Raw genomic sequence first — 69,549 nt, 5'->3', positions numbered from 1 at the left:
GAGTCCTCTCCTGCTGATGTTCAGGTGTATATCAGTATGTAGCGTCTCTACTTTAAAGAGTCCTCTCCTGCTGATGTTCAGGTGTATATCAGTATGTAGAGTCTCTACTTTAAAGAGTCCTCTCCTGCTGATGTTCAGGTGTATATCAGTATGTAGCGTCTCTACTTTAAAGAGTCCTCTCCTGCTGATGTTCAGGTGTATATCAGTATGTAGTGTCTCTACTTTAAAGAGTCCTCTCCTGCTGATGTTCAGGTGTATATCAGTATGTAGAGTCTCTACTTTAAAGAGTCCTCTCCTGCTGATGTTCAGGTGTATATCAGTATGTAGTGTCTCTACTTTAAAGAGTCCTCTCCTGCTGATGTTCAGGTGTATATCAGTATGTAGAGTCTCTACTTTAAAGAGTCCTCTCCTGCTGATGTTCAGGTGTATATCAGTATGTAGTGTCTCTACTTTAAAGAGTCCTCTCCTGCTGATGTTCAGGTGTATATCAGTATGTAGAGTCTCTACTTTAAACACAGGGATTTTAGCCTTTGCAGACCATTAACATGCACTATAACCTATAGAGCGCAGGACAGTTTACCTGTTTTTAAACGGGGAATACTTGCAGGATGAGAGGGTTATAATGTGTTTATATAAAGAGGGACAGAGGGGGACGTACTGTTTGTCCATTGAGGCTACTTTCATTCATAGTGTAATGCAGTGAGTTCAAACCTGATTTATTTAACAACAAAAACTGCCTTAAATGAAAGTGTTGAATTAAAACAGCATTTGTAAACTATTCTATTCTGTAAGCCTAAAACATAGAGGACACATTTTCTATCCTAAATATCTTGCTTTCTTCTTCTCTAGTTATTATGCCATAGAGGACTTACTTCATTTTCTTCAGACTCCTCTCTCGCTCTGCAGAAGTCCTGCGTGTCCTCGGATGGTTTTCGGTCTCCGAGAGAAAGTCCTTCAGCAGCCGCTCGGACGCAGAGACAGGAGGAACTGTGAGGAGGGCAGTGTTAAAGGACCAAAACCTCCCCCCTTCCTCCTCCTCCTCCTCTTGCTCCCCACTGCTGCCTGGAAAATCATAATCCTGCTGAGGTAGAAGAAATGAGACAGAAAACAAGGAGCTTATAAATGATATTTGACGTCTTCTGTTGATAAAGTTAGAGCCACCTTCAAAACCAGACAAGTGCACTTTGATATGTTGATGACCTTGAACTGGATTGAAGGTTCACAGAGGGCAGAGGAGGTTGCATGAAGTACTCATCCATAGTCAGTGCTTTATCTGCAGTAAATGGAGCTGCTTCACCCAAACCAAGAGAAACAGGTGTTTTTAAATCAGTGAAGTGTATTTTACATCTGTGTTCTGCAGGTAAAATGATTGGTTCATGGGGTCTGCTGGCTTTAAAGAGGAAATAGATAACGGGTGTTGTAGCCCAAAGAAAATGTATTAAATATAGCATAAACTGATCTTGTTCTGCTTCAAAATGGTTTAAAATAAGGGTGCGTGTGCCATGAGAAAGAGGTGTACATTACCCAAAGAAAATGAGTATAAAAGAGGACGTGAACTCTAAAGGATGCAACCATTAATTTAATATTGGCTGCACATTTGATGAAAGGAGCTTTGAATAAATTAATCTAGAGCCCTGTGAGAAAGATCAGAACAAAATGGACATGGCATAACATGAAGTACGATCCTTTATGTTTAACTCCCGATGTGCAACATGGACACATTCCTCCAGGCTTGGCGGTAATAAAAGTAGAATTACGCACCTGAGGGTGAAGCTGGGCCATGACTAATATGGTGTTGGAAAGGATCATCTGTAATAAAGTCAAGCTCCTAATAACTTGACTTATAGTGGGGGGGGGGGGGGGGGGGTACAATCCTTGAAATCCATATTGCACTGGCTAATTAGAGACTCTGTGAAGCCTCCCCGGGTGATCTGATTTACAACAAAGGTCAAGAAGTAGTTATTAAAAAAGGATCATTGAGCTGAACGATGTTTTCCATTTGTTTTTGGACCTCAAATCTGAAGCAGAACATGTTGTTTTCAACATATGAACACAGGAGGAAACCCAAAGCCGCTTTGATGCCCTGACTTCTTCTTAAGGAGCAAATAAAAGGGAGTCAAATCAAATTACTCACATTATTGCCCGAGAGTTGGGAGGGATCAGCAGGATGGGATGGTGTAAATAACCCCATGAAGGTATAATTCATTTTTAGTTTAATTTGTACTTATTTGCATAATTGTGAACACGGAATTAGTTTAAGAATTTTATACAGGCCTTATGCCATTCATTTTCCTATAGACTTTTATTTTGAAAGGTAAAATGTTAATCATACGTCACTTTGTTAGCGTGTAACTTTTTAGTACAGTGTATGATCTGGTCACGAACGGATGTACGTGTGTAAAATAGAAGGATTTTATAGTTTTAATGGACCCGTATGAGGCCAAACAGTTCTTACGGTGGTGATAGTTTGAAAGTATAAGGAATGTAGTATTGAACAAGAGAAAATAAAACAGTAAATTTGAACCAGCAGTAAAGACTCAAACCAGTTATATACGGGATCCGTTACAGTAAGAACTTATCCTCCACGGAAAAAGTAAGAACTTTATCCTCCCCTGCAAAAGCTTCACCTCTTCAGTAAACCTGCTGCAAGGACAACTTCTACGGACGGAAAGGAACACTTTTATGGATGAAAGGGATACGTGCAGCGGTGAATTGAAGACGGTTTGGCGGTAAAGGCAGCAAGAAGACGAACAAAGGATAACAAAAATGGAGGGAAACGATGCTACTCTGCACGGCAAGGATAAAGAGGAGCAGATTGATATCCTTCAAAAGGTAATTCAGGAATACAAGGAAATCATAGAAAGGGAAGCAGAACAAGGTGCTGTTAGTAACGAACTAAAAGATTCATTGCAAATCAAGCAGAAAATTCTCGACGAACTGTTAAGCAATGAAGATGTTGATACAGATTTAGCCAGACGTTCTGACAGAGCGCGAGTTCCCACTGAAAAGATGCTAGCATACCGTGAAGATGAACAGTGCAAACGAGCAAAGAAACTTGTTAGCTTGTATGAACAGTGGAAAGCCCAAGCTCGTCAAACACGCAATGAACTCAAATCTGAGCTAGCTGAAAAATGCCTAACATCCCTTATAGACAACTTGGAAATAAGGAAAATGGATATCATGAATGTGTATGAAGAATTGAGAAAGCACGGCACGCCCGATACTGAGCTAAGGTGTAAAGTTGATGCTTGTGCAGCGGTGACGATTGACATTGTCAAAATCTTGAACGAAAGACTGACTGAAGTAAATGGAGAATATGATGCAGAATATGAAGGGCAGCGTTTGCATGAGCTGCTTAAGCATGACTATGCGCGGTCCATTTATGGCTCCACTGCTTCAATACTGACTGGCAGTCATCGTTCCACGCACTCAAGTGTTGCAGCCAAGCGAGCAGAAGCAGCGGCGGAGTTAGCTGCTAAGGAGGCTGAATATAAGGTGCTAATGGAAGAAAAGAAACAGAAGGAAAAAATTCGTGTTTTAGAAGAAGAACACAGAAGGGAATTAGAAAAGCACAAGGCCGAATTAGAACAATTACGAGCTGAAAAAGACTTGAAAGCTGCCCACGCCAGACTTGAAGCATACAACAGAGAAGTGAAAGAGGAGTCTGATGCCCAGTCTTTTCAGTCATGTCATGATCCTATGCCACACAACTCTATTCCCCCTGCCATAACGCACCCTTACACGGCTGTCACTCCATCTCCTGCCATCGATGTATCCTGCCTAGCCCAAGCCGTTCAGGACAGCATTGCTATTAACAGACTTCCAATGCCAGAGCCCACAGTGTTTAATGGCAATCCAATTGACTTTGTTGAGTGGAAGGCTTCATTCACATCACTTATAGATAGAAAGAACATCCCCACTACCGATAAGCTGCACTACCTCAAGAGATATGTAGGTGGCTCAGCTCACAAATGCATAAAAGGGACTTTCTATCGTAGCGACAGTGAAGCTTACAGTGACGCATGGAACAAGCTCAATCAGAGGTACGGCCAGCCGTTTATCATTCAAAAGGCCTTTAGGGAAAAGTTATCCAACTGGTCAAAAATACAGTCTAAAGATGCTGAAGGACTGAGAGATTTCTCAGATTTCTTAAATGCTTGTCTGCAGGCCATGCCCCATGTAAAAGGCTTAAACATCTTAAACGACTGTGAGGAAAATCAGAAGTTGATGCGGAAACTGCCAGAGTGGATAGCCTCACGATGGAACCGGCAAGTGACAGCACGTCTCACGGAGGGAAAGGATTTCCCTAGCTTCAAGGACTTTGCCAAGTTCATGTCAGTGGAGGCCGAAACTGCCTGCAATCCAGTCACCTCTTTCCTCGCTCTCCATCCAGCAGAATCCTGTCAAGACAAGTGGAGCACAAGGGAAGGCAAAAGAAACAAAGCCAGTGCCTTCAACACACATACAGTGGTGGAAAATAATAAGCATACATCAACAAACGAAAAGGTCAAGCCCCCCTGCATGCTATGTCAGAATGTCAGTCACCAGCTTTGCAAATGTCCAGACTTCATGAAAAGAAAACTGGAATATAGAAGAGCGTACATCAAAGACAACAGACTGTGTTATGGATGTCTAAAACCTGGTCACAGCGCAAAGGAGTGCAGGCACCGCCACACATGTGACTCATGCAAAAGACGACATCCCACATGTCTTCATGATGACAACTACGGAAAAGGTCAAGACAAAGATTCAGCACAACGCAGTACAACGAACCCAACACCTGCTCTGTCCCTCAACGTCACCAGCCAAGGTCAGTCAGAAAACACCTCCATGATAGTGCCGGTGTGGGTGTCTAACGAGAAGAATCCATCCAGAGAAAAACTTGTGTACGCCTTGCTGGATACACAAAGTGACACAACATTCATCGAGCAAGATGTGTGTACAGAGCTGCAGCTGACTACTTGCCCAGTTAAACTGAAACTCACTACCATGATGGGTGAAAATATGGTCTTTAAAAGTGAACGCACATCTGGTCTGCGAGTGAGAGGATTCAATTCCACTGTGCACATCAAACTGCCTCCCGCATACACCAAAGACTGCATACCTGTGAACAAACAACACATACCAACACACGAAACGGCAAAAAGATGGCTACATCTCACGGCAATAGCAGACCAAATACCGCCCCTCCTTAGTTGCGAGGTGGGGCTACTGATAGGCTACAATTGTCCAAGGAGTCTTGTACCGAGACGGGTCATAACAGGAAAGGATGATGAACCCTTCGCCATTCTTACCGACTTAGGGTGGAGTATTGTTGGCTTTTCTGCACCTCACTCTGATTCGCACATGTCAAACAGTCACTGTCACCGAGTAACTGTGAAGGAGCTGCCTGCAGTGACTCCAATGGATGCAATCAGAATTCTGGAGACTGATTTCAGAGACATTCAAAGTGATGACAAAACAGTCTCGCAAGAGGATTTGATGTTTCTTGACAAATTAAAGGAAAACATAAAGACAAACGAACATGGACATTATGAAATGCCCCTCCCCTTCAGAGAGAGACCGTGCTTACCTGATAACAAGCAGCTTGCTGCCGTGAGGCTCAGTCACCTGAAAAGGAAGTTCATTGCAAATGAAAGTTACAAGAACGACTACATGAACTACATGAAAGACATCATTGAAAGGGGTGACGCAGAAGAGGTAAGCGCAGAAGGCACGTCTGGAGAAAAATGGTACATACCTCACCATGGTGTTTATCACCCCAAAAAGCCTGAAAAGCTGAGAGTAGTTTACGACTGCTCGGCAAAGTACAAGGGAAGTAGCCTCAATGAACACCTTCTCCCAGGCCCAGACATGATTAACAGTCTCACAGGTGTTCTCATTCGTTTCCGCCAGCATCACATTGCTATGATGTGTGACATTGAAAAGATGTTCCACCAGTTCCATGTCTCAGAGAAGGACCGTGACTACCTACGCTTCTTATGGTGGAAGAACGGCGATGTAAGCACACCTCCCGAAGAATTCAGGATGAAGGTCCATCTGTTTGGAGCCGTGTCTTCACCAGGATGTGCGAATTATGGACTAAAGCAGCTCGCCAAAGAACACAGTCACACACACCCATTAGGATCACAGTTCATTGCCAGAGACTTTTATGTTGACGATGGCATCACTAGTGTTGAGTCTGTTGAAAGGGCCATTCAGATAGCAAAGGAGGCACGTGAGCTGTGTGCAAAGAGAGGCTTACGCCTTCACAAATTCGTGTCCAATAGCTGTGCTGTTCTCCAGAGCATCCCCTCAACAGAGCACGCTATAGACATTAAAGCAAAGGATCTCAGATTCAATGACGCAGCCTTAGAGAGAGCATTAGGAATATACTGGAGCATCGAGAGTGACTGTTTCACCTTCAAAGTCGCACCAAAGAACCAGCCCGCAACACGGCGCGGCATCCTGTCATCTGTTGCCTCCATATATGACCCGCTAGGCTTCGTAGCTCCGTACCTTCTTAACGGAAAGAAAATTCTCCAGGACATGTGCCATCAAGGAACAGGATGGGATGACCTAATTCCAGAGCAGTTGAAGCCACGGTGGGAGAAATGGCAAGATGACCTTGTTAAGATGGAAAAGATACGCGTAGCTCGCTGCTACCAGCCAGCTGGCTTTGGAAAAGTGATCAAAACAGAGCTACATCACTTCTCAGATGCAAGCACCACAGCCTTGCCTCCACCTGGCTTTGAAAGAGAGGATCTTTATGGACGAAAGAGGTGGCGCCAGGTGCAGTACCTGACCGAACAGTTTTGGAGTAGATGGAAAAAGGAGTACCTCCACAGCATCACAGCAAGACAGTGCTGGCATGGCACTAAAAGGAACCTACAGGTCGGTGATGTAGTGATGGACGCTGAGGACACTTTACCACGAAGCAAATGGAGACTTGGGACAGTGACTGAAGTCATTCAAGGCAAAGATGGACTTGTGAGACGGGCCAAAATCTTGTTTGGAGAGAAGGAGCTGAACCACAAAGGAGAGCGCACCATCAGGACCTCTTTGGAGCGCCCTGTCCAGAAATTAGTTCTATTGCTAGAAGCTGTTTAGGCACTATGCAGTTATGAAATGCAATATAGTTTTCTGTGTGGTGTAGCCATATTTATTTGAAGGGTTATCCCTATAAGTTGAAATTGTGTGTTTTAAATGTTTCCATTTTGGGAAAACACTAGAATTTGGTGGGAGTGTAAATAACCCCATGAAGGTATAATTCATTTTTAGTTTAATTTGTACTTATTTGCATAATTGTGAACACGGAATTAGTTTAAGAATTTTATACAGGCCTTATGCCATTCATTTTCCTATAGACTTTTATTTTGAAAGGTAAAATGTTAATCATACGTCACTTTGTTAGCGTGTAACTTTTTAGTACAGTGTATGATCTGGTCACGAACGGATGTACGTGTGTAAAATAGAAGGATTTTATAGTTTTAATGGACCCGTATGAGGCCAAACAGTTCTTACGGTGGTGATAGTTTGAAAGTATAAGGAATGTAGTATTGAACAAGAGAAAATAAAACAGTAAATTTGAACCAGCAGTAAAGACTCAAACCAGTTATATACGGGATCCGTTACAGATGGAGCTCATCACGTGTTGCTTTGTAGTATTTATTGGATCAATCTTGATTGTAACTCAAAGTAGTCAAATAAATAAATGAGTGAGAGAAAGGCTTCACATGATGAGTAGAGGTACAAGGCAACGAGTACTTTTACTGTGACAGAGTATTCCTACACTCTGGTACTTCTACTTTACTCAAGAACAAGACCTGAGTACTTCTACTTTACTCAAGTACAAGACCTGAGTACTTCTACTTTACTCAAGAACAAGATCTGAGTACTTCTACTTTACTCAAGTACAAGACCTGAGTACTTCTACTTTACTCAAGTACAAGACCTGAGTACTTCTACTTTACTCAAGTACAAGATCTGAGTACTTCTACTTTTACTCAAGTACAAGACCTGAGTACTTCTACTTTACTCAAGTACAAGACCTGAGTACTTCTACTTTACTCAAGTACAAGACCTGAGTACTTCTACTTTACTCAAGAACAAGATCTGAGTACTTCTACTTTACTCAAGTACAAGACCTGAGTACTTCTACTTTACTCAAGTACAAGACCTGAGTACTTCTACTTTTACTCAAGTACAAGACCTGAGTACTTCTACTTTTACTCAAGTACAAGACCTGAGTACTTCTACTTTACTCAAGTACAAGACCTGAGTACTTCTACTTTACTCAAGTACAAGACCTGAGTACTTCTACTTTACTCAAGTACAAGACCTGAGTACTTCTACTTTTACTCAAGTACAAGACCTGAGTACTTCTACTTTACTCAAGTACAAGACCTGAGTACTTCTACTTTACTCAAGTACAAGATCTGAGTACTTCTACTTTACTCAAGTACAAGACCTGAGTACTTCTACTTTACTCAAGTACAAGACCTGAGTACTTCTACTTTACTCAAGTACAAGACCTGAGTACTTCTACTTTTACTAGAGTACAATATCTGAGTACTCCCTCAGGACTGCAGGTCCTGACTGAGGATGGGTCCAGCAGTGTCTCAGTCAGTAGGGGCTTGGATTTGGAATCGTAGGGTCGCCGGTTCAAGTCCCCGAACAGACTTGAAATATGGAAGGTGGACTGCTGCTTGGAGAGGTCCCAGTTCACCTCCTAGGCCCTGCTGTGGTGCCCTTGAGCAAGGCACCGGACACCTCCAATCCCCCCCTCCCCATTGCTCCCCAGGCGCTGCACAATAGCTGCCCACTGCTCCTAGTACTAGGATGGGTTAAATGCAGAGGACCAGTTTCACTGTGTGTGCTCTGCTGTGCATGTATGTGACTATAAAGAGGGTTTCATCCTCTGATTCCATCCTGAGGGATAGGCTGCACCTGGGGGGAGAACACTTCCTCGTCTATGACTCTTCCAGATGTAAAAGAGCTGGACCCTCAGTGCTCGACCCTCAGTGCTGGACCCTCAGAGCTGGAGCCTCAGAGCTGGACCCTCAGAGCTGGAGCCTCAGAGCTGGACCCTCAGTGCTGGACCCTCAGAGCTGGAGCCTCAGTGCTGGAGTTGGCCTCCTCTCCTCCTCCCTGAGCCTCACAGCAGCAGTGTCTGTCTGGTGAAGGATTCTTCTATTTTAGCAGGAAGGATGGCATGCTGGATAATTAATGAGCAGGTGTTGGGTTCACAGCAGGGAGAGAGGGTTCACAGCAGGGAGAGAGTGCTGATCGCTCACCTTTAAGGACGAGCGCTTTGTACGGAGTGGAGACAGAAAGTGGAGCAGTGAGAGAGAAGTCCCCACTGCTTCACATCTGGGGAGAGGGACCTCTGTGAAGTCTTTCCAGAAAGTTAAAAAGAGTATGACACACTGCGGCAGATGAAGATAGAGATTCCTTAATATTTCTGATGCTAACCGAAGCTAATGTAACGATAACCAAGTTTCTCTACAAAAACAAATCCAGGAAAAGGAGGTTTGTTTTGCAAGGATTTGGAGATTGGGTCCGCCTGTTCAATGTTTTCTTCCTAAATATCTAAACAACTATTGTAGGGATTACTTTGCAGACTTTCTTGGTTCCCAGATGAATCCTTTTTTTGGGGGGCAACCAGTACCTTTAATCCAGTGTAGTTCAGAAATGGGGAGACAGAGGGGAAGAGGCGCGGCAAAGAGACTCATTCGAACCTGGGTCCACCGCATGGGGTTCAAACTCCTGTATATCTGAGCTATACGACGGCCCCAAGATGAATCCTTGTGAGTTTAGTGATGCTTGGATTTTCCCATCATCGAGCACTTAAGGTACAGATTTAGGGCCAGGTGTAAAAGAACATTTAGAAAGTGATTCTTTTTTTTGGGTTCTTGTGAGTTCTGAGAAATAAATCTGAATTCTAGTTTTTTTTTTTTTCTGAAAATCTCAGAACAAACATAGAAAACATAGAAAACATAGAAAACATAGAAAAAATCTGAAAATAAATAACTAAAACAATTTCTCTGAAACATTACAGATTTTTTTACAGAATTCTGAAGGAAAATCCTGAAATCTTAGATTTCTTTTTGCAGAAACAAAATGAAAGAATGATTTAAAAAAAAAGAAATCAGAACAAAAATTACTTCTGAAATTTAGGTGATCTCAAAACTAATTTCAACAAAAAAAACATTTTAAAAAATCTGGAAACAAATCAAAAATGTATTTTCAGAAGGAAAAGACACAGAACATATATATTATACAAAACAGATCTAAACATGTTTTACATGTGGCCCTAATCCTCCTCCGTACTTGACCAGCAACAGTGATTGTTAAACGATGAACACAACAATAACTCCCATGATCCCACGCTGCTTCACCATGTCTTCAAACCCTGTATTTCATAGTTAATTGAGAGACCCCTAGCTGCAGGAAGGACAAACTTACCTTTACAAACAAGATCTTCTGAGCTAAAATGCAAAAAGGCAGATTACCCAATGATTGTGGAAATGATTTATTGAAGTTGAGCACCAATCTGAATCTACAGCAGACATCTGAACCCGCCTGACATTGCATAGGAAACCATACAGACTTTTCCATGTTCCCAAAAGACCTTTGACAGTCGCTGAACGAGAGAGGACAGAGCTTTGAACAAGGGTCTGATGAAGTGTTTAAAGAAGTTGTTAGAAACTCGGCTATGAGAATAACCAGGGACTGAATAAACATTGTTCTTGTTGTTTGGCAATTTACTACTACTACTCTAACAGGGTCTTCTCTCTAGCTTTTTAAAAAACATTTTAAAACATAGAGTCGCATTTGACACATAAAATAGTGAAAGCCACTTTCTCAAACCCAGTCTACTTTGTTTAACAGTGTCTTTTCTCTGGACCGCCAGGGTTATTTCTTTGTGTGTTTTTCACAAACAAATAACCATTGAGTCACATTTAAACATGTGCATCTGAAGATGATGAAGTAGAAAAAACATCCCTGAAGAAAATCATCGGTTGCATGGAACCAGAACATATATAATAATAATTCAAAGTACTTAAAATTATAAAAACTGACAAAGGTTTTTTTTTGCAACATTATATCAGTTATATCGTCAGATTTTAAATAGTTTTGAATGTTGCAAAAGGAAACAGATATCGGATTCTGGGTAGAACTGAACTCATGAAAAGCACTTACCTTGTAGGAAATAATACAACTTTTTTGTAAGATTTTGTGATCATTGCTGTCGCCTGGATGAAAGCATGACTGCCCCCTAGTGGCAGGAGCACCTTAAGACACAATGCACACCCTGAGAAAGAGCAGCTGAAACTGAAGGCTATCATCTCCCATGATATCAGAATCCAGCTGGCGGTCACACTGGATGAGCAGCTACCTGGTTTCTTCCTCCACACGTCACCGGGACAGCAGTGGTGCGAGTCCATCCAAACACGCCAAAAAGTCAAATTTAAAACCCGGTTTTATTTCCATGTGGTTTCTTCAAACCTGGCACTAGCTGCTTTGAGATTTGGAGGCCAGAGTCCTCTCCCACTGCTCCTCCACCACTCGGTACAGCTGCATGGTGGCCCGGGCGTCCTCCACCGAAGAGTGACCCTTCCTCCCAGTCTGAGGATGCAAAGAGAGAGAGTTGACCGTCACGTGAGGGGCTTTCAAATGCTTTTACTAGAGCAGGATCACAACTCTTCACGGTTAAGGTGGTGATAGCTCATTGAGAATGTTCTGCTCTGTGCTTGAACTGGATTTCAGCCACTCATTTCATGCTTCATCAGGAAATAACTTAATGACGCCCTGTTATGGTTTCGGGTGTTCCCTTTCCTGTAGTGTGTTTTATAGGTTTCTGTGCATGTAAATGGTCTGCAGAGGCTAAAATCCCTGTGTTCCCTCCAGAGGGAGTTTCTCTTTCTAAGCCAAATTAAAAAGGTGGGTCTTGATTTTTCTCTTCTGCTCTCTGCTGCCCTCAGGTCTCAGATGAGATGCCTCATCGTGGGTCTTGGTTTCCACTTTGGGTATGAGTAAAAACATGCCTTTTTTCTATGGTGGCTCTAAACTGGTGGAAATAGCTTCCCACTGTTATGAGGGAAAGCAGAGACTCTACACATCTTCTGTTGCAAACTGAACATCCGGCTGTGGCCATTAAATAAATAACCATGTTGTCCTTAGTTTGAATCTTTGATGTTTATTGCAGTTATTGTACGTTGCTTTGGATAAAAGCATCAGCTGAATGTGTAGGGTAGAGTTGCTCCTACCTGGATGTCTCTATTGAAGATGGCCTTGGTGAGTCTCTTCAGCGAGGCCACCTCGTTCGGGGCGAAGCCGGCCCTCTGGTTCAGCAGCGGGATACGGGACGTGTCTCTGGTCAGGATCCCGGGGTGGGAGTAGCCCAGCACCTTGAAGTCGTTGTGGATGGCGTGTCCGATCACCACCTTCCCCATCAGCAGCCGAAGTATCTGCCGACAGAGGAGAACCTGAACTCACCACGACTGTATACTGTGGTGTACAGTAGGGCTGCACGATTATGGGCAAAATGATAATCACGATTATTTGAATCAATATTGAGATTATTTGTTAAATTTTAACCAAAACATTTGTTATTGACACAGAGGCTCATTATTCCTGCTTTCACATCCAGGTGCTACATTCCTGCTAATGTACACATTTGTGCATCAAAATAAAATAGGTCTATATCTCGTCCACACTACTGCGTTTTCGTTTTAATCCGGAGTTTTAAAACGAAAACGTGACCATTCACGCATACTGGGCATGCGCGTGCCGGTTGCAGCATTATAAAATGCAGAATTTACCTGCACAACAACTGCTACCACAGACAACAAGGTACACAGCGCTTTCACTTCGTTATCCATGTTTACCACTGGTAGTCAAGGGGCCAGCAGCGTTTCCAAAAGCCTCCGTTTTAAAACGAAAACCCAGTATTGTGTGTTGTGTGTTGTGTTGTGTTGTGTGTTGTGTATTGTATTGTATACGAGGCTTGTTTTCTCCATCACTCGCTAGAAGCGCTAGATTGGCTTTGGAAAAAAACGTTGATACTGAGCGTTCTATGAACCGAAGGACACATTTAAAATATCGCTCATCACGCGATTTTGATCGTGGGAAGCCAAAATCGTGATCGTGATTAAAATTCGACTAATTGTGCAGCCCTGGTGTACAGTTCATTTACTCACAGAGTATTTAAAAGGTGTGGCTGCTTTGTAATTTTCCTGCCTCTGCATGCGACATGTTGAAAAACTGAACGAAGGGTATTCAAACGCTTGTGAATGAAAGGAAGACCTCCTCACCTCCTTCCTGGCATCGACGTACGGCGCAGCATTGACAAGGTCTTTGTGCCGGATGCCGCTCCATCTCGTGCGGTAGTCTGTGACGGGCACGGGGGGGTTGATGAACTTATCGTAGACCACGTCTCCGTCGTACGACACCAGACTGCAGCGGGCCAGCTGGCTGATGCTGCCCTTCGGTCCCGTGCCCACCATCTCACAGTCGATGGCGAGGTACTTGGTGGGGACTGCTGCTGAGGACTGTGTGGTGGTGGGTTTCTGGCTGTTGGAGCACGAGGGGCGGGAGGCAGCAGGTGTTGGTTGTGTGTTCCCAGGCCCCTTTGGTTTCTCCTGGCCGCCTGTGTTGCTCACAGAGGCAGCGGAGGAAGGCAGGCAGTGAGCGGACATTGAAGGCGTGGAGTTGCAGTGTGCGCTCGAAGGTAAGCTCGTGTTGCGTGAGGAAGTAGGAAGAGCTGAATGATTTACACTTGCTCCATTTTGGCGTGAAGGCGGGCCCTGCCCCGTTCTGTGGTTGTAATGATTCCTACCGTCCAGAGAGCCCCTGTGCTCGATATCCCTTGGCTTTTTACGAAACCGCTTGTTTTTGTTATTCCGGTTTCCTGTTGGCGGTCTCCTCTGCGCAGGCTCGTCAGAAAGGCTCACGTTGATCAGAATGTTCGACATGGTTCTGGTCGCAGTCCAGCAGAGGTCCAAATGATGTTTCCTCAGAGCAATCGTGCAGATGTGCTTATTTCCTCAAAAGGCCTTCAGTCTTGGTAGTGCAGTTTGTATCAGCTCACACACCGGTCAACAAGCATCCTGTAAGAGAAACAAAACATGATCGAACCAGGTCTTAATTTGCCGGACTTCCATAAAATACATTTTATATCACCCGTGTGCTCCCACCTGCAAGATAAGAACGGGGCCCTCGAAACCATCAGCACATTTTACATTAGATGTTGACTTAAATAGTCACCTGAGGTAAAGTATATAACTATTATAGGCTGACTAGTTTAGGTAAAAGGATTGATTGTGCAGTAAAATGTTCTTTTTCTATGATGTTTTGGATCAATATCACTGACGCATTAATGCGTCTGTTGCAGCTTAATGTTGTAGATACTAAAGGTTGTACTAATGTCATCAACATTTAAATACTGATGGGAGGTTTTAGCCCACAGCAGCAATGCATCATATTGTACATGATCCTCAGGTGTGTGTGTGTGTTTGAGAAAACCTGGTGTCAGCTCTGTGACAACGCCTTTCCAGCAGATCCCAGAGGGTTTTGAAGGAGAACTGAAAACAACTCGTCCATAGGTTAATCACAATCATTTCAAATAACCAGATCCAGAGGTGGAAGAAGAACTCAGACGTTAAAGTCCGGAGTCCTAGTTTTAATGGCGTTGTATACTGCAGGGTAGCTGCTGAATTTACTCCCGGTGGAACTAAAGTCTGATTTAAGGGCTGATTATATTTACCATCATTAATCCTAATCTGCCTAGGTTTTAAATACAGGTAGTGGAGTAAAAGTATACCATTTACTTCTGAATTGTAGGGAAGTAGAAGTACAAACTACTATAACATTGAAATACTCATGTAAAGTACAAGTATCTCTCAGAATTGTACCAAAGGACAGTACTAGAGTACATCTACTGAGTTAATTCACAACACAGGTGAAAAACATGTTAAACAATCAGCTGGAGACATGAGACAGCGTTATTTACAAGTGACTGACATGGGTCAAACAAGTTAAACCCATAGCTGTCATAATTAGTTCTTATTCGTTTAAAAAAACGACATAAATCGATGCAGTGGTGTAAAGTAACTGAGTAGATTTACTAAGGAATTGTACTTAAGTACAATTTTGAGGTACTTTCACTGAGGAACATTTTGATTGCAGGACTTCCACTGTAACAGAGTATTCCCACACTCTGGTACTTCTACTTTAACTCAAGTTCAAGATCTGAGTACTTGTCCCTCCTCTGAGTTGGTCTGAGTTTCCTCATTATTAGCTCTTTTAAAAATAAACAACATCCTTTTAGCCGTTAGCTAACGTTAGCTCACAAATGTTACTATGCTAACTCCGTGTCCAAGTCGCTGTAAATAGATGTTTCTCAAGGGTAAATTCGACAATAAATGTGTGTGAACATAAGCAGGTCTATATTGATTCAATAAATATCATTAATACACGTTAAAATAACTTTAAAAGTGTTAAAACAGACCTGCAGCAAACTGTCGACCTCGATATTCTCCCTGCTGACAACAAACGTTCAACATCCGGGTCGCGCTGCCTTCATCGACAGACAGAAAGTTGGAACAAATATTTGCTTGTGCTGTGTATCGTATAGCTGAGCACAAATGAATATATTATTTCCTGTTATATATTGTAGTACAAAGCACACATTTTTGCTGAAACTTCTCTGTATTAATTAATTTATTTTAGTATTATTGTTTTTTATTATTACAAGTACAGCAACTGTCACGAAATCCAAGTATGTCTGATTCTGTTCGAGCGCCCTAACTGCCTTCAGGAATGACCGGGAAGCACTTGAACGCATCCTACATGAAACTCTTACTATAATGCTAGTTAGCTAGTGGCTAACCACAACACGCTTTTTTTTGTTGCAGGATTTGCGTTATAAATAGCGATTTAAAGTACCCAATATTTTTTTAGACAAACGTATTCTTAATTGGTCAAACAAGGCAGCGTTAAACAAGATCACTTGTGTTAGCATTGGTGGCCTTTCAGCCCCATGTCAGTGAGACTACCTGCAGCTGCACAGCATGTGGAGATGTTTACATCAAGCCTTTCTGCAGAGCAACAGAGAGACCTGGCCAAAAGACTCACCACCTTCCTGTCCATGTACAGCCACCTGTCCAGCTCATACATCATCGTGAGTACTGATGAATGACTTGTCACAGTTTGCAGCTCTTGAGCTATGCTGTTGGTGTGTTACCCTATGGCACATAAACTATGATCAAGGTAGTGAGAGGCAACCACTAGCACTTATATAAGGCCAGAAATCTAATGGAAGCATCTGGAAAAATTGCTCAATTCTCTCATAACTTATTATATATGCTCTTCAGTGTGGCTGTTACTACTAAAACTAATGAACCACTTGATTAGAAAAGTGAATAAATCACATGAAAAGTCATACATCTTTGAAATGTTTCTCGCAATATGTAGTTTTTATTTGTAAAGAAGAGCATTTCCTAAAACTCTGTCGTTGTTGTATGAAAAACATGAGGCAAAAGTAAATGTTTTGGTCGGGGGGGTCTATTTTCAGCGGCGGATGAATCCACATTCAGTGTTAAAGTGAGTTTCTGGACAATAATGCAGCTCTATAGCACAGCATAGGATGATGCACACACCATATGTGTGTATTAAGGTGTCATGGCAATTTAAGCTTCCTTGAAAACACACAGTGCATACTTGATAGTGTGTATTTTTTCTGACAGTTGCTTCAAAGTAAATATAATAAAACTATTTTAATAAAAAGAACAAAAACATAAAGAGTTCAAGTTCAATTATAAATATGATTGTCCCCCCAGGAGTTTTTCACTGAGGATCTCTGGAGCTCGTTACCCAGCAGCTGGCAGGTCGTGCTGCAGGACCTGACGTACCCCCAGATCGCTGACCTGTTACTGGACGCTTCACATGCAGACAGGAGGTGATGCTGGATAATACAGGGGCCCAAAGTCCATACTCAGAAAACACACACACATATATTAATAAGGAAAAGAATGAAAAACGATTTAGAACATTGACATAAGTGTATGGGCCCCTAATCTGCTTTTTGGGGGTTCCCTAAATGGTCTGCAAAGGCTGAAATCCCTGTGTTCTTCCAGAGGGAGTTTCTCTCCCACACACCGCCTGAAACGCCTCCATTGAACTCCTTTTAAATAAAGAGCTTTTTGAACATTGAAGCATGGAGACTTGTCCCATGAAACACAAGATACTAATATGAACCAGAAAATGAGCATAATAGGGACCCTTTAATACATGTCTTTATGCAAGTGCATGTCCGGTTGTACTTTTGGACAGTGAGAGACATATATAATACTGCCAGAGTCCTGATCTGAATAATAACCATGCAGTGTTTGTGGTTGCAGATATCCCTCGGTGTGGCCTCTGTCTCTGCTCGCCTTCCGAGCCTCCGCTCAGGCTCTGGCGTTTCCCAGAGAGAGCAGGAGGGGAGGCGGGGGGGCGGCAGGCAGCGGGAAGCCCGAGGAGTTTCTGAAGAACGAGAGTCAGAGCTCTCTGCTGCGACACATCTTCAGGAAACACGTCAAACCCAAGAAACAGCACGAGATCCGCAAGCTGGGCGCGGTACGGGCGGCTGATGCTGCGATCCCTGCTTACTGAGTTTAAATTCCCCAGCTTTGGATTCAATCTGATTCTTCTTGTGTATTCCAGCTGGTTAAACAACTGTGTGACCACACTGACTGCAGCAGCGTGGTGGATGTGGGCTCTGGACAGGTATCTGATTCTATCACCTTTTTTATTAGTTTTTTCAGCAGTGTTTGTGCACGTCTACTGCGGTTCAAATACTGTCATAATGGATGCATTAGTATACAATGATTTGGATCCTTATTAACAGTTTTCCAAAAAGAATGCACATAAACAATAAATAACAATAAGGTGTTTAATTAAAGCAAAAAGACAACAAACAGAACATATTTATAAGCTGATGAAGTCAGGCAACATGTCTCATTAAACTGGCATCCTGAGAAATGGCTCAAATTCTATCCTAAAAGACACTTGCTAAAGTAAGGGATCTCATGGATAGACATTAATCTTTTACGATTTGACTTTGAGTCGTTATTATAAAAAAGCAAAAAAATGAGGAAATAGAGAATTTTTTGGGGGGACTATTTTCAGCGGCGGATAAATCTGGTGTTAAAGTGACTTTCTGGACAACAGAGGAGGAGAAGTACTCAGATCTGTCCTTGAGTAAAAGTAGAAGTACTCAGATCTGTCCTTGAGTAAAAGTAGAAGTACTCAGATCTGTCCTTGAGTAAAAGTAGAAGTACTCAGCTCTTGTACTTGAATAAAAGTAGAAGTACTCAGATCTGTCCTTGAGTAAAAGTAGAAGTACTCAGATCTGTCCTTGAGTAAAAGTAGAAGTACTCAGATCTGTCCTTGAGTAAAGTAGAAGTTCTCAGGTCTTGTACTTGAGTAAAGTAGAAGTACTCAGATCTGTCCTTGAGTAAAGTAGAAGTTCTCAGGTCTTGTACTTGAGTAAAGTAGAAGTACTCTGATCTTGTACTTGAGTAAAGTAGAAGTACTCAGATCTGTCCTTGAGTAAAGTAGAAGTTCTCAGGTCTTGTACTTGAGTAAAGTAGAAGTACTCAGCTCTTGTACTTGAGTAAAGTAGAAGTTCTCAGGTCTTGTACTTGAGTAAAGTAGAAGTACTCTGATCTTGTACTTGAGTAAAGTAGAAGTACTCAGCTCTTGTACTTGAGTAAAGTAGAAGTACTCTGATCTGTCCTTGAGTAAAAGTAGAAGTACTCAGGTCTTGTACTTGAGTAAAGTAGAAGTACTCAGGTCTTGTACTTGAGTAAAGTAGAAGTACTCAGCTCTTGTACTTGAGTAAAGTAGAAGTACTCAGCTCTTGTGCTTGAGTAAAGTAGAAGTACTCAGGTCTTGTACTTGAGTAAAGTAGAAGTACTCAGGTCTTGTACTTGAGTAAAGTAGAAGTACTCAGGTCTTGTACTTGAGTAAAGTAGAAGTACTCAGATCTTGTACTTGAGTAAAGTAGAAGTACTCAGGTCTTGTACTTGAGTAAAGTAGAAGTACTTGAGTAAAGTAGAAGTACTCAGATCTTGTACTTGAGTAAAGTAGAAGTACTCAGGTCTTGTACTTGAGTAAAAGTAGAAGTACTCAGGTTTTGTACTTGAGTAAAAGTAGAAGTACTCAGGTCTTGTACTTGAGTAAAGTAGAAGTACTCAGATCTTGTACTTGAGTAAAGTAGAAGTACTCAGGTCTTGTACTTGAGTAAAGTAGAAGTACTCAGGTCTTGTACTTGAGTAAAGTAGAAGTACTCAGATCTTGTACTTGAGTAAAGTAGAAGTACTCAGGTCTTGTACTTGAGTAAAAGTAGAAGTACTCAGGTCTTGTACTTGAGTAAAGTAGAAGTACCAGGGTGTAGGAATACTCTGTTACATGTAGTATCAGATTGTACTTCAGAGCAGTATTTGAGTGTATCTTGGTCTTTAAACCCCTGCAGTCGTTGCTTTGCCTGTAGAGACGCTCCCACATTAACCCCTGACAGTTTTCCTCCGCTCTGCCGGTAAAAAGGGTCACCTGACGCGCTTCCTGTCCTTCGGGCTCGGACTCACTGTGACCGCCATCGAGGCGGATCGCACGCTCGTCGCAATGGCAACCAAGTTTGACGCAGAGCTGCTGGGGGTCCTGGAGAAGGAGAAGCAGAAAGAGGTTGGTGTTTTTACACACTGACGCTTCTGTTCTCTTCACTGAGAGGTTCCTTTAATACGTTGGTGTTTTTCATGTATTCTTTGTCATTTGCAGTGCTGTCTGGTACTTCCAATATACATTATACAATATCAGTGGTATTGTACAGTACATTATTGGATATTAACCCCTAAATGGGCAATCACATATCAATATTTTGGAAAATCAATTGCTTTTTTACACCCCTATGACACATTAAAATACAAATATTTAAAATAAAGCTCCCGGGGAACTACGGTGTGTGAATGTTAGCTTACTTGAGCGGAGGGCCAGTCTTTTTAAATAAAATATTAACTAGAACAAACTCTCAATGCATCATATTTTTGTAAACTTCTATGCCTACTGCTGCATATCAAAACCTCCACACCAATAAACATCTCCATCTTTCCCTAGAGCTGCTCCTCTCTGCTCCCAGTATCCCAGCCTCGTCATGTGGCCGGATGGGTAAACCCCAAAGCATCATGGGAGTCCTTCATCGAGCAGCTGGGCGGTGCAGAAGGACCCCAGACTCCATCTGGACCCTGTAAAAAGAGACAGAGAGGCTCAGAGGAAGAGACTCAGCACCAGCTCGGAGACAAGGAGTCTGAAGAGGAGGCCTCCGGATGCTCGTGTGTCCAGACGGGGGTTCAACCTGAGCAACACCTCCATCCAGACTTCGTCCTCACGGGCCTCCACGCCTGCGGAGACCTCAGCGCCACCCTGCTCCGTCACTTCATCAGCTGCCCACATGTGCGCGGCATCACCTCGGTGGCCTGCTGCTACATGAAGATCACCACCAGCGAGCACCCCCACCCCCCGGGTCTGGTGGCAGCTCCTCCTCACGTGGCAAACCGGGAGGCGCTGCCCTCAGAGTTCGGATACCCCATGAGCTCCTGGGTGGGCCGGCTGCCGGGACACCAGCTGTCCTACAAGGCCCGGGAGGCGGCGTGTCACGCGGTGGAGGACTACGGACGGAGGCTGCGGGAGGACAGCGAGCTGCTGAGGACGCACTGTTACCGCGCCGCGCTGGAGACCGTCATCAGGGCGCAGAGGCCCGATCTGCGCCGGGTCGGGGTCCAGACCGTCAAGAAAGCCCACCTGCTGACGTTTACTGAGTGAGGGGGCGCCGCACACACATGTTTGACATCCTTAGTTAGCACTGATCAAAAGCCACAATTTGAGATCTAATATCCTCTGCCTGCACCCCCCTCAGGTACGCCCGTCTGGGCCTGGCCCGGGTCGGCCTCCCCCCCGATCTGCCTCTGGACTCGGGGCGGGTGGAGGCCATGTTGGAGCAGCAGGGCCGGGTGGTGGTGTTCTTCAGCCTGGCCCTGCTGCTGGCCCCGGTGGTGGAGACGCTGGTGCTGCTCGACCGGATCATCTACCTGCAGGAGAACGGTGAGCCCCCGGATGCTGCTGTACGGCTGATGTTTGATACATCGACCCTTTGTTTTAAAGCTCTGTTCTACTGATGGACAAACTTCTGCTCCATTTTCTACTGTGTCCTCGCCAGAAATACTCTGACTCAGGCCCCCTAATCCGTCTGTGTTTTTTTTCAATAACTGAAGCTTCTTCTTCCTGCAGGCGTGGAGAGTCGGCTGGTTCCTCTCTTCGACCCAAACCTTTCCCCCAGAAACTTTGTACTGGTGGCTCTGAAAGCTCGAGGACATGGAGGAGCAAAAAGGAAGTCCTAACAAACTGAAAAATCACGCTGACTCCCTGAGAATGAACTCAAGATTACAAAAAGATCTAGTGCTCCTTTTAAACACAAACCCAAAGTCTTACGGCTGTTTTGTCTAGCCTCTGTTTTTCAAATTAAAGAGTCCATTTTATGCACATCTTCAGGTGTATATCAGTATGTAGTGTCTCTACTTTAAAGAGTCCTCTCCTGCTGATGTTCAGGTGTATATCAGTATGTAGAGTCTCTACTTTAAAGAGTCCTCTCCTGCTGATGTTCAGGTGTATATCAGTATGTAGTGTCTCTACTTTAAAGAGTCCTCTCCTGCTGATGTTCAGGTGTATATCAGTATGTAGAGTCTCTACTTTAAAGAGTCCTCTCCTGCTGATGTTCAGGTGTATATCAGTATGTAGAGTCTCTACTTTAAAGAGTCCTCTCCTGCTGATGTTCAGGTGTATATCAGTATGTAGTGTCTCTACTTTAAAGAGTCCTCTCCTGCTGATGTTCAGGTGTATATCAGTATGTAGTGTCTCTACTTTAAAGAGTCCTCTCCTGCTGATGTTCAGGTGTATATCAGTATGTAGTGTCTCTACTTTAAAGAGTCCTCTCCTGCTGATCTTCAGGTGTATATCAGTATGTAGTGTCTACTTTAAAGAGTCCTCCCCTGCTGATGTTCAGGTGTATATCAGTATGTAGAGTCTCTACTTTAAAGAGTCCTCTCCTGCTGATGTTCAGGTGTATATCAGTATGTAGAGTCTCTACTTTAAAGAGTCCTCTCCTGCTGATGTTCAGGTGTATATCAGTATGTAGAGTCTCTACTTTAAAGAGTCCTCTCCTGCTGATGTTCAGGTGTATATCAGTATGTAGTGTCTCTACTTAAAGAGTCCTCTCCTGCTGATGTTCAGGTGTATATCAGTATGTAGTGTCTCTACTTTAAAGAGTCCTCTCCTGCTGATGTTCAGGCTGTATATCAGTATGTAGAGTCTCTACTTTAAAGAGTCCTCTCCTGCTGATGTTCAGGTGTATATCAGTATGTAGAGTCTCTACTTTAAAGAGTCCTCTCCTGTGATGTTCAGGTGTTGTATATCAGTATGTAGAGTCTCTACTTTAAAGAGTCCTCTCCTGCTGATGTTCAGGTGTATATCAGTATGTAGAGTCTCTACTTTAAAGAGTCCTCTCCTGCTGATGTTCAGGTGTATATCAGTATGTAGAGTCTCTACTTTAAGAGTCCTCTCCAGCTGATGTTCAGGTGTATATCAGTATGTAGGGTCTCTTGATGTTTCTCATACTGTCTGTGCTGCAGCACTTCTTTTCACCCTCTGTCTGAAACCAGTGTGTCTGATTGGTTAGCTGGCCGACTCTGTTGTGATTGGCCAACAGCTAAGAGATGTCCCGCCCCTTAGCCTATCACTTACAATGTGTTGGAGCTCTAGCCAATAGGAGTGGATTTCAGCCTTTGCAGACCATTTACATGCACTAACACCTATATAACACTCTACAGGAGAGGGAAAACCCCAAAAAGCAGAATAAGAAATAGCCTTTAACTTCAGGCGTCCTCACAGATGATTTAAAGCTCCGACTTACTTTAAAACAAAGACATAAATCTGGTATCTTTAAAACAAGAAACTGAACCAACTCATCCTGTTTACGGTAAAATCAAAGGGAGAAAAGGTAAAAATAAGAAGAGTAACGTCTTAAATAAAGAGGAAAGCACAAACAACACCATTTCTTTATTACGGGAATAAAAACCAGAGGGTTAGACGTGCAGCTGTTTTTATTTTTTATGTGCAACATGTTTACTCTTAATTCCTCCATCTTTTTTGTGTCGAAATACTTTCCTTGCAGAGATGTCTTGTGCCAGCCTTTGTGCAACACTTTATTGCCCCCCAGGTTCAAAAGAATCAAACCCAGATGTTCTGTGCGTCTCCCACAACACTGCTCTGAGACCAGTTTAGCTTTTTTCATGTGTGGAGCATCTCACTGATGTGTGACCTTAGCAGGGGTCCTAAATCAGCGCCTTGTTCGCAGAGTCTCCATTCGTGGACTCTTACTCCACCCCCTGAGCCGAGAACACTAAACTAAACCTCTGAAGACTTTGTGCAGCATTTCTGAGAGCTTTCCGAGCGCCATGGAGCATTTGTTTTTAGTGTTTCTGGGTTTGCTGCTGGTTCCTCAGCGGGCACACGGCAGGACAAACTGCAAGCCCGTAACCTCCACCTTTTGTCAGGGTTTAGGGTACACCACCACCCAATACCCGCTCGGAGCGACGGGCTACAGCCTGCGGGACATCGGTCAGATCGTGGAGACTTCGTGCTCTCCGAACGTGGCCGTGCTCATGTGCCGGGTCGCGGTGCCGGAGTGCGGCTCGGAGGAGGACGGTCGGATGAAGCCGTGCCGAGCCCTCTGTGAGAAGGTCAGGACCGACTGTGACGCTCAACTGAAGGCCAAGAGGATCAGCTGGCCCTCGAGGCTCCGCTGTGACTCTCTGCCCGAGTCCAACTGTGTGCAGGTCAGTGTGAGGATCAGAATCAGCAGGGTGGAAAGTACATGTACTCAAGTACTTTCGAGGTACTTGTACTTTACTTGAGTATTTCCATTTTATGCTCCTAATCCACTACAGTGAAGAGGTAGATTGTGTACTTTAAAAAAGAACTGAGGTGATTTAACTTCATTTTGAGGCTTTTTCTGCACTTCTACTAAAAATAAAATCAGACTTTATTTAAATCGAACCTTTGCTGAAAAGGTGACTGTTTTCAAATCAAAGTTGTGTTCTTTAATAAAAAGCAGAGCATTTAACAGAATCAGTTGCAGCTGGAGGCGAGATAACCTGCACCCAAAGCAGTACAGGATCTGACCCCGATCAAACATTAGACCAGGTTCTTAAAGGGAAGGGAGAAAGGGAACAGCCAATCAGATTCTACACTCTGAAGAGTATTGGAGAACATCTGGTCAGAGGGACAAACCGCAAACAACGAAGCAATTTACATTACAGGATGCTAAAACAAAGGGAAGCTCAATCAAAGGAGAGAGACAGACATTTGTGTTTCTCAGGAAGTCAATATTTTAGCAGCTTGATGTGAATTTCATTAGTGAGATGTGGATTGAAACTGTGGGAAAGTCGAACTGCAGAAGAAACTTACAGTGACATATATATATAATGAAATAAATGGGACTATTGTAAATTTCTACGATAGTAACAGATCAACTTAGGGTTTTATAGGGTACTGAGGGTAAAAGCAAATCAGAACGGACACCATTAAGAGCTTTAATAACCAATAAAAGTGTTTTGAATTGAACTACACAAGTACAATTTTGATTACTTGTAATGTAGAATCAGATGAATACTTTTCCACGTCTGGTATGGGGTCATGCTGTTGAAGGGGCACACCATGGAGGCATCTGAAGTGGTTTTGACTGATTTATGTTTCGGATCCTGTAGGGTCAGGTCTTCAGTCACCCTAACCCTACTCAAACATCGTCTGGTACATGTGAGGAGATTAGGGTCCATCTGTGCCTAGACCAGACGTACTCCGAGACCGTGATGCCCAACATCCTGGGCCACACATCTCAGGCGGTAGCAGACCTGGATATGTCCAAGTATTCCCCTTTCATCCAAGTGGACTGCTCCTCTCATCTGAAGCCGTTCCTGTGCTCCGTCTACTCTCCGAAGTGTGTGTCCGGCACACGTCAGCCACCCTGCAGGACGCTGTGCGAGAAGGCGAGGACGGGCTGTGAATCTCTGATGAAGAGGTATGGCATCCTGTGGCCAGAAGCCCTGCGGTGTGAAGCCTTTACCACCGAGACCTGTGAAAACGTAAGTCCCCCCCCCCCCTTCTACTTTCAGGTGTATATCAGTATGTAGTGTCTCTACTTTAAAGAGTCCTCTCCTGCTGATGTTCAGGTGTATATCAGTCTGTAGTGTCTCTACTTTAAAGAGTCCTCTCCTGCTGATGTTCAGGTGTATATCAGTATGTAGAGTCTCTACTTTAAAGAGTTCTCTCCTGCTGATGTTCAGGTGTATATCAGTATGTAGAGTCTCTACTTTAAAGAGTCCTCTCCTGCTGATGTTCAGGTGTATATCAGTATGTAGTGTCTCTACTTTAAAGAGTCCTCTCCTGCTGATGTTCAGGTGTATATCAGTCTGTAGTGTCTCTACTTTAAAGAGTCCTCTCCTGCTGATGTTCAGGTGTATATCAGTATGTAGTGTCTCTACTTTAAAGAGTCCTCTCCTGCTGATGTTCAGGTGTATATCAGTATGTACTGTCTCTACTTTAAAAAGTCCTCTCCTGCTGATGTTCAGGTGTATATCAGTATGTAGTCTCTACTTTAAAGAGTCCTCTCCTGCTGACGTTCAGGTGTATATCAGTATGTAGAGTCTCTACTTTAAAGAGTCCTCTCCAGCTGATGTTCAGGTGTATATCAGTATGTAGTCTCTACTTTAAAGAGTCCTCTCCTGCTGATGTTCAGGTGTATATCAGTATGTAGTCTCTACTTTAAAGAGTCCTCTCCTGCTGATGTTCAGGTGTATATCAGTATGTAGAGTCTCTACTTTAAAGAGTCCTCTCCAGCTGATGTTCAGGTGTATATCAGTATGTAGTCTCTACTTTAAAGAGTCCTCTCCTGCTGATGTTCAGGTGTATATCAGTATGTAGAGTCTCTACTTTAAAGAGTCCTCTCCAGCTGATGTTCAGGTGTATATCAGTATGTAGTCTCTACTTTAAAGAGTCCTCTCCTGCTGATGTTCAGGTGTATATCAGTATGTACTGTCTCTACTTTAAAGAGTCCTCTCCTGCTGATGTTCAGGTGTATATCAGTATGTAGAGTCTCTACTTTAAAGAGTCCTCTCCTGCTGATGTTCAGGTGTATATCAGTATGTAGAGTCTCTACTTTAAAGAGTCCTCTCCCGCTGATGTTCAGGTGTATATCAGTATGTAGAGTCTCTACTTTAAAGAGTCCTCTCCTGCTGATGTTCAGGTGTATATCAGTATGTAGAGTCTCTACTTTAAAGAGTCCTCCCCTGCTGATGTTCAGGTGTATATCAGTATGTAGTGTCTCTACTTTAAAGAGTCCTCTCCTGCTGATGTTCAGGTGTATATCAGTATGTAGAGTCTCTACTTTAAAGAGTCCTCTCCTGCTGAGGTTCAGGTGTATATCAGTATGTAGCGTCTCTACTTTAAAGAGTCCTCTCCTGCTGATGTTCAGGTGTATATCAGTATGTAGTGTCTCTACTTTAAAGAGTCCTCTCCTGCTGATGTTCAGGTGTATATCAGTATGTAGAGTCTCTACTTTAAAGAGTCCTCTCCTGCTGATGTTCAGGTGTATATCAGTATGTAGTCTCTACTTTAAAGAGTCCTCTCCTGCTGATGTTCAGGTGTATATCAGTATGTAGTCTCTACTTTAAAGAGTCCTCTCCTGCTGATGTTCAGGTGTATATCAGTATGTAGTGTCTCTACATTAAAGAGTCCTCTCCTGCTGATGTTCAGGTGTATATCAGTATGTAGTGTCTCTACTTTAAAGAGTCCTCTCCTGCTGAGGTTCAGGTGTATATCAGTATGTAGTCTCTACTTTAAAGAGTCCTCTCCTGCTGATGTTCAGGTGTTCAGATTTCTGTCTCTGTTCTTTCAGACTCTAGGCCTCGATCAAACATCGCCTGCGTCCTGTCAGGAGATCACCGTCCCTTTCTGCAAAAACCTGCCTTACACTCGGACTGTGCTGCCGAACATGATGGGCCACACCAATCAGGAGGATGTCGGCCTGGAAGTGAACAACTTCCTTCCTCTGCTTAAAGTGGACTGCTCCCCTCATTTACAGCCTTTCCTGTGCTCCGTCTACACCCCTGAGTGTGTGTCGGGAATGCCCCGGCCCCCCTGCAGGACGCTGTGCGAGCATGCACGCTCCGGCTGCGAAACACTGATGACGAGGTTTGGCTTCCAGTGGCCGCGACTCCTCAGGTGTGATGCCTTTACCACGGAGTCCTGTGAACACGTGAGTCTGCTCTTTGCTTAGCATCGATGCACAGATGTTTAGGAAACACTTGAAAATATATTTGTCTGATTTATAGTAAGAATATGTCTTTAGCTAATTACTTAAGATGGAACGATGCAGTGAGATATGGGGTCTTTTTGTCAAAGAGGGATTTCATCTTTTTTCCAGAAATAAAACTAACTTGATTTTATAAAACACATATTGATTGGAAATCACCAACGAACCTCAGAACACTTTTCAGCAATTCTGGCTTATTTCGAAACACATTTCCTGATCCTGGTAGTTCAAAATAAGATTTCCAAGGTAATTTCAAGATCTGATTATCTAAATATCCCATTTTAATTCAAGAAATCTTACCAAGCAAATGTTCCCTTGTTCTTTTGGCAGATTGTTTCACTCATAGCGAGAGAAAACACCTTGTTTTTATTAGTCTTTACTTGATTTTGGAGCAGCTTTTTCTCCAGCGTGTTGGTGTTATTCAACCAGCAGGAGTGATATTGTTCTTTTTAGGTTTGTCCCTTTCTACTCTTCTAAATTCTATGCAATGCCTTGTTTGAACATGCTGCTGTGACGAAAAGAAATACCAGTTTGGGATCAATAAAGTACTAACTCTGATACAAGGGAACAGGAAGTGCTAAAAGGCTAAATAACTCCCGGGTTTTAGGACTCATTCCTGTCGTCTTGTTGCAGTACGGAGTGGGCAGCAGCGGGGGGGTCTGTGAGGCGATCACCATCCCCATGTGCCAAGGCCTCTCCTACAACCAGACCATCAGCCCCAACCTGCTGGGACACACCAGTCAGAGAGAAGCGGTGGCGAAGATGTCCTTCTTCAACGCCATGGTGCAAACCATGTGCCCCGTGGACCTCCGCCTGTTCGTGTGCATGGTGTACGCCCCCAAGTGTTTGGCCGGGGAAGCGCAGCGGCCCTGCAGGTCCTTCTGCGAGAGGGCCAAACAGGGCTGCGAGGGGACCATGAGCAGCTTCGGGGTTTCCTGGCCAAATGATCTGCAGTGCAGCCGTTTCCCAGAGCAAATGTGTGTGTCGGTAAGAAATATTGAGACAGATGAAATGACCAATCATTGGATTCCCTTTGCTGTTCCGTTTTTACATGACATCCTTTCCTCTTGTTTCACAGGAAGAGAGCAAGCCAGATGTGAGTATATATTACCTTACAGTAGAGGACTTAACTTAAGGGTTTACAGGAAGCTAAAGGTGGTCATGTTGGGAAGATGTTGGGGGATTCCGTCCTCATTGCTGCACCAGTGACCTCACTGTGTTGATTTGAGAGGACCAGCATGTGTCCAGTCCAAATGGGAGGGAAAACAATAGCATTGAAATCAGCCGCTCACCTGTGTTACCTTAAAAAAAGCTTCACAGTGAAAAGAGAATCAAAAAACAGAGGAAAGTCTGAGGATTTATTTGGGGGTAAGAAGTCCTCAAAACGACAGCACTAACTGTGGTATATATATTACAGGTAGTGTTTTCAGGTCTCCTCTAACTTTATTCCCTCTTGTTTCCGACAGACGCTGAGCGCTGAAGGAGTTCTGGCTAAGCTGAACGCCGGGGGCTACACCGTTCATGGCAATAGTCAGTTTATTTTCCATTCATTTCAACAATGCAATTTAAATATCTGAATGAAACGTGTTTACACATCTTTATTGTCGCTTATTTAGCCCTGACTCTCAAGACAGCCCATCTGCTGTTGAGGCTCATGGACGTATCCTTTGCAAAACGTTTCTGCTGCAGACCAACACCGTCTGATGCAATGTTTACCCCCGACTATGACCAGAGTCTAGTTTCCAGCACGGTGAACCCGGAAATGTTGAGTAACACAAAGTTTTATGATAGAAATGTATAGTAGGGCAGTTTGCACAGTTAGCACAAGTTGCATTAAATTACATTATAATAATTGGACAATAGTACAAGAATTGAGTTTTTGGGGGGGTTATTGGCAGTTTTAGTGTTTCGACCATTGGATAAAGAGAGCACAAAATGAAAGTGATTGCCTCTACTGTGGACAATTTTCTTAGAAATAAGCATTCTGTCCAATCCAAATGAGTCCCCGAAATCTTCAAAATCTAATAAAAATGCACCCTAATCCGCCCACCTGGAGAACAAATAGGGCCACTTTCTGGTTAAGACTGCCATTGTTGATCCTGAAAATGTCAGAAACACATCCAGCATCCCCAATAACCCCCAAAACCACTCGGAAATTGTCAAAGTTAGCTTCCTGGGGACTTCTACTAGACATTTCTAACATAAAGCTTTGGGGTTCACAACATTTCCCGGTTCAAACTCTATGAGCTGGCAATAAGACTGTCACGATTTAACGAAACTCTGTAAATGTTGAATCAGAGCAGTCCCGGCTCGCCTCATGCTCTTCAAGTTGATTCCCCACTATATATGTGTGTATACAGTGGGGCAAAAAAGTATTTAGTCAGCCACCAATTGTGCAAGTTCTCCCATTTAAAAAGATGAGAGAGGCCTGTCATTTTCATCATAGGTATACCTCAACTATGAGAGACAGAATGAGAAAAATAAATCCAGAAAATCACATTGTAGGATTTTTAAAGAATTAATTTCAAATTCTTGTGGAAAATAAGTATTTGGTCAATAACAAAAGTTCATCTCAATACTTTGTTATATACCCTTTGTTGGCAATGACAGAGGTCAAACGTTTTCTGTAAGTCTTCACAAGGTTTCCACACACTGTTGCTGGTATTTTGGCCCATTCCTCCATGCAGATCTCCTCTAAAGCACTGATGTTTTGGGGCTGTCGCTGGGCAACACAGACTTTCAACTCCCTCCAAAGATTTTCTATGGGGTTGAGATCTGGAGACTGGCTAGGCCACTCCAGAACCTTGAAATGCTTCTTACGAAGCCACTCCTTCGTTGCCCTGGCGGTGTGTTTGGGATCATTGTCATGCTGAAAGACCCAGCCACGCTTCATCTTCAGTGCCCTTGCTGATGGAAGGAGGTTTTCACTCAAAATCTCACGATACATGGCCCCATTCATTCTTTCCTTTACACGGATCAGTCGTCCTGGTCCCTTTGCAGAAAAACAGCCCCAAAGCATGATGTCTCCACCCCCATGCTTCACAGTAGGTATGGTGTTCTTTGGATGCAACTCTGCATTCTTTCTCCTCCAAATACGACGAGTTGAGTTTTTACCAAAAAGTTCTATTTTGGTTTCATCTGACCATATGACATTCTCCCAATCCTCTTCTGGATCATCCAAATGCCCTCTAGCAAACTTCAGACGGGCCTGGACATGTACTGGCTTAAGCAGGGGGACACGTCTGGAACTGCAGGATTGAAGTCCCTGGCGGCGTAGTGTGTTACTGATGGTAGCCTCTGTTACTTTGGTCCCAGCTCTCTGCAGGTCATTCACTAGGTCCCCCCGTGTGGTTCTGGGAATTTTGCTCACCGTTCTTGTGATCATTTTGACCCCACAGGGTGAGATCTTGCGTGGAGCCCCAGATCGAGGGAGATTAGCAGTGGTCTTGTATGTCTTCCATTTTCTAATAATTGCTCCCACAGTTGATTTCTTCACACCAAGCTGCTTACCCATTGCAGATTCAGTTTTCCCAGCCTGGTGCAGGTCTACAATTTTGTCTCTGGTCTCCTTTGACAGCTCTTTGGTCTTGGCCATAGTGGAGTTTGGAGTATGACTGTTTGAGGTTGTGGACAGGTGTCTTTTATACTGATAACGAGTTCAAAAAGGTGCCATTAATACAGGTAACGAGTGGAGGACAGAGGAGCCTCTTAAAGAAGAAGTTACAGGTCTGTGAGAGCCAGAACTCTTGCTTGTTTGTAGGTGACCAAATACTTATTTTACCGAGGAATTACCAATTAATTCATTAAAAATCCTACAATGTGATTTCCTGGATTGTTTTTTCTCATTCTGTCTCTCATAGTTGAGGTATACCTATGATAAAAATTACAGGCCTCTCTCATCTTTTTAAATGGGAGAACTTGCACAATTGGTGGCTGACTAAATACTTTTTTGCCCCACTGTATATCAATATATATGCTATAAGGTGTCGAGGTGCATGCCTTTCAACTTTTCATTTAAGTTCTTTAACCAAGGGCTTCCAGGCAGACCGGAGTGGAGACCTGGACGTGGTGGAGGTCTTCAAGATGGAGCACTATGTGGCTGTTGTCAGGCGGGAATATGTGGAGAGCTGCGAGAGCAGGAACCCGCCCTCCGTCACTCGAACCCAAATGAAAAAGGCTTTGTCCGTCCATGGTGACATGTTCAGTCTTCACTTTCCTACCTACCCACCCACCTACCTACCTACCTACCCACCCACCTACCCACCTACCCAACTACCCACCTACCCACCTACTGACCTAACGACCTACCTACCTACCTACCTTCCTACCCACCCACCTACCTACCTTCACGAGTTGCCACAGCGGTTGCCGAACCAATTCTGAAGATCTCGAAAATAGGAAGAGGTTTTAACTAGTTCTGAATGGGTAATCAACATTCTTCAAACACCAGACTAAACAAGACTAACTTAAACTGTCATCTCGGTCACAGATAAGGTGTTTACCGGAGCAGCTGGGGCCAGATAAACTGGAGCTAGCTGTCCCTAAACAATAAAGCCAATCTTTGGTCAAGCAGGAGCTTTTACCCACTGTGGGAACCACAAGGCTCAGGTAGCCCAGCTGCCGCTCCTTAATGAATATAACAGCACCTGCAAGGCCGAAAATCTATGCCATGGCAATACAGACAGAGGAAGGAGAACATGATGAACTAGGTCAAAGGTTAAACTAAAATATTCCCTAACAATTACAAGATCTGATTATCTAAATATCCCGTTTTGATTCAAGACATCTTACCAAGCAAATGTTCACTTGCTCTTTTGGCAGATTTTTAATTTATACCCAGAGAAAACACCTCATTTTTATTAGTCTTTTACTTTTGGAGAAGCATTTTCTCCAGCGTGTTGGTGTTAATCAACCGGGGGGTGGGGGGGGGTGGGGGGGTACTGTTCTTTTTATATTGTATATTCTAACGTCTTTAGGTTTGGCACTTTCTACCATTTTCAGTTTTCTAATTATGTGCGATGCCATAAAGCACTAACTCTGATACACGGGAACAGGAAGTGCTAGTGCTAAATAACTCCCGGGTTTTAGGACTCCTTCCTGCAGCTCTCTTTGGTGCGCTGTCGTCTCGTTGCAGTACATGTAGGAAGCAGAAGCACTCTGGTTTCATTTCCTTTAATCTGGGTTTTGCCTTCGTTATGCAGAGTTCGACTTGGACGATGAAACCTTCGGAGTTCTGTGGAACGGGATCCGCTCCAGACACGGGATCGACTACGACGAGTATGTGGCCGTCATTACCAAACTCCTGATCCTCAGAGGTAATGGAAACCTAATGAGTCTGCGCCACACTATCAGAGGTGGAGAGCAACAAGGTGCACCCTTCTAAAGCTTCATGGTCTTTACGTGACGACAGCGATTCTAATATTGTCTTCCCTTCTCAGAGCGGTTCAATACTCACCTGCTGAGGTTACCGTGTGACTGCCAGGTGGCCAGCTTCTCATACCAGCAGGTGAGTGAGCAAATAAGCACAGAGGAATGTTGTGATACTACTATACTATACCATACTGTGAGATATCTGTACAAACCTGCTGCTAATGCTCATTTATATTTGTATGTTCCAAATATGTTTCACTCGGACAACACAGCCCACCTTCCCACCTTCCAAAATACCTACCTACCTACCTACCTACCTACCTACCTACCTACCTACCTACCTACCTACCTACCTACCTTCCTTCCTTCCTTCCTTCCTTCCTTCCTTCCTTCCTTCCTTCCTTCCTTCCTTCCTTCCTTCCTTCCTTCCTTCCTTCCTTCCTTCCTTCCTTCCTTCCTTCCTTCCTTCCTACCTACCTACCTACCTAAATACTTACCTACCTACCTACCTTCCTAAATACCTTCCTTCCTACCTACCTACCTCCTACCTACCTACTACCTTCCTTCCTACCTACCTACCTACTACCTTCCAACCTACCTTCCTACCTTCCTACCTACCTACCTTCCTAAATACCTTCCTTCCTTCCTTCCTACCTACCTACCTACCTACTACCTTCCTACCTACCTTCCTAAATACCTTCCTTCCTTCCTTCCTACCTACCTACCTACCTCCTACCTACCTACCTACTACCTTCCTACCTCCCTACCTAAATACTTACCTACCTTCCTTCCTTCCTTCCTTCCTTCCTTCCTTCCTTCCTTCCTACCTACCTACCTACCTACCTACCTACCTACCTACCTTCCTTCCTTCCTTCCTTCCTTCCTTCCTTCCTTCCTTCCTTCCTTCCTTCCTTCCTTCCTTCCTTCCTACCTACCTACCTACCTAAATACTTACCTACCTACCTACCTTCCTAAATACCTTCCTTCCTACCTACCTACCTCCTACCTACCTACTACCTTCCTTCCTACCTACCTACCTACTACCTTCCAACCTACCTTCCTACCTTCCTACCTACCTACCTTCCTAAATACCTTCCTTCCTTCCTTCCTACCTACCTACCTACCTACTACCTTCCTACCTACCTTCCTAAATACCTTCCTTCCTTCCTTCCTACCTACCTACCTACCTCCTACCTACCTACCTACTACCTTCCTACCTCCCTACCTAAATACTTACCTACCTTCCTTCCTTCCTTCCTTCCTTCCTTCCTTCCTTCCTTCCTTCCTTCCTACCTACCTACCTACCTACCTACCTTCCTAAATACTTACCTCCCTACCTACCTTCCTAAATACCTACCTCCCTACCTACCTACCTAAATACCTTCCTTCCTACCTTCCTAAATACCTTCCTACCTACCTACCTACCTACCTACCTTCCTAAATACCTTCCTTCCTACCTTCCTAAATACCTTCCTACCTACCTACCTACCTACCTACCTTCCTAAATACCTTCCTACCTACCTACCTACCTACCTACCTACCTACCTTCCTAAATACCTTCCTACCTACCTACCTACCTACCTACCTTCCTAAATACCTTCCTACCTACCTACCTACCTACCTACCTACCTTCCTAAATACCTTCCTACCTACCTACCTACCTACCTACCTTCCTACCTACCTACCTACCTACCTACCTACCTACCTTCCTAAATACCTACCTACCTACCTACCTACCTACCTACCTACCTACCTACCTTCCTAAATACCTTCCTACCTACCTACCTACCTACCTACCTACCTTCCTAAATACCTTCCTACCTACCTACCTACCTACCTACCTTCCTACCTACCTACCTACCTACCTACCTACCTACCTTCCTAAATACCTTCCTTCCTACCTTCCTAAATACCTTCCTACCTACCTACCTACCTGCAACACCTGCACCTGTTCTGCGTAACTACACTCAACACATAACACTTTTATATTTATGTTTATTTTGTACACATAACAGCCCCCCCCCCCTCCCTGAACATCGCTGCTCTCTGAGCCACCCTGTTTTTTGATCAAACACTTTTTATCTTTGCAGCTTTACATTTATTCACAAATGTACATCACAACTTCCTTATTTACTACTCAGACATTCTGTTTACTTTGCTTCTCTGTCGATAGCCTTTACCTGGTGTGGAAAACACAAGGTTATTATTTTAATTCATAATGTTCTTTTCTCCTTTCAGTTCATGAAATCTGCCATAATCTGAGGCTCAAACGGAGGCTGAATGGATTCAAGAGGAATGTTTTTTTAAGTAGCACGAACGTTAAGAGCTGTCCTTTTGTTTCCTGCATTCACAAACCTTCCTCCCTCAGAGACAGAAACATTAAACACTGAGAATTAGTTGTTGAACATTTCTCTTATCAACGTCTGAAGTATTTCTTTCAGTGTGTGGTTTTTGGATAAATATAGGAACTCTGTACAATGACTTCCCTCTTACAATACAAAGGAATAGTTGGACATAGTCTTTATTTTTATTTGGCAAAGAGGAATCCGGTGAGCTTACATACAGGATTAAAACGATTACAAAAAAACACCTTTATCGATGCATCTGATTCTGTGTTCCGATATAAGGGTTTGTCACGATCTCAGATCCTGGTCTATTGTGTTTCAATTACAACTTAAAGTATAAATGAAACAGAGCACAGAGAAATCAACAAACATATGTTGGTAGGTAACTGATAATCTTTCAGAAACTGGTACGTCATATATATTCAGCACGTTATTTTCAGACTTCTTACCTGGCTTACATCATTTATCATCCAATCCCTCATTCATAACTTACAAAAAGGACCAGTGATGGAAAGTTACTACTGGACGTACTTTTACTTCACTTGAGTATTTAAATGTTATGCTACTTCATACTGTCTTTGTTACTTCACATTATAAGTGATTAAAGTGAGCTAGTCCTTTACCAGCTGAAGACAAGATGTCATCTTGAAGGATCAATAACTGGAGAGTGCTAAATGAGGTGGTAACCTGACACTCCCGGATATTTAGGTGATGTATACACACTGTATGACCTTTTAGGAGCTCAGTGGATTATGGGACACTGAGGACTAGTGTTGGTGATACAACAATCCCATAAATGAATACAGATGTGTATTAACATAATGAATTGTAGGAGCTTCAATGTAATGTTTCCAAAAACTGGATAACCAATCAGATTTGCTCACCAAACCAACCTACGTATTAACAGTTGAGTTGCATTATCAATATCGTCTTTTAAATCATAATTAATGTTCGACATTTGGAACGTTGTAAAGAAATGGAGGTCCAGTGTGGGACCAGGGCCCCAACGAATATCATCCAAAAGAAAGTGCTTCTTAACTTTGCAGCCAATATAACAAAGAGCTGATATGACAATAGTGCATTGAGACACAAAATAATATAATCTATATTACTCACCCGCAAACTCAAAACAGAGTGTGAAAATAAATCAATATATTGTGCTGGAACATCATTCACAATAGTCGTGTTGGTAGGCGACACCTTGGATTTCCGGTTTCCGGTTGTTATTGTTTTTAGCTTCACAGTAGCATGTAGCTAATGACAGTATATGGAGAATGACGCGTGGAATTCCATACTAAACACACCGCCTCCAACTCCCACTCACCGACGCTACGACATCAACTGTTACTATGTGTTCTATTATGTCATTATAGTATGTGATTAAAGGGATGTTATTTGAGTACACCACTAGAGGGCGACAGAAGATCTGAATGGAGCAGCAAGCGCTACGGGGCATGGACTTGCCTATAAGAAGGGGCCGATACCCTCGACAACCAATGGGAGAAGCATACCTCCAAGCGGGACAGTGAAAAACCAGTGGTAAACAGATCGGGGCCTTTCCTATGGAGCTGGTGACAGATAACTACTTCGATGCGGACTGTGGTCAGTGACATGGGGAAAGACCACAGCTGATTTTCCTTTGTAGACTTATCATATCATTGTATCAATAAACGTAATTATCTAGACGAGAAGCTTCTTGGATTCTTTTTGGCTGATTCCTTTTTAAGATTTAAAAAAGAGAAACTCAATGGAATGATGTGCTTACATATAAAAATATATGACATTCATCCATCTGCTCCCACTTATTGCGGTGGTCACAGCTCCAGCAGAGAGCCCCAAATGTCCCTTGCCACTGACCACATCAACCAGCTCTGACCGGGGGATTCAAAGGCACTTCCAGGCAGCGTGTAGATGTAATCCCTCCACCTGGTCCTAGGTCTGCCCCTCGATCTCCACCCAGCTGGACGTGCCTGGAATACCTCCCCCAGGTGGCATCCTCACTAGGTGCCCGAACCACCTCAACTGGCTCCTTTCAACGCGAAGGAGCAGCGGTTCTACTCCGAGTCCCTCCCGGAAGACTGAACTTCTCACCTTATCCCTAAGGGAGATGCCAGCCACCCTGCAGAGAAATCCCATTTCGGTCGCTTTCATCCGCAATCTCGTTCCTTCAGTCATGACCCATCCTTCATGACCCCCCCCCCCCCCCCCCAAGCACTAGGTGATTTAGAAGTGGCACCGTCCTTAGCCCTCACAGGATAATACGCCTCAAAGTCTGCGGGTTTTAATGAGTTGGGGCTTTGTTCCCCGATCTAACACAAAGACACAGACGAGTTCTGCAGGTCCATCCTTACCCTGAAGGCAGGGAAGAGCGGCTCTGTGAATGTGGTGTGGAAGGTGTGGATGTGGGTGACTTTGTTTGCAGAGATCTTGAAGAAGCACAGAGTGCCGGCAGGCAAGTCAAGATACACCCCCAATTTATTCGAGGTGGGGATAGGGATCTTTTCTCTTTTGTTACGGTGAAGGATAGAGTAACCCTCATTTTCAGAGCAGCTCAGACTCCAGGAATGATCATTCCTTCCAAGGCAGCTGTCTTCACTTTCTCCTCTCCTTTTGATTCCTCTGTAAGTCACTGCTATATAAACATGTCCTGCCCAATCCACCTCGAAGTAACTGCGACCGTCCAGACCATCTGTACACAGCACCTGCTTCCAGTAGTCAAATCTCTCTGGATCATCAGGATATGGCTGCGTCTCTTTGCTCGCTGTCAACTTCCTGTTGTTGTCGGACAGAATGAGCTTTTTGTTCGCTGTGTTTGGGTCCAGTGTGAGTTCACGGGCGTCTGGTGGAGAGAATATAAGCATTGTTAATGTGATGTCAGCATCTTAATGTTAACATCTAGCTTGGATCACAGCTAGGCACGAAATGTATTTTGGGGAAGGATAAGACTTTTAGTCCAAGTGGAAATAATAGGAACTTTGAGCGCAGCGTTCCGGGACAGTTTGGAGCGGCGGTGACCAATAGGAGCACTTCAGCCTAGATGGGCAGCACCAGTGCTGTCGTCTGCCCTGGTTTTAGAAATAGCCCCGGATTTCAGGACAAACATTTCTCACAACATGAAGAATATAACAAAGAAAAATCAGGATCTTTTAATCTGTCATACTGATCATACAATCATGCCATCCAAAGTAATACCATACAGTAGTACAAGTACTTTGGGGTCCTCTGTCTGTCATTCAGGTCGGCTCTGTGCTTTGACACAAGCGCATTTTGTGCAAGCGAGCGAGGGAGAGAGAGGAGGACTGTTGTTGTTAGCATCCTGTTAGCTAGCTTTGCTATCAGGGATTGGACGCTGTTTCTAGAACAGGTGGAGGCAGAGTCCTCTCCTGAAGCTCTGCCTCAGATAACTGGAGCTCAGTGAGGTGAAGGACTCTGAGGGTTCAGAAACTCTAGTTCTAAACTTTGGATAGTTACTGTTACTCTCAGTTTTCTTAGGGGCTCTCAAACAGTTTGGTCCTCATTTATGTCAACAATATTCCCAAGGCACACCTTTATAATATTATTATAGTTTAGAAAAAGATCAGAATAAATAAAAGCAGTTATGAAATCATTCCAAAGTATGGGACAGTAAAACTAAAGTACAGTCTGAAAGGGGAGTGATTAGAAAGGTAAATACTATTTAAAAATGCTAACTAGGTCATTTAAGATAAGAAACGCGTTATAAGTATTTACTGCTGCTTCACAGGGGGGGGGGAGAGGGGGGAGAGAGGAGAGGCTGAAATAGATCCAGGAACCCAAATATAAATGACTTCAGTGATTGGTTATTGGTTGTGGTCACACTCTAAGGCAGAGGTCTTCAACAGGGGGGTCGCGACCCCCAGGGGGTCCGCGGAGGTACTGCAGGGGGGTCGCGAAATCTTTGGTTGATTAGACAATTTTTTATATATATATTTTTTTTTTACAAACCGTTTTTTCCCACAAATTGCAATGTCTTTAAATGCACAACACAAATCCAAAATATTATAGCGAACGGAAAAATGGAGGCAGATGTGCCAATCACGAGGCCGTGTGACACACGCTGGCTCATAGACATAATATTATGTCTATGCGCTGGCTCTGTCAGGTTCCCCGTCATTGGACGAGAGCCTATTCAGGCCCCAGTTTACTGAAGACCCAGACACAGGGATGCACGCAGCGACATTATTGAGAAGACCATACATATAAAATGGATCGTTTTGTAACTCGAGCGGAAAAATCAACAAGCACAAGCGAGATACCATCCACCAGTGAACATGCAAGTGACGAGGCAGAACCTGCTGCGCCTGCAGATGTTGCAGCTAATAAGGGTAAGCGCAAAAGGGAGAAGACACGAAAATATTCAGATCATTATCTGAAGTTCGGGTTTACCTTTAAGGAGACAGATGGCATTGAGTTTCCAATGTGTGTCATTTGCTCTACTGTTCTTTCAAATGAATCTATGAAGCCATCAAAGCTGCAGCGTCACTTGGAGACAGCACACAGCCACTTAAAAGACAAACCTGTTGAATACTTCCAAGCTAGCCTCAAATCCCTCCAAGGTCAACAGACATTGATCAGAAAATCAGCCAAAGTTGGGGAGCTAGCTTTGAAATGCTCTTATCAAATTGCTCTTCGGATTGCCCAGAAGAAACAGCCATACACACTTGCAGAGGATTTAATATTGCCTTCAGCAACCGATATGTGTAAAACCATGTATGGAAATGATATTGACATTAATAAACTGAAAACCATTCCAGTGTCGGACACAACCATAGCTCGCCGTATAGACGAGATGGCATCTGATGTGAGGATGCAACTGATAGAGAAGCTGAGGTTGGCAGATGCATTTGCGTTACAATTAGACGAGTCAACAGATGTGTCGAAGGACGCCCAGCTTCTGGCGTTTGTGCGCTTTGTCGATGATAAGGAAATGCAGGAGGAATTTTTGTTTTGTAAGTGCCTCCCTCAACGCACAACTAGTTCTGAAATCTTCAAAGTGATCGATGTTTTTTTCAGAGAGAATGACATTCCGTGGACAAAATATTGCGCTGTGCACTGACGGTGCAAGAGCCATGGCTGGTTTAAAAAGTGGACTAATCGCGCTTGTAAGGGATGTGTCTCCGCAAGTGATTTGGACGCACTGCATGCTACACAGGGAGTCACTTGTTGCCAAAGATATGAGCGCTGAATTGGCAGATGTCATGGACTCGGTAGTGAAAGTAGTCAACCTAGTCAAGAAGAGCGCATTGCAAACACGTCTCTTCTCGAATCTCTGTGCTGCTGAGGGAGAAGAACACACTGCGCTACTCTACCATTCCGAGGTTCGGTGGCTTTCACGTGGAACAGTGTTGTCACGTGTGCTGGAATTGCGCAAGTCTATTCGGGAGTTTTTACTTCTCCAAAAGCGCACAGAGCTGGCTGCACTTTTCAGTGACAATGTTTGGGTCACCAAACTTGCCTATCTTGCTGATGTTTTCGCTGAGCTGAACAAACTGAACAGTTCAATGCAAGGCCGCAATACCCATGCCATTCAACTGTATGACAAAATGGAAGGCTTTCTAAAAAAAATCAAAAGGTGGAGGGAGCGCATCGGGGAGGAAATATTTTCCATGTTTCCATCAGTGGATGAGCTGGGAGATTCTGCTGTGCTCTCGCCCCCCATTACACGCGCAATTCTTGCGCATTTGGAGGCGCTCGAGGGACAATTTGGGCACTACTTTTCTGAGGCTGACTCCTGGCGCAGGGACAAGACATGGATACTGTTTCCATTCACAGACAACGCAGCAGACGGCACACACCTGACAGTGACGGAGGAGGATCAGCTAATCGAACTATCCACTGACAGTACGTTCAGACACATATATGACACAAAACCACTCACCCAGTTCTGGATCTCTTGCCTGAAAGACTTTCCGCAATTGGCAGGAAAAGCCATGATGAGCCTTTTGCCCTTTGCCACAACCTATCTTTGCGAAAGTGGATTTTCCTCACTGACTTACTTGAAAAACAAATACAGGTCAAGGCTGCAGCCTGAGGCTGATATGACCCTCTGCCTGACAACCTCCATCCGTCCAAGGCTGGATCAGCTGTGTGCTGCTCATCAGGGTCAGACATCTCACTGATGTGAGAGTACGTGTGCCATCCACAGATGGTTTGAGGATTCATTGTCCCATCTACATGCATGTTTAGTGTTAAAATCTCATAGCTCAGTGTTTGTTTATAAATGACAGTGGCACAGCCACTCTGCACCTTGCACTTGTTTAAAGTTCAAACTTTTATTGTGATTTATTTTAATAGCCCTGTGTTGTGTGCAAGATATATGTTCATAAATGGCAGTGGTACGGCCACACTGTACCTTGCACTTGTTTAAAATAAAAACATGAATATATTAACCTGTGTATTATTTGAATAGCTTAGTATTGAATGTACAATAACAGTATCTATGTTTACACACTGCACTAGGCCCCGTTTAATATAAAACACAATTGTATGCCATATTAATAGTAGGGGGTCCCTGCTCCAACTCTCCATCAGTTTGGGGGTCCCTGGCCTGAAAAACGTTGAAGACCCCTGCTCTAAGGAATATGTCAGTAGTGAACGGTAGGCTCTGGGGGCCATCGAAGATTTTCAATAATGTCAAGAATACATGGGGGTTGCAGCAGTCCAGGTAAGACAGGACATTTGCATCTTTAAGCATTTGGGCTAGATCCTTATTTAGAAAGGGATGCATCCCCATGGTGTTGTACATTTACAACAACGTTTTCTAAGTTTGTCATCTTCAACCTGTTCTCTTTATTCAATAAAAACACACTTACATTTCCTTAGACCCGGTGTCATTAACTGCTGTCCACCATGGTCCACCCTGGAGTGAAAACAAAGTCAGATCAACACTTAATGACTAAAAACCACTTATGTCGACCTACTGAATAAAACAAACTCATCCTGTTCATACCTGAGGGATCGAAGTCTTACAGCAGAAAGGCGAGCCACTGCTCTGTCTCCTGGATTATTGTAGCTGACGTCCAGCACTCTCAGGACGGAGTTGGATCTCAGAGCGGAGGCCAGAGAAGAACAGCCTTTCTTTGTGATCAGACATCCTGATACCCTGCAGATACAATTAAGGGTTTTATTACAATAATATATAACTTGTTGCTGTTTTTGGAAATACCTTTTGTAAACAGGAGATTTAGGGAAAACAAGGCCATAGGTTCAAGGCCATGCCAATGACCGCTTTCCAACTAACTGTGGTGCATTATTTTACACAGATTTGATATTGTTGTGCATAATTCAGAATTGGAGTACTCCAGTCCTGGACGCGCAATGACGATCGGACTTGGACTCAAACTAGTTTTGTCTTAAGTCCGGATGTACACAGCCCCAGGCGTGTGCAGCTGCGAGGCGAGTACTCGTACCGCGCGCCCCCACTATTCTCAGTCCATGCTTTGACTGAGAGAGCTCAGTCAAAGCTCTTTCTGTGAAAGGACGATTGAGGAAAAGACTTGGACCACGTCAAATATCATGAGCTAAAGTTCTGTTACATTCTTTACTATCGGTATCCTAAACCGTAGTTTGGATGCTCGGCGGCAAGTCCTGACGTGGCTCGTTGTCAGCCGGTAACCAACTGTCTGGGCTATTATTTATCACGGAGAAAAGATGAATTTGAAACATCCGTTTATTGCTGGTTCTAACAATAAACAGACACTGTAATACATCAAACTAAACTGGACACTTCTCTTTCTAACAACTTTGTCTCTCCCCTTTGTCTCTCTTCTCTTACAAGTAAACCGGAAATGCTGACAGTGGGTCATTTTGTTTAATGTAGATCCTTTTTATTTGTGAAGCTGCTCTTGGAAGGCTGTCTTGGAACTTGACGCAATGTCAATAATTATAATAATGACAATAATCCTTAGATTTTTATAGTACCTTTCATACAAAAATTGCAGACAAAATGCTTAACAGCAGTTAAGTAGAAGTGGAGAACCACACAAACCAACAGCTAAATTTAATTCAAATATATCTCCTCAGATTACTACATGATGACTCGGACTTGGACTCGGACTCGAAGAGTGGGAACTCATTGAATCAGACTTGGTGACTTGACTACAACACTGGTGCATATGGCCTGCTTCTCCCTGTTCCCCCCAATACCTCCAACGCTACTTGTAGGAGACTGGACACTTTGGTAAGGTTGAATAATTGAATATCAAAGTCCAGAGAGTTCCAAAGAACTGGAATAATAAGTCATCCTCTGGATATACGTGAGAAATATTTCCACCGTATGTTGTTGTACAATATCTGTTAAACAAATTGATGAATCCTGACCTGAGAGTTTCCAGTTTACAACGTGGTTCCTTCAGTCCTTCACAGAGCAGCTCCACTCCTGAATCCTGCAAGTTGTTGTTGCTCAGGTCCAGCTCTCTCAGACTGGAGGACCCAGAGCTCAGCACTGAAGACAGAGCTTTGCAGCTTTTCTCTGACAGATTGCAGCAACTCAGCCTGAAGAAGGATTGGCAACAAACACGTAAAGTAACATGTTTCTTCAATATTTATTACTCATTGTTTAGAAAAAAATTTTTTTCACAATAATTAGAAAACTTAAAATAGTGTTCCAGCAATCAGTGACACATCCCATAAAATCACCCTTGGAGCCCCCTCATTTTCAACCTACAGAGCTTTGGTGGAGGCTTTCACTACTGGCATCAGCCTCAGAAGATCCTCCTCTGAATCTGAGTATTTCTTCAGGTCAAACACCTCCAGGATATCTTTTGAAGACAGTAAGATGTAGACCAAAGCTGACCACTGAGCAGGAGACCACTTATCAGTGGACAGGCAATTTGAATTCAGGCATTTCTGGATCTCCTGAATTAGCGAACTGTCGTTCAGCTCATTCAGACAGTGGAAGAGATTGATGCTTCTCTCTGCAGAGAGATTATCTTCAATCTTCTTCTTGATGTATTTGACTGTTTCCTGATTGGTCAGCGGGCTGCTTCCTGTCTGTGTCACCAGGCCGTGTAGGAGCATTTGATTGGTTGGTACTGAGAGACCCAGGAGGAAGCGGAGGAACAAGTCCAGGTGTCCGTTTGGACTCTGTAAGGCCTTGTCCACAGCAGTCTCATAGAGGTTTCCAGGTGTGACTCCGATCCATTTAGACCACAGTGAGGATGTTGGTTCTTCTGACAGCAGGTTGACTCCAGAGTTGAAGAAGATCAGATGGACATAAAGAGCAGCCAGGAACTCCTGAACGCTCAGATGGACGAAGCTGAACACCTGGTCCTGGTACAGTCCTCTCTCCTCTCTAAAGACCTGTGTGAACACTCCTGAATACACTGAGGCTGCTCTGATATCGATGCCACACTCTGTCAAGTCAGACTCATAGAAGATGATGTTGCCCTTCTTCAATTCCTGAAAAGCCAGTTTCCCCAGAGACTCCATCATCTCCCTGCTCTCTGGACTCCAGTGTGGATCTGTCCCAGCTCCTCCATCATACTTCACGTTCTTCACTTTGGACTGAACCACCAGGAAGTGGATGTACAGCTCAGTCATGCTCTTGGGTAGCTCTCCTCCCTCTCTGGTCTTCAGCATTTCCTCCAGAACTGTAGCAGAGATCCAGCAGAAGACTGGGATGTGGCACATGATGTGGAGGCTTCGTGAGGTCTTGATGTGGGAGATGATGGTGCTGGCCTGCTTCTCATCTCTGAACCTCTTCCTGAAGTACTCCTCCTTCTGGGGGTCAGTGAACCCTCGGACCTCTGTCACCATGTCCACACACTCAGGAGGGATCTGATTGACCGCTGCAGGTCGTGTGGTTATCCAGAGGCGAGCAGAGGGAAGCAGCTTCCCCCTGATTATGTTTGTCAGCAGCACATCCACTGAGGTGGACTCTGTGACATCAGTCAGGACCTCAGTGTTGTGGAAGTCCAGAGGGAGTCGACACTCATCCAGACCGTCAAAGATGAGCAGGACTTGGGACTCTTCAAACCACTGGACTCCTGCTTTTTCCAATTCAGGAAAGAACCAATGAATAAGTCCCACCAAACTGTACTTTCTTTCTTTCAGCACATTCAGCTCTCTGAAAGAGAAAGTAAATATGAACTGGATGTCCTGGTTGGCTTTGCCTTCAGCCCAGTCCAGAGTGAACTTCTGTGTTAAGACTGTTTTCCCAATGCCAGCCATTCCCTTTGTTATCGCTGTTCTGATTGGTTTATCTCTTCCAGGTGAGGCCTTAAAGATGTCTATACATCCGATTGTTCTTTCTGGTGTGTCTGGTTTCCAGGATGCTTTCTCATTCTGTATGACCTCATGGTCAAGATTGACCTCTGCAGTCCCTCCCTCTGTGATGTACAGCTCTGTGTAGATCTTATTCAGAACGGATGGATTTCCTGCTTTAGCAATCCCCTCAAACACATATTCAGACTTCTTCTTCAGATTAGATTTGAGTTTATGTTGGCCCACTGCAGCAAGAGATTCTACAAGAAAAATAACAAATGATTATTAGGTGCTGGACACTGGCCGTGTTTAGGCACGCACATTTCCATTGTTTTCAACGAAGACCCGGCTGGAAACGAGAGAGCCCAGAGGTGAAGTGACACTTTTCAAAAGCAGCATTTTGCACCACTTGTAATGTGAAGAGGAACATCCAATCACAGCCGAGAGATACCTTCAGTTCCTTAAACATTAGCATGCAGCAAATATGCAGACATTGTTTCTTTTAGTGACAATACAAAGACTTTAAGATCTATCCAGAGTTTCGCCTTCATTCATTTTATAAAGAACCACTAATAAAATGTGACCTGAACATGAGTAATTTCCACTGTCATGCACATACCCACACACACCCAGAGCAGACACAACAGTAGGTACTATATGCTAGACAAAGAGCTTCAGCTGATGTGTAAAGTCAGTATACTGTATAGATCTTATGCAGGTGTTGCACAGCATATTGACAGTAAACTGTAGATGTGTGAATCTATGATATGAGCATCTATTTTAAGTTTCTTACTGTTTCTCAGTGAGTCTGCCAGTTCCTCCTGCTTCATTCCTCTCAGGAAGTCCAGTGTGAGCTTCATAATTGCCTCTCTTCTGCTCCTTCTCTGCTCTTCTTCTTCCCCATCAACCACTTCTTCATACTTACCTTGGCTCTCAAAGCATTCTAGGTTATTAGTACTCAGAACCTTACAGAACGTCTTAAGCTCGTTCTTCAGATAGGCAAACATGGTCTCCTCAAGAAGCTGCAATAAAATATAATCAAACATTCACACAAACCATCTAAACCAATCAAGGCATGGGTAGACCAGCTCCCTCCGTGTTATGCAAGGCAAATTACTGTTTTTGTCAAAGGAGTCTGGGGATAGCCGCTTCAGTTCAGTTCCCCAACTGAAAGGTTCATCAGACAGCAATGCAAAGCTGTAAATATTCTAAAAATAGCTTACACCTAAATCAACATGATATGGGCCAGTGATCTTTAATTTTGCAGTTTTTGTGTCACTTCTGTTTGCAATTCATGTATACACAGCTTCCTTAATATGGACAGCTGTGCACATGCATGTGTTAGGATAACTTGAACTGTGATCAAAAACTAACATTAGCTAGTCAACAACTTTCCTAAAACAACAAAAAAAACAAGCGAGGTCAACAAGACTTACGTAGAGGCTGCTGAGCACTCCTTCAGTGTCGCTCAGAGTCTTGCACGACACGACAACGCCCGCCGATCCCTATCCCACCCTACCCCCACACCCAGAAAACATTCTCCTCCCAGCGGTCAGAATTGGCTATCCCCTGTGGTCTGAGCTTAGATCATTGCTAACTAGCGTTGGCAGCAGTTAGCATTACCAGTAAATAACCGATAGTGGAGACAGAGTTTCTAAAGGACATCAGAGGAAACCCCAGGAAACATTTAATTCATTAAATATGATGCAACTTTACCAAAATGAACTCAATGCCGATAACCTTTCACAGGAGACGTTACAACTCAAACCTATAGATTACATGCAACGTGCAAGAACATGCCTTTTGGGGACAGAATGGGACTGAGAGGCACACGAATCAGTGTAGCATCTAAATAACTTTGAAGCTGTTATTTGAAGGTAAAATTATAAATATTATAATAGTAAAACGTTTTGATGCTGCCACCGAAGTACACTGCATTGCTTTTGTGCTGTAACTCCTATAGTTTCTCCAAACTCCCATCTATATCTCATTAAAGGTAAGCAAGTTCAGTACACACCGTGAATATGGAATCCAGATCTGTAAGACGTCCAACCTCTGAAGTCTCCTGTTTATTCCTGGGGAAAAACATGTTCCTTAGTGAGGACTCAGGAAGCAGGTGTTACAAGCTAGAACATTAACTAATCGTAGCCACCAGGTGTCAGACCATTGCAAGCACGTATAGTATTGTTGTAGCTTTCCTAAGTCAATATGAGCTCACATCGTCTGGTTAACTTCCTGAGGATTTGAATTTTGCAGTTGGAAAGCTGTAGGGTAATCCATGGAGCGGTCACTTATGGACACACTGCTCTGTGTAGGAGAATCTGCTCTTTTCTCCTCAGTCCTGAAAGAAAAGGTGAAAGTGTTAGAAGCTTATTGCCTGAGGAAAGATGGTGTTACAACATTAACTGATTGAAGACACCAGGTATCAGACTGTAGGCAAGCTCATATAGTATAGTTGTATCTTCTCTAAGACTTTTTAAACTCCAAAGGTGCAGTTTACTTACTTGAAAGCTGTAGGGTAATCCATGGAGCGGTCACTTATGGACACACTGCTCGGTGTAGGAGAATCTGCTCTTTTCTCCTCAGTCCTGAAAGAAATGCATGTGCAATCAAAGGTGTTGGACTAAGTCAATCAAACACTGAACATTGTAAGTGTTGTAATATAAGTTACAACATGAACTCATCTTAGTGATCAGGTGCAAGATTGTAAGCAAGCATATACATATACTGTAGTATGGTGATATACATATTTATCAGTTTGAGAGAATGAGGCTTAAAATGTGTAGTTAACTTACTGAGGACTTGAATTTTGCCGTTTGAAAGCAGTAGGGTAATCCATGGAGCGGTTACTCCTCAGGGACACACTGCTTAATGCAGCAGAATCTGCTCTTTTCTCCTTAGTCCTGGAAAACAATAGTATTAACGAATTGAAGCCACCAGGTTTCAAACCATAGACAAACACATATCGTATAGTTGTTTCATTTCTAAGACAATATGAGCTCACATCGTCTGGTTAACTTCCTGAGGATTTGAATTTTGCCGTTGGAAAGCTGTAGGGTAATCCATGGAGCGGTCACTTATGGACACACTGCTCGGTGTAGGAGAATCTGCTCTTGTCTCCTCAGTCCTGAAAGAAAAGGTGAAAGTGTTAGAAGCTTATTGCCTGAGGAAAGATGGTGTTACAACATTAACTGATTGAAGACACCAGGTATCAGACTGTAGGCAAGCTCATATAGTATAGTTGTATCTTTTCTAAGACTTTTTAAACTCCAAAGGTGCAGTTTACTTACTTGAAAACTATAGGGTAATCCATGGAGCGGTCACTTATGGACACACTGCTCTGTGTAGGAGAATCTGCTCTTTTCTCCTCAGTCCTGAAAGAAAAGGTGAAAGTGTTAGAAGCTTATTGCCTGAGGAAAGATGGTGTTACAACATTAACTGATTGAAGACACCAGGTATCAGACTGTAGGCAAGCTCATATAGTATAGTTGTATCTTCTCTAAGACTTTTTAAACTCCAAAGGTTCAGTTTACTTACTTGAAAGCTGTAGGGTAATCCATGGAGCGGTCACTTATGGACACACTGCTCTGTGTAGGAGAATCTGCTCTTTTCTCCTCAGTCCTGAAAGAAATGCATGTGCAATCAAAGGTGTTGGACTAAGTCAATCAAACACTGAACATTGTAAGTGTTGTAATATAAGTTACAACATGAACTCATCTTAGCGATCAGGTGCAAGATTGTAAGCAAGCATATACATATACTGTAGTATGGTGATATACATATTTATCAGTTTGAGAGAATGAGGCTTAAAATGTGTAGTTAACTTACTGAGGACTTGAATTTTGCCGTTTGAAAGCAGTAGGGTAATCCATGGAGCGGTTACTCCTCAGGGACACACATGATGGTTCAGGAGAATCTGTTCTTTCCTGCTCAGCCCTGAAAGAAATGGAGCATTCACAGACAGGGGGAAGAATAGGAAGCTCAATGACTGAAAAAATATCAGTTTCAAACACTATCACATTCACAATTACGGCTGTTTTTTTTGGTGAATGCAGACACACGTGCACACAATCCTGGTCTGTAAACCCTTCTCTAGTTAGGTGCTTCTTAGATAAGAAGAATACTAAATAATTCTCTACACTAATTATAGGTTTTTTTATATAAATAAAAGATCTTAAAAACCTTAACAAAAGAGGTAGTTGCGCATAACACTTTGTATTTGTCTTTAAAATGATGTCAAGGCTGCAAAATATATGTTTTGTTGAAGTGGTAAAACAATAGAACAGCCGTTAAAGGTAAACTTTGGTACGCTTATCTGCTCTCCTTATGTTTCAAAAGTAAAGAAGAAAAACACCATTCCACTAAAGTGATCTGATTATTGTAATCATGTGGCGTGCAGAGAAACGGACAACATTCTGGAAAAGGTATTCAACAGTCACACCAGACTTTTCTGAATCAGAAACACACATCTCTGAGAGCTTCATCTCACCTCTCATCTTCCTCAGACACAGTGCTGCTGAAGGGAGGGACTCCCCCCTCTTCATCCTTAGAGTTACTCATGGTGCAAAGATGACCTAAAACACATCAAACACGTTGTGTGAGCGGGACTGAGTCATTACAAAGTCATGATTTAAGTTGGGATCACTTATGACTTAAATTCCCTTGAGAAAATAAAGACGTGTGACATTACTTTAATAATAGTGTAAATGCGAAGAAGTACTCAGATCGGTTTCTTCATTTATTCCCTGTCCTGAGTGTTTTTGTTTTTTTAGCTTTTAAGTTACTGTGTGTATTTAAATGTAAATATGTTAATACTTTGTAATGCTAAAATGTTTGTTAGAAATACTTCCTTTAATCATCTTTATATTTTTTACCTACTATAGCAACTTATTTTCTTAGATTGTGTAAATGTACTTGGCAATAAACGTGATTGTTATTCAATAGAAAAACAACAGATTTAAATGACAAAAGAAAAAACCTTGCTTTCAAAATCAATCGTTATTTACAAAAGTGTTCAGGTTGCTTTCTGAGGACCTCAATACGCCTTTGAGGGTGGTTGGCCTTCACTTGCATATCTGTTACTACTGCTTTTATTATGTGGTATTTATAATAAGTCCATAGAAAAGGATCAGTCACATATTCATATATGTGCTGGTTGGGGAAGAGCTGACTGTAAAGCGTTGTAGCTGTGTTGACATGACAATAAGATCAACCATACTCTTGAGTTCTGTTTTGTTTCGATTTCTGAACAAATGCTGTTGATGTGCATGCTGCTGCAACGAAAACGATTCCCCAACTTGGAGTAAATAATCAATCATGTATGTTTCAGCCTGTAAATATTTAATTTCAGCAAATGTATGTATAGTAGATTTGTTTTTATCATACTGTAGTTTGTTGTTGAAAGCTTGATTTGTCGTTGATAAATACAATGGAAATAGTACAATATATCAGCTAAATGTCAAGAGCTTCCTGTAACCAGGAATAACTGCTCAAAACAAATGACGTAAGATCTGCTTATATAACTAAATGTTTGAAGATAAACAACTCTTACATAACGTATCAGTAACTGTAATTCAGCTTTAGACGTGGTAATAATGTACAACAACACAACCACATCACGAGCCACCGTCACATCAACGGTTTATAAAGCCGTTAAAAAAAACGTTAATTCTTCTCGAACAATGAGGACATTTATGCTAAGCTAACCGAGGCCAAGTTAGCATACACGGTTAAAGACATTCATAAACTTGATAACGTTACAGCACCAGGTAGTATTAAATATATAATAATAATACCTACTTATTATCTAGTGAGACTGAATCAAAGTATTCAATAATATACGTTTAAATGTCGACGGTTGAATCCGTAGTTCAGCTTACCTTCCTGTCCGACACTCCTTAGAGAGAGCGAAAGTGAAACTTAACCGCAGTCAAAACATAACAAGGGAATGAGACGTCAGTGGGAGGTTGGTCGCGTAGAAAAACAGGGATAACAGAGAGTCAGACATTAATAAAATACGTTGCTGAAATCTTTGTGAAATTAAAACCTCCCTGTAAGAATACTAATCTTTGTATGGACCATTCAGGGGCATATAATTGATTTTCAGGCGGGTTTAAAGTAACAAACAGAGGGGTTATTTGAAACCGGAGAGCCAAATACTCTCCCGCGTAGTCCCACAAGGATAGCCTATGTGTAACAGGTTCTTAATAAAAACAACGGCCTCCAAAAGAAGAGCTTGCCTGTCTACATTTTGTGGACAAAGTGGATTATTGAACCCGAAGTCTGTTCATTAGCCCTGGAAGACTGCAGAGAGTCACCCCTGTTTTCCTTGACTACGGTCTGTGAGTCGAAAGGGCAGTTTAACATGGGATAAGTTCAGTATTGCGTGCTGTTTTGAGTTAATGCTTTATAACTGTGCACATTCAAGGACTTTGAAACCACTCCGTGTTGCTATATTGTGTAACAGGTGTGTGAAAGAACAGGGGTGGAAAAGTACCACTCAGAAGTAACTTACTGGATCTTCATTATGTATTTAACAGATAACACTTTAATGCATCAATAATTATAAACAAAACATTGGGCATAGGTGGCAAAGTCTGTAGGGACATGGCTTCGGAACTGGAAGGTCTCCGATTCAAGTCCCGAAAGACCAAGTGCTACCGTGGTGCCCCTGAGCAAAGCACCGTTCCCTACACTGCTCCCCGGGGCCGTACATATGGCAGCCCACTGCTCCCAACACTGGGATGGCTCAAATGCAGCCAGTACATTTCCCCTCTGTGGGACCAGTACGGCTTTATTCATTCTATATATATATTATTATTATTCTGAATGGACCAACCTGCACAATGACTACTTTTCACTTTGTAATATAATTTGATGCTTATACTTTTGTACTTTTACTTGAGTTACATAATGACAGATTATTCCTACACTCTGTTACTTCTACTTTACTCAAGTACAAGATCTGAGTACTTCTACTTTACTCAAGTACAAGACCTGAGTACTCTACTTTACTCAAGTACAAGATCTGAGTACTTCTACTTTACTCAAGTACAACATCTGAGTACTTCTACTTTACTCGAGTACAAGACCTGAGTACTTCTACTTTACTCAAGTACAAGACCTGAGTACTTCTACTTTACTCAAGTACAAGATCTGAGTACTTCTACTTTACTCAAGTACAAGATCTGAGTACTTCTACTTTCACTCAAGTACAAGATCTGAGTACTTCTACTTTACTCAAGTACAAGACCTGAGTACTTCTACTTTATTCAAGTACAAGACCTGAGTACTTCTACTTTCACTCAAGTACAAGATCTGAGTACTTCTACTTTACTCAAGTACAAGATCTGAGTACTTCTACTTTACTCAAGTACAAGACCTGAGTACTTCTACTTTCACTCAAGTACAAGATCTGAGTACTTCTACTTTACTCAAGTACAAGATCTGAGTACTTCTACTTTACTCAAGTACAAGACCTGAGTACTTCTACTTTCACTCAAGTACAAGATCTGAGTACTTCTACTTTACTCAAGTACAAGATCTGAGTACTTCTACTTTACTCAAGTACAAGACCTGAGTACTTCTACTTTCACTCAAGTACAAGATCTGAGTACTTCTACTTTACTCAAGTACAAGATCTGAGTACTTCTACTTTACTCAAGTACAAGACCTGAGTACTTCTACTTTCACTCAAGAACAACATCTGAGTACTTCTACTTTACTCGAGTACAAGACCTGAGTACTTCTACTTTACTCAAGTACAAGACCTGAGTACTTCTACTTTACTCAAGTACAAGATCTGAGTACTTCTACTTTACTCAAGTACAAGATCTGAGTACTTCTACTTTCACTCAAGTACAAGATCTGAGTACTTCTACTTTACTCAAGTACAAGACCTGAGTACTTCTACTTTATTCAAGTACAAGACCTGAGTACTTCTACTTTCACTCAAGTACAAGATCTGAGTACTTCTACTTTACTCAAGTACAAGATCTGAGTACTTCTACTTTACTCAAGTACAAGACCTGAGTACTTCTACTTTCACTCAAGTACAAGATCTGAGTACTTCTACTTTACTCAAGTACAAGACCTGAGTACTTCTACTTTCACTCAAGTACAAGATCTGAGTACTTCTACTTTACTCAAGAACAAGATCTGAGTACTTCTATGATTCCCTTGGTATCCAAAGTGGTGATTAATAATTAAAAATGTATATATTTTCTAAGATTAGTAAATCAGGTTGTTTTGTAAAACCTTTGTTTGTTCATCTATTATTTTGTCCACGGTATACTTGTGTTTTGTCAGTGTTCAAAGAAATAAATCAAATGCACTTATTGAATGCCGCTTTGGATAAAAGCATCAGCTGAGTTTCTGAAATGTAATTTGAGGATTCAATAAGAGCCAGAAATCAGATTTATATGACAGTTTTATTTCTTTCTTACATGTTCACACACATAGGCACACAGGGGTTATCATCATTGGTCCAGCTTGAGGTTCCTTTATAGTTATTAGTAGTTATGTTAAAATAAAAATATGCATTAGTTAGGAACGTGAAAAAGTGGCATCTTAACCGTTGTTTACAATGAGTAAAACTATTTAAAATAGAGAGAGTTCATGCTGTTAATGTGACGTTTCCCTCCTTCATATGTTCATGGTGACCTGGATAAACTACGGAGAGAAACAGAGAAACATCATCAGTGCTCCCGTCACATCTTTAATATCTAATACAACATTTACAGGAAACAGAATAAGAAATACTTTATTTAGCCCCCGGGGAAATTAGATTTTGTAAGAGTTGTTCCATTTTAGAATAGAATAGAATCAATCTGAATTAAATAGAATTACAAATACATAATTAAAAACCAAATAGAAATAAAATAATGAATACAAACATAGAAAAGTTAAACATTTTGAAGACAAAGAAAAAAATATATATATATATTTTAAAAAACAGTTGCTAAAAATAATGTTAACAACCATAGAAAACTTAAAAAGTACATTAATAAAAATAAATAAATTAAAACAGCTGCTTTTTTAGAATACAATGAAAATAATATATATAAAAATATAAAGGTTAAAGTAAAAAAGACGAAGAAAAGTTTTAAATAGATACATAAATAATACAAATGAAATGAAAGCAGCTTTAGAAAAGGATAGACTGTGAACGTACCTCATCAAAATGAAATGTGGCTCTGCCGGTTTGCGTCGTGTCTCTCCTCCGGAACTGATCTGAAAAACACATTTAATGAACTTCATCATTTCTCCGATTGTTGATGAATGTGTTTTTATTTTCACAACACCCAAGATTGTAAAGTAATCAAAAATGGTGATTAATAAACCATGTTTTTACTGAAATGTTGTTTTTCTAATTCCACAGACCTCTTTATTTACTGCTGAGGACAACATCTGGAAATACCAGCGGAATTACAAGTGAGTTTTTATGATTCATATTCAACCATCCCAAAATAATTAAGGGGGCCCAATGAAGTTTTTTAGGGGTTTCCCTTCCCAGTTTTTGTGCATGTAAGTGGTCTGCAAAGATTAAAATCCAGGTGTTCCCTCTATAGGGAGCTTCACACCTGAACATCAGCAGGAGAGGACTCTTTAAAGTAGAGACTCTACATACTGATATACACCTGAACATCAGCAGGAGAGGACTCTTTAAAGTAGAGACTCTACATACTGATATACACCTGAACATCAGCAGGAGAGGACTCTTTAAAGTAGAGACACTACATACTGATATACACCTGAACATCAGCAGGAGAGGACTCTTTAAAGTAGAGACACTACATACTGATATACACCTGAACATCAGCAGGAGAGGACTCTTTAAAGTAGAGACTCTACAGACTGATATACACCTGAACATCAGCAGGAGAGGACTCTTTAAAGTAGAGACTCTACAGACTGATATACACCTGAACATCAGCAGGAGAGGACTCTTTAAAGTAGAGACACTACATACTGATATACACCTGAACATCAGCAGGAGAGGACTCTTTAAAGTAGAGACACTACATACTGATATACACCTGAACATCAGCAGGAGAGGACTCTTTAAAGTAGAGACACTACATACTGATATACACCTGAACATCAGCAGGAGAGGACTCTTTAAAGTAGAGACACTACATACTGATATACACCTGAACATCAGCAGGAGAGGACTCTTTAAAGTAGAGACACTACATACTGATATACACCTGAACATCAGCAGGAGAGGACTCTTTAAAGTAGAGACTCTACATACTGATATACACCTGAACATCAGCAGGAGAGGACTCTTTAAAGTAGAGACACTACATACTGATATACACCTGAACATCAGCAGGAGAGGACTCTTTAAAGTAGAGACTCTACAGACTGATATACACCTGAACATCAGCAGGAGAGGACTCTTTAAAGTAGAGACTCTACATACTGATATACACCTGAACATCAGCAGGAGAGGACTCTTTAAAGTAGAGACACTACATACTGATATACACCTGAACATCAGCAGGAGAGGACTCTTTAAAGTAGAGACTCTACATACTGATATACACCTGAACATCAGCAGGAGAGGACTCTTTAAAGTAGAGACACTACATACTGATATACACCTGAACATCAGCAGGAGAGGACTCTTTAAAGTAGAGACTCTACATACTGATATACACCTGAACATCAGCAGGAGAGGACTCTTTAAAGTAGAGACACTACATACTGATATACACCTGAACATGGTGCTTTTAATTGTTACACAGCGTTTCACATATGCACAAAATCCTACAGATTCAGGTATGAGAGCTCTCTGATTGGTGGAGGCTCACACTGCCTGCTGAGGGTCAGTAGTGAGGTGTGTTTTTTAAATGCTCTCGGCCTCACCAGTCAGCGCGCGGAGTTTAATGCAGCAGCTCATGAAGTCGTCGAACCCGATTCGGCCGTGCACGCTGTAGCGGTTCATGATGATGCTCATCGCCTGAGGGCTCAGATTGTAACCTGCCGGGGAACACACACTCTTTAATAACAACATAGCTTCATGTTTGGGCTTTTTTTTAAAATAGATTTTTGATTAGTTTGATATGTTACAACTAGATACTGAGTTTATGTCACACCATTATATATCAAAGCAGATTCTTTGAACCTAATTGGGAATAATTCTGATTCTGATCTGAAAGACTCCAAGCACAGACGTCTCTGTATGTGTGGGCTTCTGAATCTTGATTATCTCGCCAACCCTTGGACCGATCTACTTCCTGTTTGGTGTGGGTGTTGCTCAGGTCAAAGGGCAGCGTAGTGCCAAATGTGAAGTTACTTGTATCAGGGGTTCTTTGGGGAAAGTGTGAAAACTCAGCCTACCTGGCAAAACACATTTTCACTCGTTCTATTGGCAGGTTTTTTAACTTATTACCAGTGAAAACACCTTAAATGTTTTTTGGAGCAGCATTTTTTCCAGTGTGTGAAGTGGTTTTGTGAGTTTACCCATGGCGGCGAAGGCCTGCTGCAGCTCGTGGCCCTCCACCGTCCCGCTGCGGTCGCGGTCGTAGGAGGCGAAGGTGTTCTTCCAGCCGTTCACCGACTGCCACAGCTCCTTGAACTCAGTAAAACCCATACTGTTGGACATGTCCCTCTGAGGAAACAGCCCGTCAAGGACACTTCACAAACTGGTTTTTACCATTCACCTGAGTCGAGTAGATAGTTTTATCATCGAGACAACTGTCTGAAACTCCTCATAGCAGATGGAAAGGGGAATAACCACCAGATAAGACACGGTGTAGCTACGGTACGGCTTAATAGCATTCTAATATAATGCACAATATACGTATGAACTCAAATCCCTAGTATACTATTACAGGTCTTAGTGTTTCACTGTTTTTACAGGTGGGAAAATATACTGGGTGGTGGGATATGATGTCCATTGGCTCAAAATGAATGCACATTTACACAATAGAGGGATTAAAGCTTGCATATGGAACATCGGAGAAGCCATCAATAGTGAGCTAGGTTTCTTTAAATGATGCAGCTTTTCAATGAAAGTAGCCGCAGTGGCTCCAGAAGTCTCTAAATTTAATAAGAAATGATTTCACTAAGGCCAAATCAAATTATTGGATGGACACCTTTTCAGGACTATGCTTATAATGTGTAATATATGGTGTGCAGGAAAGCCAGCTTCCGTGTTCAGTGTGGAAGACCTTCTGTAAATAATCAACATTTCTCTACTTGCTGTTTATTTCCCACAGGCCCTGAAAGCTGCAGGCATGTTTAAGCCACTGTTAAGCGACCTCAACATGGCCCTTATGAACAAAATCAAGCCCATTTAAAACCTCCAAATCTATCGTAAACTAATTGAAGAGCTGGTTTGGACTACTGGATAACTTTGTAATGTTTTCCAGAGAGGATGTTACAGTATGCACAACACCAGATCAAATCAAAGCAGCTAAATGGAATCAAGACGTCGTTCATTGAACTTTAACACTTGTGCTTTTTCCTACTGAGAGAAGTTTCAATGAGTGGTGTGAAAAGGCTGGGGAAGGATACATCCAGCATGGTGATCATCAGTCTGCAGGTCTCCAGGCTGAATGCTGCGGAGGGAAAACACGGTCCATATATCAGTCACGGAGAAATGACCTAAAGTGGATTCATGCACCATTTGATGCCTTCAATGCCACGAGTGCACCACTGTATACAATAGCGTTATGATTAAATGTCCCTCTGACATGCATGGATATCATTAATATGAGTAAAGGATGTTCTTACGTTTGTACGAGCCAGAGATGCCGGACTGTGTGAGGCAGAGCTGCAGCTCGTCTGCTGAGATCTGTCCATCCTGTCTCAGTTTAATAAGGAAAAGAAATACACAATGAATAACCCTCTCCACCTGCAGCTGGAAGGACAGCGGAGCTCCTTCTCCAACAGACTACTCCAGCTGCACTGTCACAAGGACAGGTACAGGAGAACATGCCCACTGCCATAACTCTCTATAACAATTCCTCTCTGGCTGCAGACAACTCTCTCACCCACAGCTTCTATTGAACGCTGTTCATTTCCATTCAGATCCTATTTAATATTCCATTCCTCCAACACCTAAGGTACAATATCCTACTTTATAGTAGTGCTGAGATCTGTGTTCATTCTGTATGTATATTTGATACATTTTTTATTGAGCTGCTGCAATGTAAAACAATCCCAAATTGGGATCAATAAAGTACCTATCTATCTATCTATCTATCTATCTATCTCTAACAATCGACAGAGATAAGAGAAACTTCAATGACACTATAATACCAATGATATTCAGCAGTACTGTGGGGGGGGGGGGGGTTACCTGTCCAGCTACAGCTGAAAAATATCCGTAGATTGGATCCTGCTGCAGAGACGAAGACACAGAGAGAAGAAGGAACAGTGTGGGAGATTAGTTATTAGATCATTGGTTCCTGCCTATCTGACTAGGCTCTGAAGTGGACACACTTGCTCAGTTGCTGATAAATGGACACCTCACACTTCTGTTCTTAATGTCACAATCCCCCCCCCCCCCCCCCCGTCTATTGTTACTTCCTATCTCTGTGTTCCCCTCCTGTCTTGTTACCTGATTGGGTTCACCTTTGTGTTTCCCCTTCCCTCCTCAGCAGTGTATTGTCCTTGTGATCAGTCTTTGTATTTAAGGCAGGGGTGTCCAAACTTTTTTCACCGAGGGCCACATACAGAAAAACATACGGAGAGCTGGGCCCCTGATAGAGGAGAATACTGCCTCATAAGTGAAGTTATAAGTTAGCAAAACAAATCAGATGTAGGTGAATAATGCGCGATACTTGAAAAGCTTTCAGAAAGAACAGCCTACATCCCGTCTGTCTTCAGGGTTCATTTGTTCTGTTGCAGCTCATCCCTTAAAACAGAAGCCTCAGAGTGCTGATAATCAGAGGGAACATGAAGGTCACATCTCAAGCTGGTTATAGAAATAAGTTTTTGGACTGAATTTATTTTAAATTGGGCTCATTAATATATCTGAACATATATATTTAAGAAGTACAATATAAGACAAGCAGAAGTTTAATTTGTGGGCCGTATTCATTATACTTTTAGAATTTGCAGAGGGACGACTCAAAATGGCCTGCGGGCCGCATTTGGCCCCCAGGCCGTAGTTTGGACACCCCTGCATTAAGGTCTGGCTTTCTGTTGCTGGTTGACAGATCCTCAGAAATAGGAACTGTCTGTTAAATAAAGCAACTTTAAATGATGAAACAACGAGCAGGAAGTTCCAGTCCTTTTGTAACCCTGTTTTTAAATCCTTCCTGTTGACTAATCCGGAGAATTAACAATGAACGTTTTCACTTTGGTCATTTTGACGACATTTACATTCAGTTTACAACTAACAATCAACCTATTAGGAGAATAATCCAAAATAATTACAGTTCGAAAAGATCATCCTCAACAATAAAATACAACTTTTAAATGATTGCATGAGTAATAATAATAATAATAATAATAATAATAATAATAATAATAATAATAATAATAACAATAATAATAATAACAACAATAATAATAATAACAACAATAATAATAATAACAACAATAATAATAGTAACAACAATAATAATAATAACAATAATAATAACAATAATAATAGTAATAATAATAATAACAATAATAATACTTTTGGTGGTATTCCTACTCTGTAATTGTTACCTTTGTTAAATACTTCTCCCACCACTGCTCAAATGTGGAAGCAATTAAACAACCACTTGTACTAATGTTTAACAAACAGCTCATTCTCTATCATTTATATGTATACACACATATTCCTCCCAGCGTTAACTGATGCCAGGTATTTAAGCAGGTGAAACATCCGCAGCTTTTCGTGAAATAAAACGCGTATTTTCAGTCAACTCGTCCCCACTTCCGGACTGTCCCGGGACAGGGTTTACATGTTCTGCTTTAATCCCGATAAAACATCACACTTTAAGGCTCTCTTACCGCGGCTCCACCGGGGGCTGCACCGTATCCTGGAAAGGCCATAATTAAATATGTGATAAAAAACAGATAAAAGGAATAAACTGTCAAACGGTTTCCGCTCCTTCACTTCAGAGGGTGTGTCTGCAGAAACACACACACCGAAAACTGAGAGTATTTTGGAAGAGCCTGAAGCACCAGAGGGGGGGTTTAGGCAAATATATCCCGAAGTAAACCGACCAGACCCGGTTGGACCAAAAATGTGAAAATGTTTGGTTGAGTTGTGATTAAATGTCCTGTTTCCTCACCACTGGAAGCCGGTTGGCTGTGGGGGACCATGTGATCTCTGAACGACCAATCGGATCACAGCGCTGGCTACAAACGCTGTTTACAACGATGTAATAAACAGTGATCAGCCATGCACAGACCAAGTGCTCTGCAGGAAGCATTCAGATACTTAACTTCAATACAAGGACTATTACCACAGTGTAAAATGGACTTTGTTTCAAGAAAATGTGAAGTAAAGTGCATGTAAAGTATGTCAAATGTTATACAATTATCAAAACTACAGCAATGTCCCAGGCTGTGACTGATACAGTTACTATTGCATTAGATGAATCCAGTCGCATGTAATAATGTAAAAGTAGGACTTTATTGTTGAAATCTGCATGGTTGCAAGCTCATTTTGAACTTTTTTGCGGTGCATATATGTATTTTGCTCCTCTACTGTGACATGTTTCCATGCTTTAATGTTCATTTCACACCCTACAGGAAAGGGAACACCCCAAAAAGCAATAAGGGCCCCGCTAACTGATGCTGATGATTCTTCCTTCACTATAACTGTAATGTAGTTGTCAGTGCATTGTGTTTCCTGTTGCACATTGTCATAATCTTTTCCATCTGTCAATAGTACCATGCATTGTAAACCTGCTGATGTTTAAATAAAAACACACACACACACATTACATGGAGGAAATCTGTCCAATCAGATTGTTTTTTTCCTTCATGTGACTCATACAGAAACTCCTGCTGCGTCCGGAGAGTAAACACCATCTGTGGCTCTGAGTTTTGTTGCAGAGGAAAATCTACTGAAGCCACATTTGACCTCCTCTTGAAGATGAACGGGCTGAATCCTGACGTCTGGGTTCTGTTGCCTCGACCTCCTCCCTTTCTCCTTCCTCCACATTCAGCCATAATGAGCCACCACGAACAGGAGGAGGAGGAGGATGAGGAAGATGGAGGAGAGCATCCTGCTGTTTGCTGCTGCACAGGTAGGTTAAAAAAAAACATAGACTTTAAAATATTAGATGTTTGCAACGACAGAAAACAGATGCATTTTCAGTTTGTGACGGAAGAGCTGCAGAGTTTCTGCTGTCCTGATGTCAATGGGAAGCTCCTTCCACCATTTAGGAGCCAGGATAGCAACTGGCAGCCAGTGAAGGGAGCAGAGGAGAGGTGGGGTGTGGGAGAACGTGGGGAGAACTTGGCTGTAGAGGTCGGATGGGTTTGATGAATGAAAAATGACTTCAATTATCAAATGATTTTCCAATCAGGCCTGATCTTCTGTCAACTGAAAGCTGTGCATCAGTCATACTTACGTATTTGAGAGGTTATTAAAACCAGTTTGTCGATCCTGCTGCTGAGTAAATGTGTGTGCATGATAACCTCCCCGCTATGTGTGCCAGTATATTCAGAGGACAGGGTTTCTGGTCCAGACCCAGCAGGTCTCACCAGCAGGGACAGGAAACAGACGGTCAGACATCTGAGTCCACCATGACCCCTGGTCCCCGCTTTAACCACCCATGCATGTTTGCCGTGTGAAGTAAAAATGATTTTATAGTAAATCACGTCTTTGTAAATTCTGAATGTATAATGCGTGTTGATACTCAGTGAGTCCAGCCTAAAAATGACTCTCTCACTTCACGACTTACACATGTTCACTTAATCAGTCTTAATGAATAAATACTAACTAAACCTGTGAGACAATTCTAGTAAAATGAAAAGTGCCGTATTCCCCACGAAGTTGAAGTGGAAGGTTTGCATAATAAGAAAATGCAAAGTTCCTCAAAGTTGCTCTTGAGTAAAGAACTGGAGTAAATGTACTTCGTTATATTAGAATATCCAGTATTTGATTTCACCGTGCAGCATTTCATTCATTCTATTTTAAGCTCATCTTATTCTCTTGTACTTAAAAGGTAACTTCCTCTGCCTTACTTGCACTTTAGTCTTGCCCTAGTTTCTTATTGCATGTTTTAATAGTTTTTCACTTGTTTTATTTATGTTGTATTGTTGGAGGAGCCTGTGACTGAAGTTTCTCATTGCATATGTACACAGCACCATATGACGTTAAAGCCTTTTGAACCTAGCTGACACCTCAACCCGTCCCCTGTGTCTGCAGGATGTGATGGCGTCCTCCGTCCTCCTGCTCAGCACTCCTCCCCCACAGCTCTTCCTTCCTCCCTGCAGCCGGGGGGCCTCCCTGGTGGTTGTGGGGACCAGCAGCTTTTCCCTGGTGGTCAGCACAGCGGGGGGCCAGGGATGGAGACCCAGAGGTGTTTGTGTGTTTATGGGCAGAGGGAACCAGAGAGTCTACACTGGCCTGGATCTCCACACGTCTACTACGGAGGTGAGTGTTTACCTGACGGAGACCTTCACATTTTACTGAAAGAAAGGGCGGCTGCTTTCACGCTTTGTTATCATGTGTTCTGCAGTAGGTCTATATACTTATTCTGCATATTCTACATTGTGTTTTCTATGGATAATCTGTTGATTGTTTTTTATTCTTTGACATGTTTACTGTTTGTTTATTTTTGACTTTATTCTATGTGTATTTTATTCTATGTTTCATGTTTAACACCTGCTAATGAACTGTGGTTGAAGGTCACACAATACTCCACTTCAGGTTAATTTCAAGGTACTTGTACTTTACTTGAGTATATTTCGATCATCTGCCCCTTTGATTATTTGTCCCAAGTGGCTCGTTGGTCTAGGGGTATGATTCTCGCTTCGGGTGCGAGAGGTCCCGGGTTCAAATCCCGGACGAGCCCTTCCTTTGAGAACCTCTGCTTCACTAAAACCCACATACCATCATACCATCATGAACATCTGTGTTGATCACATGGAGGGTTAGCTCGACTGCTGAAGTATTACGAAAAGTTCATATGTAATCCTCTCTGAATTATGTCATTAAAAGAAATTGTGAACAAAATAGTGTAGTATTCTAAAATGTTAGACCAAATATTTTAAACAATAAATTACACAGAAATTAGTACTACTCTTCTCTTTAGCATCTCAACAAAAGATGACTTTCTATCTATCTATCTAATTTCTGTCTATCAAGCCTGCACAATAACTTTTACCCGATCAATCAATATGAATATATTTAACAATCCGGATACCAAATGTATATATGTTCATTGAGTCCTTAATTTTCATGGTTTTATTAAACCACTGAATTTCCCCACGGGGATTCATAAAGGTACATCTTATCTTATCTTATAAAGTAGAATGAAATAGCCATGCACAAGTAAACCAAAACTGTACTTAAGAACCATTAAATACATTTACTTGGTTCAATTGTACCAGTAATTTACAGCAATACTGTGGTGTGCTTCCTGCAGTGAGGAGGAACCTGATGATTGGAGTGCAGGTGGTGGAGGAGGTCGCTGTCGAAGACACAATCGAAGTAATGTAAGTATTATAAATATTAGTTTGAAGTGTTGCTCATTAGACCACACATCAACCAAATCAAGCTCGGTAGCTGATGAATCCCAGAGCTCTTTCTGTAAGATGGAGAGTTGCAGTGTGATGCATGACGCATGTTTGGTTAAAAAAGATTTTTACTGCAGACTTTTCTCCCCTCAGAACAGAGGACATATACACGGATGATCTGCTGGACCCCGAGCTGCTGCAGGACGCCCAGCTCTACCCCACATGAACCCCAAATGACTGTCAGTGTGTCCTGATTTGATGAGCTTTTGTGCATTTTTGAAGCCACAGTCAGTATAAGGTTATCTTATGTATAATTGTGTTGTTAATATGGAAATATATAATAAAATGTAATATAATATTATGCAATACAATAATAAAACGGAGTTTGCGTTCATTTATTCACTTAAAACAGAAAACCAAAACAAATGAAATCACCATTTGTTGGTTGAAAATAACATAATATACTGTAGTAATATATTTTAATATATGTATGTATAATATACAAAATACACTTTTAATATAGTACTAAGTATTTGACTTTTTATTTTATTTTACTGTACTCAATTTAATATAATATTATTATATTTATCCCACAGGTCATACTACTGCTAAACTCATGGGATTGCACTATTTTTATGTTTTACATTTTTTTTATTTCTTATGTTTTGTAAATATTTATATTGCATTTTTAAGGAAGCTGTGACAAGTGATAAACACATCATAAAATCTTAGAACTAACAAGAAAAGGACTTCAACTACCAGCATGCATCACTTCTGTTCTCCCGCCAACGCCCCGGAATACGTCATTACGTCACGCCAAACATGGCTTCCGCGAGAGAGGCAAAAATAAAACAGCGATGATATTGAGGCTAATTCTCATTTAATTTGGACTAAAACCTCAACATGTCGGAGTCTTTAGAAACTAAAAGTGTGGAGGAGCGACAGGAGCGTCTGCGGGAGCTGAAAGAGTTCACAGAGGACTGTAAAGAGAAGCTGAACCTTATATTTGAGAGGCTGGGATGGACGCTGGACTACAAACAGGTAAAATATGCTAACGCTAGCTAGTGTAACGAAGATGTGTAAAGTAACTAAGTACATGTACTCAAGTACTGTACTTAAATACTATTCTGAAGTACTTATACTTTACTTGAGTATTTCCATTTATGCTGCCTTGTACTTCTGCTCCACTACAGTTCAGAGGTAAATGGTGTACTTCTACTCCAGTGCATTTATTTAATACCTTCAGTTGCTAGGCAGATTAGGATTAATGATGGTAAATATAATTAGCCCTTAAATCAGACTTTAGTTCACCTGGAGTAAATTCACAAGCTACCCTGCAGTATACAAAGCCATTAAAACTAGCTGCACCTTTACCAGCTTTGGATTTAGTTTCTTTATTCCTTTTTTCTCAGGAACCAATGGAGCAGTGCCCCTACGATTCCCACCACCGAGTCCCAGCGAGGAGCATGGAGAAACACAAAGCCTCCTGCAGCCTCCGGAAGATGGGCTACACCGTTGAAGAAGAGGTAACACACACACACACACACACACACACACACACATACATACACACACACACACACACACACACACACGGCTCCAGTCAGATGGAAACTCACATAGCAATGAAGTGTGTGTAATCAGTGTATTGTGTGTTCTGTCTGCAGTGACAGGGGTGAGTATTAGAGACGAGCTGGGCCCTAGAAAGTTCTGTTGCCTGATTACCTGCAGTATCCTTTAACATCATATCCTTTCATCTGCTGGGCTGACACACACACACACACACACACACACACACACACACACACACACACACACACACACACATACATTTACAACAGTGTAAGATTCCCTGCCACTTGAATGCTATTAACTTGAAAGAGAGCAATAAAAACAAAAACTTCTCTCACTCTTATGCAGGCGGGGATGTTGGATCCTTCTGTGTGTTATGAGAACTCAACGGTCAGAAGCTTTACGATGGGTGAGTCATTATCTTTAATCGCAGAAAGAAAATAAAGATAAAGGGTTCCATCAAAAGGTCCTTTGTTTCCCGGTAGAGATTTGAAGAGACCGTCAAAGACAATAGAAGTATTACGATGCTTTGTTCCCGGTGATAACAACCTACAAAGTCACCGTAATAAATGTAGTTGCCCAACATAAGATAAGTAAACCAAATTCAAGATGCTTTGGAAAATAACAACCTTTATTTTATTTTGTTTGTTGTTGATGAAGCATGTTTTACAAAAAAAGGCGAGAACTGCTTTCAGTGGGTTGTTGAATAAGAAGTCATTTGTAAAGTTGTTTTTCGTGAAGATTTTATTTTTGAAGTATTTTAGGATTTTATTTTTGAATTGTTTTAAGATTTTATTTTTGAATTGTTTTAAGATTTTATTTTTGAGGTATTTTAAGATTTTATTTTGATTAGATTTTATTTTTGAGATATTTTAAGATTTTATTTTTGAAATACTGTAGGATTTCTTTTTTCCATTATTTTGATTGCTGTTAATAACAACCAGCCAAAAATACCACACTTTTCCGGATGTTTTTTACAGTTATCATTATTTTCATTCATGCAGACAAATCCGCCCAGCAACAGGTGATCCTGCAGGCCAGGTCTGCTGCACCACTCATGAAGATGGAAGGAGTCTTCTGGCAAGGTGAGAGCTTCATTTAAATGTAAACATACATTTATGTGTTGGGGGAAGTCTCTCTACATTTAGATTTGTCAGAAGGCATTATTGTAAATAAGGATCTACTCTTTTAAAAAAAGTTTCAAAGATTTACGTACAAAAGATGTACTTACAGAGTATTCCTACACTCTGGTACTTCTACTTTTACTCAAGTACGAGATCTGAGTACTTCTTCCCCCTCCGCTGCTCCCCCTTAGGTCAGTACTCCGGGCAGCCTGTGGACGTTCCTCAGAATCACAAGCGTGCGGTGTGTGACCTCACGGTGGCCGACCGATTGGCTCTCTACGATCACGTCATCAGCGTCCTCAACCAGCAGAGGGAGGCGGCCTCCTCCAACAACGAGGACCTTTACGTAGACTTGGTTTCCAAACTCCAGAAGAGTAAGAAGATGTATTATAACTTAAAAAATCACCGCTTTTATTTTGTGTTCTCTCGTAGCGTTTTCATACGGTAGAATTTGTGTTTGTGAGTAGATGACGATCAAAACGAACCAAAGACTCACCTGGAGCTGATGGCAGAGATGAGAGACTACAAGAGGCGGCGCCAGTCTTACCGAGCCAAGAACGTACACATCACCAAGAAATCCTACACTGAGGTACGAGCAAAGCTTACCCATAATCCCTCCTGTATGTCGTCACACATCTCCAGGTGCCTTCTATTTACTGTTTTCGATGTTCAAATGACTTTGTTCTTAGAGGGAATTAATGATTAAAACATCAGCACCAAGGACTGATTGCGTCCTCAATTTAGGCACACATTTGAACAGCTTCAAAAGCAACAATCGTTTAATTTGGCCTCATTTATGCTCTGCTAATTTGGCTAAAAGGGTTTTCAAATCCGCCTTTGAGTCACATTAATTTGAAAGCTTGAAAGCAACAAATGACTAGACCTTCTGAGGAAGTTGAGACGGTAGTCACTGTGTGTTTTCCACAGGTAGGGAGTTTTGTACTATGTGTTTTGTCTAGTAAAAAGATGTTACACAATAATGGCTGCCATGGTTGAAATACATAAAATAAAAGCCTTATTGTGAGGGGAGGGAAACCGACGGCCACACAGCATGTTCAGTACGTCTCTTTTCTGTCTAGAGGAAGGTCCAGAAACTGTTTGATAATGGCTGTGATTCCCCTGCAGGTGATCAGAGAGGTGATCAGCGTCCACTCAGAGGAGCTCACCAGACAGTGGAGAGAAGAGGAGGGCGAGGGGGAGTCGGCCAGATCTGAACCCTCCTCCCACAGGTACAACAAGCACTATGATCAGTCTCCTGTTAGGATGCTAAATAATAAAAGGGAAAAGATATCAGAGCAGTCGAAGACCTAACTGATATTATCACAGGGCTAATGTGAATACTCGATTGTGATTGGTCGTTTCGTTATAAAGTAAGGGATAATGTGCGTATTTTAGGAAAATATTTTAGGAGTATCTTTTCATTATTTTAATTGCTGTTAATAAGCATGTTTTACAAATAAAAAAGGCAAGCAAACAAGTCTGAAAGTCTGCAATTTGAGGCCATCATGCTGCTAAACTCCTGATTTAAGTTGAATGTGTTGTATATACGGTGGATCATGTGCAGCTTCGCGTAGGACTCCATGAGCAGCTTTAATATTGGGAGTCCTGTCGTCAGCGTGTTTAGTGTGTGTTTGTGTAATCAGCGGGATGATGTGCAGCCACCTCATATCCCGTTACCTCTGTGTCTCTCAGGCGTCGGCTGGATGAAAGACGGTCGGCTTCATTGGAGTCTCGCCACTCGCACAGCAGACGCCATCGCAGCCGGGAACGAAGCCAAGACAGAGAGAGCAAGAAGAAGAGGAAGAAGAGGGAGAGGTGGGGAAGGACCGATATGAATTCAGCATTTTGTTTGTAGTTGCTATTTCCCCTTCCCTCAATTTCTTATTCTTCTTTGTTTCAAAAGGGATTCCCGCTCCCCTGACGGCCACCATCACCACGACCGAAAGAAGAAGAAAAAGAGGAAGAAAGAGGAGAAGGAGAAGTGAGACAGCGGGGTCAGCAACAACAGGAGTCAAGGGCATCGTAGCCTACAGGTCCATCAGTGTGGCGTGGGAGCACATCATATCAGCATGTCTCCGTGCTTTAATGTTCAGAAAGCTTTTCATGTTTCTGATACTGCCTGTGCTGCAGCATCTCTGTTCACCCTCTGTCTGAAACCAGATTCCAGTCTGCTGTCCGGCTCTGTTGTGATTGGTCCCGCCCCTCATTTAAGAGTCTTAATAGAGTGGTGCAGAAACAAGTCCAAACACCCGGGGATATGCACCTTTGCAGAACATATAAATGTATATACCACACTACAGGAAAGAGAAAAGTCAATAAGAAGATTCTGGAAAGAAATTGATGGGAATAAAGTTTTTGGAACATCAACATTTTGAGCTTTTTTTCCCCGATTCTAATGTTCCTAAATTAGAGAGTTATTACATGTTTGCATGCACAGGCTCCGCCCCCCTCTCTTTGATTGGCTAAGAGTGGATTCAACTGCAGACTAGAGGAATGTGGGACATGAGTGCTAAAGCTGACAGACTTCTTTCCCGGGGTCAAAGGTCACTCTTCTTTTGTTGTACTGTATGTCTTCGAAAAAAAGTAGAAGTACTCAGATCTTGTACTTGAGTAAAAGTAGAAGTACTCAGATCTTGTACTTGAACAAAAGTAGAAGTACTCAGATCTTGTACTTGAGTAAAAGAAGTACTCAGATCTTGTACTTGAACAAAAGTAGAAGTACTCAGGTCTTGTACTTGAGTAAAAGAAGTACTCAGATCTTGTACTTGAGTAAAGTAGAAGTACTCAGATCTTGCACTTGAGTAAAAGTAGAAGTACTCAGATC

The 69,549-nt window shown here is 42.3% G+C and overlaps 7 protein-coding genes and 1 non-coding gene across 9 annotated transcripts in view; 4 read left to right on the top strand and 4 right to left on the bottom strand.

Annotated features, from left to right (window-relative positions):
* Positions 1-965, bottom strand: part of bcan (brevican) — a 16,710-nt gene extending 15,745 nt beyond the window's left edge. Inside the window, 1 exon segment of the mRNA XM_063880168.1 lies at positions 873-965. Within this exon segment, the coding sequence (XP_063736238.1) occupies positions 873-877 (5 nt within the window). The 5' untranslated portion in view covers positions 878-965.
* A 9,532-nt stretch (positions 966-10,497) lies between these two features.
* On the bottom strand, positions 10,498-15,562 carry isg20l2 (interferon stimulated exonuclease gene 20-like 2). Of its 2 annotated transcripts, XM_063880137.1 has the most exons (4): positions 15,494-15,562; positions 13,299-14,093; positions 12,252-12,452; positions 10,498-11,610 (listed from the first exon to the last, which is right to left on the bottom strand). In XM_063880137.1, exons 2-4 carry the CDS (start codon positions 13,956-13,958, stop codon positions 11,497-11,499), a joined length of 975 nt encoding a protein of 324 aa, XP_063736207.1. In that variant the 5' UTR covers positions 13,959-14,093; positions 15,494-15,562; the 3' UTR covers positions 10,498-11,496. The 2 variants fall into 2 exon arrangements, with proteins under 2 accessions (XP_063736207.1, XP_063736208.1); XM_063880138.1 differs by lacking the exon at positions 15,494-15,562 and having other exon boundaries at positions 13,299-15,468.
* A 262-nt stretch (positions 15,563-15,824) lies between these two features.
* Positions 15,825-21,563, top strand: mettl25b (methyltransferase like 25B). Its single transcript, XM_063880081.1, has 8 exons — positions 15,825-16,165; positions 16,824-16,942; positions 17,385-17,601; positions 17,689-17,751; positions 19,573-19,710; positions 20,140-20,840; positions 20,939-21,123; positions 21,310-21,563. Exons 1-8 carry the CDS (start codon positions 16,025-16,027, stop codon positions 21,417-21,419), a joined length of 1,674 nt encoding a protein of 557 aa, XP_063736151.1. The 5' UTR covers positions 15,825-16,024; the 3' UTR covers positions 21,420-21,563.
* A 1,936-nt stretch (positions 21,564-23,499) lies between these two features.
* Positions 23,500-35,235, top strand: LOC134862258 (uncharacterized). Its single transcript, XM_063880059.1, has 11 exons — positions 23,500-23,912; positions 24,843-25,217; positions 27,029-27,388; positions 28,079-28,432; positions 28,524-28,541; positions 28,912-28,975; positions 29,062-29,105; positions 31,487-31,637; positions 32,647-32,760; positions 32,884-32,951; positions 35,054-35,235. Exons 1-11 carry the CDS (start codon positions 23,532-23,534, stop codon positions 35,075-35,077), a joined length of 1,953 nt encoding a protein of 650 aa, XP_063736129.1. The 5' UTR covers positions 23,500-23,531; the 3' UTR covers positions 35,078-35,235.
* An 85-nt stretch (positions 35,236-35,320) lies between these two features.
* On the bottom strand, positions 35,321-51,347 carry LOC134862237 (NLR family CARD domain-containing protein 3-like). Its single transcript, XM_063880012.1, has 16 exons — positions 51,261-51,347; positions 49,871-49,955; positions 49,210-49,317; positions 48,919-49,002; positions 48,672-48,755; positions 48,386-48,508; positions 48,177-48,284; positions 47,886-47,969; positions 47,600-47,722; positions 47,399-47,456; positions 46,175-46,403; positions 43,844-45,641; positions 43,498-43,671; positions 42,128-42,280; positions 41,991-42,037; positions 35,321-37,999 (listed from the first exon to the last, which is right to left on the bottom strand). The coding sequence occupies exons 2-16, from the start codon at positions 49,939-49,941 to the stop codon at positions 37,470-37,472; spliced, it is 3,774 nt and encodes a 1,257-aa protein (XP_063736082.1). The 5' UTR covers positions 49,942-49,955; positions 51,261-51,347; the 3' UTR covers positions 35,321-37,469.
* A 2,444-nt stretch (positions 51,348-53,791) lies between these two features.
* LOC134862305 (sorcin-like) lies at positions 53,792-60,634 on the bottom strand. Its single transcript, XM_063880163.1, has 8 exons — positions 60,343-60,634; positions 58,694-58,735; positions 58,126-58,195; positions 57,907-57,950; positions 56,851-56,998; positions 56,254-56,367; positions 54,554-54,612; positions 53,792-54,051 (listed from the first exon to the last, which is right to left on the bottom strand). Exons 1-8 carry the CDS (start codon positions 60,382-60,384, stop codon positions 54,025-54,027), a joined length of 546 nt encoding a protein of 181 aa, XP_063736233.1. The 5' UTR covers positions 60,385-60,634; the 3' UTR covers positions 53,792-54,024.
* A 2,659-nt stretch (positions 60,635-63,293) lies between these two features.
* On the top strand, positions 63,294-63,365 carry trnap-cgg (transfer RNA proline (anticodon CGG)). Its single transcript has one exon. It is a non-coding gene; the product is annotated as a tRNA-Pro (tRNA).
* A 1,458-nt stretch (positions 63,366-64,823) lies between these two features.
* snrnp48 (small nuclear ribonucleoprotein 48 (U11/U12)) lies at positions 64,824-69,092 on the top strand. Its single transcript, XM_063880133.1, has 9 exons — positions 64,824-65,070; positions 65,442-65,555; positions 65,950-66,010; positions 66,606-66,686; positions 66,917-67,099; positions 67,193-67,314; positions 67,851-67,954; positions 68,418-68,540; positions 68,629-69,092. Exons 1-9 carry the CDS (start codon positions 64,933-64,935, stop codon positions 68,708-68,710), a joined length of 1,008 nt encoding a protein of 335 aa, XP_063736203.1. The 5' UTR covers positions 64,824-64,932; the 3' UTR covers positions 68,711-69,092.
* Positions 69,093-69,549: the final 457 nt, after the last annotated feature.

Source organism: Eleginops maclovinus, chromosome 3, assembly GCF_036324505.1.
Source record: "Eleginops maclovinus isolate JMC-PN-2008 ecotype Puerto Natales chromosome 3, JC_Emac_rtc_rv5, whole genome shotgun sequence".
NCBI classification, from domain to species: domain Eukaryota; kingdom Metazoa; phylum Chordata; class Actinopteri; order Perciformes; family Eleginopidae; genus Eleginops; species Eleginops maclovinus.
This window is presented reverse-complemented; position numbering and strand designations above follow the sequence as displayed.

Bases quoted from the DNA above. Each gene is read 5' to 3' on its own strand.
- isg20l2 (XM_063880137.1), bottom strand. From the start codon at position 13,958: ATGTCGAACATTCTGATCAACGTGAGCCTTTCTGACGAGCCTGCGCAG. The intron at 12,453-13,298 runs GTGAGGAGGTCT...CTCTGTCGGCAG, and splicing joins ACGTCGATGCCAGGAAGGAG to ATACTTCGGCTGCTGATGGG. The intron at 11,611-12,251 runs GTAGGAGCAACT...TTGCATCCTCAG, and splicing joins TCTTCAATAGAGACATCCAG to ACTGGGAGGAAGGGTCACTC.
- mettl25b (XM_063880081.1), top strand. From the start codon at position 16,025: ATGTCAGTGAGACTACCTGCAGCTGCACAGCATGTGGAGATGTTTACA. The intron at 16,166-16,823 runs GTGAGTACTGAT...TTGTCCCCCCAG, and splicing joins TGTCCAGCTCATACATCATC to GAGTTTTTCACTGAGGATCT. The intron at 21,124-21,309 runs GTGAGCCCCCGG...TTCTTCCTGCAG, and splicing joins CATCTACCTGCAGGAGAACG to GCGTGGAGAGTCGGCTGGTT.
- LOC134862258 (XM_063880059.1), top strand. From the start codon at position 23,532: ATGGAGCATTTGTTTTTAGTGTTTCTGGGTTTGCTGCTGGTTCCTCAG. The intron at 28,976-29,061 runs GTCAGTTTATTT...TCGCTTATTTAG, and splicing joins CTACACCGTTCATGGCAATA to CCCTGACTCTCAAGACAGCC. The intron at 32,761-32,883 runs GTAATGGAAACC...TTCCCTTCTCAG, and splicing joins CAAACTCCTGATCCTCAGAG to AGCGGTTCAATACTCACCTG.
- LOC134862237 (XM_063880012.1), bottom strand. From the start codon at position 49,941: ATGAGTAACTCTAAGGATGAAGAGGGGGGAGTCCCTCCCTTCAGCAGC. The intron at 48,756-48,918 runs GTAAGTAAACTG...CTTTTCTTTCAG, and splicing joins GATTACCCTACAGCTTTCAA to GACTGAGGAGAAAAGAGCAG. The intron at 38,000-41,990 runs GTAAGTGTGTTT...TCTCTCCACCAG, and splicing joins GACACCGGGTCTAAGGAAAT to ACGCCCGTGAACTCACACTG.
- LOC134862305 (XM_063880163.1), bottom strand. From the start codon at position 60,384: ATGGCCTTTCCAGGATACGGTGCAGCCCCCGGTGGAGCCGCG. The intron at 57,951-58,125 runs GTAAGAACATCC...TTCCCTCCGCAG, and splicing joins CATCTCTGGCTCGTACAAAC to CATTCAGCCTGGAGACCTGC. The intron at 56,999-57,906 runs GTATCCTTCCCC...CTGTTTCCTCAG, and splicing joins TGATGATCACCATGCTGGAT to AGGGACATGTCCAACAGTAT.
- snrnp48 (XM_063880133.1), top strand. From the start codon at position 64,933: ATGTCGGAGTCTTTAGAAACTAAAAGTGTGGAGGAGCGACAGGAGCGT. The intron at 65,556-65,949 runs GTAACACACACA...ACTCTTATGCAG, and splicing joins GCTACACCGTTGAAGAAGAG to GCGGGGATGTTGGATCCTTC. The intron at 66,687-66,916 runs GTGAGAGCTTCA...GCTCCCCCTTAG, and splicing joins GGAAGGAGTCTTCTGGCAAG to GTCAGTACTCCGGGCAGCCT.